This window comes from Salvia miltiorrhiza, chromosome 1 (genome assembly GCF_028751815.1).
Source record: "Salvia miltiorrhiza cultivar Shanhuang (shh) chromosome 1, IMPLAD_Smil_shh, whole genome shotgun sequence".
NCBI classification, from domain to species: domain Eukaryota; kingdom Viridiplantae; phylum Streptophyta; class Magnoliopsida; order Lamiales; family Lamiaceae; genus Salvia; species Salvia miltiorrhiza.
Window position 1 is genome coordinate 19,563,561 of NC_080387.1, and position 72,089 is coordinate 19,635,649.

At 38.6% G+C, this 72,089-nt stretch overlaps 2 protein-coding genes and 1 long non-coding RNA gene across 3 annotated transcripts; 1 reads left to right on the forward strand and 2 right to left on the reverse strand.

Annotated features, from left to right (window-relative positions):
• Window positions 1-1,281: 1,281 nt before the first annotated feature.
• On the reverse strand, window positions 1,282-5,639 carry LOC131006890 (zinc finger CCCH domain-containing protein 53). The gene is made up of 10 exons (XM_057934036.1): window positions 5,187-5,639; window positions 3,580-4,826; window positions 3,350-3,502; window positions 3,084-3,269; window positions 2,914-3,005; window positions 2,598-2,819; window positions 2,403-2,508; window positions 2,106-2,315; window positions 1,931-2,009; window positions 1,282-1,777 (listed from the first exon to the last, which is right to left on the reverse strand). The coding sequence occupies exons 2-9, from the start codon at window positions 4,536-4,538 to the stop codon at window positions 1,976-1,978; spliced, it is 1,962 nt and encodes a 653-aa protein (XP_057790019.1). The 5' UTR covers window positions 4,539-4,826; window positions 5,187-5,639; the 3' UTR covers window positions 1,282-1,777; window positions 1,931-1,975.
• Window positions 5,640-19,453: 13,814 nt separating this feature from the next.
• Window positions 19,454-20,327, forward strand: LOC131006905 (uncharacterized). The gene is made up of 2 exons (XR_009095813.1): window positions 19,454-19,566; window positions 20,138-20,327. It is a non-coding gene; the product is annotated as an uncharacterized LOC131006905 (long non-coding RNA).
• Window positions 20,328-26,765: 6,438 nt separating this feature from the next.
• Window positions 26,766-42,170, reverse strand: LOC130993865 (uncharacterized). The gene is made up of 4 exons (XM_057918925.1): window positions 41,943-42,170; window positions 27,655-27,705; window positions 27,317-27,542; window positions 26,766-27,211 (listed from the first exon to the last, which is right to left on the reverse strand). The coding sequence occupies exons 1-4, from the start codon at window positions 42,168-42,170 to the stop codon at window positions 26,766-26,768; spliced, it is 951 nt and encodes a 316-aa protein (XP_057774908.1).
• Window positions 42,171-72,089: the final 29,919 nt, after the last annotated feature.

Below are 72,089 nucleotides of genomic sequence, written 5' to 3' on the forward strand. Positions count from 1 at the left end.
CCCCCATGTGATACTGTGCTTGTTGAGACCCTTTCCCTTCCACTCCATCAAAGGCAGCAAAAAGACAGACCCCACCCCCCTCTCTCTCTCTCTATATATATATATACAACTATTCTCTCTTTTCTCTGTCTCTCTCTCTATATATAAATACAATAAAACAGCTGCAGCTAACTGACAAATTCATACGATTACATTTTTTACAATATTAAATCATTTTGTCAGTCTCTAATCAAACTCAGAAAGAGACACCAATCAGACACATTAATCTATGTCCTGTGTTATCGTGAATACAAAACACACACAAATTTCAAATATTTTCTTTACTAAAATACCCCTAAGGTTGTTTAACATACAATATCATCTCGTCGTTAATAATACGTAATTCACTTTTATTTTTCGTCTTTCTCAATAATAATACTCCCTCCGTCCCCAAAATAAGTTCCTCTTTGAGGACAACACGAGTTATAAGGAAAAGTGATAAAGTATATTGATAGTGGAGAAAAATATGTTATAATTAGTATTGGGAGTAATGAAAAAGTGAAACAGTGTTATAATTAGTATTGGGAGTGATGAAAAAGTAAAAATTAAGAATAAATAAAGTATTATTAGTGGTGATGTAGTTGTCTAAAAATGAAAAGAAAGAAAGATAAACTTATTTGGGGGACGTCCCAAAAAGAAAAAAAGAACTTATTTTAGAGGAGGGAGTAATTTATTTAAAAAACATTATTTATTCTCACAAAAAATTGAGCATTTCATCATTTTTTAACACTTTTAACTTTTAATCACTTTTTTTTTTTATAATCATGTGTAAAATTATAAAGCTATACATAATGCGACCCGGAGAATTAATTTTTAAATGAATAAATTTTTAAATATCGTGTGACAATAAAATGAAAATTCGGATCCTTGTTCGGGATGCATTTAACTACTACCGAACTACTAATAAATAGTATCAAACATTAACATTTGACATATGCAACGACAATTAAAATCAATTTATTACATCTTTACATTTTGGTCAGACATTAGATTATCATACATCGTACATGCATGTGTAGATTAACTTGTTTTTTGTTTTCGAATTTAATGTGTTGAACCTAAGTGCACTACTTAAAAAAAAAGTCAATCCAGCCCATGTTCACCAAATAAATTCCTTTCGCTCACCAAGAAAAACTTAATTGAAACGTAATTTTCCGCACAATTTGTACAAATCACGACAGCATTCAATGAAACATTATACCATACCTCACATAGAAATCGGATTTAAAAAAGAAAAAACACTTTCCTAATTGCAGCTGCTTCATTTCTTTACTTTTTTCCTCATAATATACATATTATTAGTACAATATTACAATGATATCACAAGGCAAACACTGCCTTTTCTTTCACTTTGTTACCTAATAAAATTACTCTTATAAATGTGGGCAAGCCATCAATGGTGAGCAAAGAAAAGAAATTACAGCCACTGATGACTGACTGATATTCTTTGATTTTTTTTTTTTACTATTCACTATTTTCTTCTTCTTCTTCTTTAAACCTGTGGTCCAACAAATTTCAACTACAGATGTGATAGGAGGTAATAAACAGTACAACAAGTGTGAGAGGAAATGGATGGCTGACCCACTCTTCTTTACTGCCTTTTTTATGTATGCAACTTGTATGGTAGTAAGTAGTATGGTATAGGACACTAATCCTGCTTGCTGGTGTGACATTAATGGCGTCGAGTCATGGTGGTCGTTGTGGTGGTGCCGGGGGACTACATGTGTAGATATTTGGCCTGTTCGGAGACAAACGTACACAACCAACCTTAATAATGAATGACAATGCAACTACTTCAATTATATAAAACAAGTACTAATATGGTTATATATTATGAAGAGAAATAGTTGAGTTAATTAGCTTAAGATGGAAAGTGATTTGCCCAAATTACCTTTCATTAGGGTTGTTAGGAAGGCCCAACAAGGGAACTAGGGGATTACATTCCGACAGTCTCGTGACCGGAGGCAAACCTACATCATAATCATGTGTAATTATTGTGATTAAAATGCTTTTGATTAGGAACAATAATAGGACATGGGCAGAAGTAAGTGATGGATTTTTTATACCTAGGAACTTGGAAGTAACATGATTTAAAAGGAGCCATGTCCAATGAAGCTGAGGCCGGGAACAATGAGGGGCCGGTGATCAAATTATTGTTAGTAGATGGCATGGAGACAACAGCACTGCCCTTCTCCATCTCGTTGGAAAAGGTCGTGGCCAAGTCTACGCCTGCCTTTGGAGACGCAAAGGGGCTATCGGGGAGGTTGTGCTCCAAGCTACAATGTTAATTGGATAATACAAATTCATTAATTTGCACACATTGATGAAAAATGAGCCATTTCATTTGCCAATAAAACTGATACCTTTCTTGTAAATCACTTTGTTTGGGGGGGCTGTTCTTGCCATTACTAGGCTCATCATTCTCTTTTGCACTCGCATTTACAGTCGGATTCCCAATCGAGCCATATTCTGCAGTTGCAAGACGACAAATTTAAGTAGTCGAATCGAATGCTATTATATATAATAATTTTTAAAAAGATGGAAAAGAAAATGTGAACCTTCTCTGGCTTCCGGGCTGCTGCGGTTGCTCGAGAAGGTTGTTGGAGACGACATAACGGCACCGGTGGAGAGGGTGCGGTGGTGGCTATTCCTCTTGACATCAAGAAGCTGAAGGCCCATAAGCCTCTTGTTCTGCAGCTCAATCGCCTGCTGCAGATCAGCTTGTTCCTCCAATTTCCTCCTCCACAACATGTCCTGTGTGTTGTACAACATTCTTGCACCTAACGCAGAGATGAATGTATTATCAATCAATCTCTCAGGGCAGTGCTAAGTAGATAACAATTGTTTGATCGGATACACATACGCATCCCTTACCAAGGTGAAGATCGTAAGGGTCTCTCGATTCTAGCCCGGTGGGGCTGCCACAACCGGCGAATTCCCCTCTTTCCATCTGTTGCTGCTGTTTCCTGCACACGCATACATATATTCAAGAAATCTTCTTCAAAGGTAAAAAGGGATGATGCAGCAGTGATAACAAGAATCACCTGTGCTTGTCTGGGATCTTCCCTTTCTCTTTGTAAGGCTTCACGAGCACGCGGGCGTCGCAGACGAAATGAGGGTTGCCCTTGGCGAGAATGAGCTTCACAGTCTCCGGGAAGTCGAAGGTGACGAACCCAAACATCCTCTTCTGCTGATAAGGGATCCTTACATCTTGAACCGGCCCAAAATTACTATACAACCCAACAAAACCCCAATTAGCAACGCAGAAGAAGAAAAAAATGCCATATCGAGAGATAGAGAGAGAATGCACCTAAAATAAGTGGACACATCCTCCTCCTTAAAGGTGCTATCAGCAGGGAATGTCAAGTAAATCTGCCTCGACCCAGGATTATTCATCCCAAAATCGCCCCTTTCGAGGCGGCCACGCCCGAATTTGTGCATTCCATCACTCATCATCAGAGATCTAAACCATGCAATAAATGATTAAAGAAAGAATTAACAGTAAAAATCTTGAATTAAGGTTAAAAAAAAAATTCAAACCTTGGGCTGTCAGGTGGAAGCTGCTGGAGGAAATTCATGCATTTGTTAGCTGGCAGTGGAGAGTAAGGGAAATTCATGTGAGTTGACTTTGTTCTCATCAGCTCCTGGCACTGCTCCAGCATCTCAAACTTACTGGGCGACCCCACCGCGGCGGCGGCGCCCTCGCCCTCGCCGTGGAGGAACCGGCAGCTCGTCCCGTTCTTGCAGAAGCCTCTAGCGTAGAACAAGCAGGGCTTCCAACCGAACCCCCCGCTCAGATCATCAGGCCCCAAGCAGATATCACTGACGGAGCAGCTCCGGCGGTGGCCGCCGCCGCCCCAGAAGAGCATGGGGTCGGTTCCGGTGGGGCTCGAGGCCAAATCTTGGTAGTAAAAATCGGAGCTTTTCGGCCCCAGAGGCGGGGAGCCGTCGTTTAGGAAGGAGAGCTGATCTTGAAGCTGCAGCTCGTCAATCAAGTCAACCTCGGCGCCGCCGTAAAAGGGCGCGGCTGCGGAGTTCATAGTTGACGGAGGGGAGCTGCCATTGTATGTGCTAGGACTGATCAAGTCGTCGGTGGTCTGAAAGTCGGAGAAATTGCTGGAGTTTGTCCAGGAAGAAGGCGCGGTGGAGGAGTGGTTAGCGATGCTAAGCGGGGAAGGGAGATTTACGCCGCCAATCATTCTTGAGGAAGCTGAGGAGCAGGAATTCTGCCTAGAGAGAGAAAGTGGGTTGCTGAAGGGTGAGGGGGAGGATGGAGTTGGAGGAGTTGAGGGCATGTTTGATGAAGCTACTAAATTCAGCTCTTTCTTGGCTTGAATGATTACAGACTGGATTAGAGATTCTGGGCCGAAGGCTAGGCGGATCATCTCTTTCTCGCCATGATCTTGAATTAGAAGAAACCCCATGATTTTGGAGGCATTTTGAGGGTCTAAATTTTGGATCCTTTGGAAAACAATCTTTGTTGCTTCGTATGCATCCATGTCTGATTTTGGGGGGGTTTGGTGCTAAAGATTCCACTCCAACTCTTTCAAACCTACTCTACCTTTCTCTTGTTTTATCACTAATTCTAGTGGTCTTCCTTTCTTTTTTCTTTTGAGTAAAGAGTGCACAAAAGCTAATGGAGAAAACAGCAAAAAAGGAATTTTCTTTAAAGAAAAAAGAGTCCCTCTCTCTCACTCTCTCTCTCCCCCTTTCTTGTTTCCACGGCCGCACCTACCCAAGCTGTAATTAGAGTCGAAGGAGTAGTTCACTTCATTCTCTACTTGTTCCTGCAGAAACCCCAGAAAAAGAAAAGAAAGAAAATAAAGTGTTAGAGAAAGTAGTATTTTCCCGTGAGAAGAAGCTCTAAAAGAGAAGAAAAGGAAAAGATTCATGAAAGCTCCATATGCTGCGCCAAGTTTTATTTTTTATTTTTATTTTTTTTTGTAACTTTTTTTCCCCCGAATTATTCTGCATAGAAAGATGATATATGCAGAGCACAATGGAAAAGAGTTTTATTAATCACACACGCGCGCACAAACAAGTATTTCAACTTTCAAGAAAAACCCATAAAAAAGATGGTATCTTTTTCTTCAAACACAACAACTTTGCAGAGAGCTTCAACAATCAGAAACACTACTTCTGCTTACCGGTTTTAAGTGAAGAAGATGATAGTAATCAGCTGGGAGCCCATATCATTGATATCAACTCTCTCTCTCTAGAGTATATTTGTTTTCCTTTTTCTCTGAGGAGTGAACATATGTTTGTTAGCAATGGAAGTTGCTACAAAAGCCAAAGCAGCACCTTCTTTCTATGCAGCTGCCAGCCCTGCAGAATTTTTAGCTGCAGTTTGACAGCAACAGTAGATGGCACAGGACCATTTAATTCATTTCATTGCTGTCAACTTAAATTTCAATGAGACGAGCCCTCTTCTTTTTTCCACTATTTCACCTTTTGTTATTTTTTTTTTGTTTTTTTTTTTTATTATAGGGGGTGGAGGTGAAATTGAAAAAGACTACGCAAATTGTTTTAAATAAAAAAGACTACGAAATGAAATATACATATAAATATATGAATGTGTATGATGTAGTGGGACATCGTGAAAGCTGTCTGAGTGAGTGAACTCTGTGAGATTATTATTCTGACAGTCTTCCACTAACTCTCATCTTGATCCCACTTATTTTAACTATTCATTCTTAAATTATTGAGCTTTGTTCCTTTTTATAAAATATACTCCTAGTATTTTATTTATTTTTATTATGACCCTACGTTTATGTAAGTAATTAAATGTTTAATCATCCAAATGATATGATTAATATATATGTGACATGGTCCGAAACTATTGAGCTCGAAGAGGTGTACGAATTAGGGATGTCACTGGGTGGATATTACTCGGACCAGAACCAGAACCGTTCATTACCCGTTGAGCTATAAAGCAACGGTTCTGGTTCTGATTCTAGACCCGACCCATTTAGACCCAAACCTGACGGGTCAGATCCGACCCGACCCGACCCGTTTGTTATGGGTCCGGTCCGACCCGACATGTTTTGCCGCTAACCCACCACCACCCACCCCCACGCCCATCCCATCCACCCCACCCCCCCACCCCAATTTTTTTTTTAATTTTTTTTAAAAAATTTCTCCCCAATCCCACCCCAGCCCCGCCACCCCCACCCACCCCACCCACCCACCCACCCCCCACCCCCTCCCAAAAAAAATTTTTTTTTTAATTTTTTTAAAATTTTTTCCTCCCCAATCCCACCCCAGCCCCGCCACCCCCACCCACCCCACCCACCCACCCCCCACCCCCCTCCCAAAAATTTTTTTTTTTTTAATTTTTTTAAAATTTTTTCCTCCCCAATCCCACCCCAGCCCCGCCACCCCCACCCACCCCACCGCCCTCACCCCTACCACCCCCCCAATTTTTTTTAAATTTTTTCTCCCCATCCCTCCGTCCAAAAAAATTATTTTTTTATTTTTTAAAAATTTTCTACCCAGCCCCACCCCACCCCCACCGACCGCAACCCCTTCCCTATTTTTTTAAATTATATTTATGTCGTTCGGCTCTATAGCTTCCGATCAACACTCGCACTTTTGTTACGTAATTTCTAATATAATAGATCGAACTATTTAATAAACGATAACAAAAAATTACAAAATGATACACGCCGTTTTCATTGTTCAATCAAATTCTTGACCTATAAAGCGGTGGGGAGAAAATTTTAAAAGGGGGGGGGGTTGGTGGATGGGTGGGGATGGGGAGAAAAATTTAAAAAAAAAGTAATTTTTTTTAGGTAGGGGTGGGGGTGGCAGAGGTGGGATTGGGGAGAAATTTTTTTTAAAAAAATTAGGGGGTGGGGGTGGGTGGGGTTAGGGAGGAAAAATTTAAAAAAAAAATGGGGGGAGGGGGGAGGGTGGGGGTGGCGGGGCTGGTGTGGGATTGGGGAGGAAAATTTTTTTAAAAAAATTTAAAAAAAAAAAAAAAAATTGGGGGGGGGGGGGGGTGGGGGGGGCGGGGCTGGGGTGGAATTGGGGAGGAAAATTTTTAAAAAAAAATTAAAAAAAAATTTTTTTTTTGGGGGGGGGGGGTTGGGGGGTAGGTGGGGGGGTGGCGGGGCTGGTGTGAGATTTGAGGAGGAAAAAAATTTAAAAAAAAAATTTTTTTTTGGGAGGGGGGTTGGGGGGTGGGGTGGGTGGGGGTGGCGGGGCTGGGGTGGGGTGGGATTGGGGAGGAAAAATTTTAAAAAAAATTAAAAAAAAAAATTTTGGGGGGGGGGGGGGGTTGGGGGGTGGGTGGGGTGGGGGTGGCGGGGCTGGGGTGGGATTGGGGAGGAAAAAAAATTTGGGACTTGGTGTATCGAGACCATGGGCTTTTTTGGTCTTTTTTGGGCTTTTTTAAGTTTGGTAATGGGTATTATTGGATCTATGGGTCTTATAATACCCATGGGTAATTAACCTACCCGCACCATTTAATTTTTCACTTAATGGTCTGGTCCGGTGTGGATCCATTAAGCAATGGGTCGGTTCTGGTTCCGGAACCGTAGCAATTTTAATGGTTCTGGTCCGGGTAAAACCCACCCATTGACATCCCTAGTACGAATTGCGGGAATGCTACTGTTCATGTTTGTCTCGTCATTTACTCATTTTAGCTAGCTTCCTTAGAGCATCCGTATTGGGGGTTCCTTGATAGCCTACTTGATAGTGTTTGTGTTATTGAATAGGTAGTGTTGCATTGGGGTTCCTTGATAGCCTACTTGATAATATTAGTTTTGATTTTATGTTTTTCATTTAAATTTTATTGCATAATTTAAATAGCATATTTTTGTAATAGTTAAATACTGGATTAAACATAAATTTAAAATTACTTAAAACATTAAAAAAAATACATAAAAATTTAAAAACACCTAAAAAAAATACATAAAAATTTAAAAAACCTAAAACATCATTAAAATCACATTCCTTGATAGCCTAGGATAGACCACGACGCCTGAGCACGTCGGCGACCATGGACGCGTGCAATGCACGTTGTGCGTCCGTCATGTGCGTCGTATCCGTGTTCAGGAGATGCATATCGAACTCCCTCTCCCAGATATCGTTCCTCCGCTGGTACTGGGCGGTGAATGCCCTCATCTGCTCGTCGGTCCTATCCAACCTCTCCACTATTTCTGGTGGAGGATCCGAGCTCGTATGCGACGCTGCTGCCTTCCCTTTCCCTTTCGCCGCCGCCTTGTTGCCAATGGGCCGGGCAGAAGAGATCTCCTCGCCCGACGCCGAGGTGGTGAAGCCGCCCTCTTCCGTAGTCTTTGTCCTCTTGGAGGCATGCACGTCTCCAAGGAGGTACATCGACTTGAACTTGGGATTGTTCCGGAGAACTATCCACGCGTTCCAGAAATTGAAGGAGGCCCTGTGTGGGCTTCGAACCTTGAAGAGGGTTTGGGCCTTTTCACGAATCATATCATCCGAATGACCGGACGGCCAATTGTTGCACGTCTCCACCCAAACAGCTTCCCAGAGACGCACATCCGCGCTCACCCGGGACCAGTGGCCTTGAAGTTGCTTGATCTTAAGGTCGACGCCGAGGATGGGGTTCACACGTTCGCGGATCCGCCCCCAATATGCCTCTCCCTTCTGATCCGTCCCACGGATCGAGTCGTTGGTCTCCTCCGCCCAAATTTGGACGATGAGATCCGTATGCTCGGGAGCATACGTATGACGGTACCTAGCGGCCTTGTCGTGCTTGATTTTGGTGGCCATTTCCTTCCTCCGGCCGCCTTTCTTTGGTGGGGAGACACTCTGCTGAGCACTGACCGGTTCCTCCTCGGGCGGGCTCTCCTCCAAGTTGATTCCTCCCATATCAGGATGATAATCGGAGGAGAGATCGGGGCACCAATTTGGATCGTAGAAAGGGTTGTGTGGATCCATGACGGAGAAAATTGTAGGAGAAGAAGAGGTGTGAAGAGAAGAAAATTGGAGAAGAAGAGGTGTGAAGATTGTGGGGAGAAGGTGGGGTGTTTTAAAGAAGAGAAGAAGGAAAAAAAAATTAAAAATTGTCGGTCAAAGGTGCAGAAACCGAGGAGCTGCAGTCAAAATTCGAATAAAATTCGAATTTTCGAATTTTTCCTTTTTAAAAAAAAAAAAAATTGGGCGCGTGCATTGCACGCGCCATCTCCTCCGCCCTTCGAGCATACTCGATAACTCGAGGAGTCCTCGAGGAGCTCCACGCCGCAACGCCCTCCTCGACGCCCAGTGGCTCCTCGAGGAGCCACTCGAGTACCCGCGTTGCGGGTGCTCTTAGATAAAATAACGTAGTTAATTTTGAATTGGCCATTTTATTAGTAATAATTAATTTCGTTATCATTGAAAAAATAGTATATTTTTTGACTAGTAGTGTGAATTACAAAGAATAACAATACAGATATCCCTCAAACATGTGATTACATATTGAAGGTTGGCCCCCTAAAATATACGACATGTGGCAGATGATTTTTAAAGCATTTAAAGACAAAATACATGCAGGGTAAAATAAAAATAAAAAAAATTGGATATTGAAAAAATTATTTTTTAATTTTTTTTAATTCAAATTTTTTAAAGTCATATAATTAAACACGAAAATGCATATATCAATACAAACATACATAACTTTGCGCACAAATTAAAATGTATTACAGACAGACGATAACCCCTCTCACAACTAAACCCTAATCTCACCTCCATGCATTCGTCGGGCCGGTGCCAGACGCAACTATGGCGGCCATGCCAACCACTTAACCCCCCTTGTCTCCTTCCGATCAGAATCGCCGCAGGAGGTCTCCCTCGCCTTCAACCACGATGGGGGCGAAACTCCTAACTCAACTACTGAGATCGCCGCTGTTAGGTAGCCGACAGCCCCTAACGCTCCGTTATTGACCGCCTCAACTAACTTCCGCCCCTATCGCCACCTGATTTCCCCAACGGCTAGGGTTGTTCCTGAAACCCTAGCTCCTCGTGGGAAGGAGAAGGCTGCTGCCTTTGATAACTCGGCTATCCCCAACAGGCCTCTGCTAATTGGCGGCTCCGCTTCTGTCGCTGCTGCACTTCACGGAGATATCATTGGTGCTCCAACCAAATCCTATGCTGATATTTCCAAGCCGCTATTTCTGAAGAAACACGACGTCCTTGTCCATCGTGTGCCGTGATTACAGTCGGAAAAGAAATGAGATTTGATCACGCTAAACATCACAAGAGAAGCTTTCCAATCTTGTCTCGAGGAATTCAAGCACGTTCTTATCGGGAGGTTGATCTTCGAAAATGCGACAAGCCGAAAATAACTAACGAGGTTAAGCTTGAGTTACAAGGCCTCTGGCAGTCGGCTGCCCCATGGCAGTTGATTCCCATGGGAAAAAGCTTTTTCACCATCAAGTTTTAGTCTCTGGATGATAAGACGTCAGCCAAGTGTAAGATAATGTGAGATTTTTCTAAAGGCTCCTTGAGGCTTAGGGAATGGACGTGAAATTTTGACCCGTATAAGGAATTATCCTCTCTTGTGCAGGATTGGACTAGAATTTGTCATTTACCTGTTGAATATTGGACGACAGATTTTATTACTGGAATTGGCAGGTCGATAGGTTCTCCTATAAAGATTGATGGTACCACGGTGATTAGAGAGGTAGGCCACTATGCTCGAACACTTATTGAAATTGATCTCGTTCTTCCTTTGCCGGACGGCCCAGACGGATCGTTTTATGTGGAATTTAGTTTTGAGCAGCTTCATCTATATTGCTCTTCTTGCAAGATTACTGGTCACTCTATAGATAAATGCAAGTGCTCTCAACTTAATGTTAACAAGGCTAAGGCTACTACTCAGCCGGTGCGGGATACTCCCCCGGTGAGAGAACCTCTTGTTAAACCTCGGGAGGAAGGTTGTACTCTTGTGAAGTCACGGAACAACTGGAAAACCAAGGCTGGTTCACAGCTAGGGGTGTAAATGAGCCGAGTAGAGTCGAGTATCGCTATGCTCAAACTCGAACTCGCCTATTTTCATGAAACTCGAGCTCGAGCTCGATCTCGACCGGCCGAGCTTGATTTTTCTGAGCTCGAGCTCGACTCGTTGCCATATTTGTGAGCTCGAGCTCAACTCGGTTAATCTCGATTGTTGATTCTTGCTCGAGTTTGAGCTCGAGCTCGAGCTTGTTTAAGTTCGTTAGGCTCGAACTCATTTGAACTCGGTGAGCTCGAGCTCGTTTAAGCTCGTCTCATACATGCCTTAACAAATTGAATAACATTACAAATCATTCCATTACAAAAGCATGAAAAAGGCTGCATATAAGAAGTCTAGAATGAAAATATGAAATACAACATAAAAAAGTAACAAGTCTTGAATGAAAATATGAAATACAACATAAAAAAACAAATTTGCAGCTTCTTCTTATAGATAGTGCCACAATCCTACAACATGAAGTCGTCTCTCCAATACCAACAGTCGAACACCGTGTTAAAGGCTGCATATAAAAAAAATATAAAGAACATCAATTAACAAGACATATGAAGAAGACCCCTTCCACATACATGAAACAAAAACAAAGCAAATAACTACTTTTTAAATGGATAAGTGTATATAACCACTAGCAGATAAATCTAAGAAACTTAATTATGGACTAAAAAATCCAAGTCCAACTAAGAATCATTGTTGTATGATTTTAAGACAAGCTAGATATACTCAAATTAGAGTCTGATCCCAAACCTAAGGTGATCAACATAAAGTCTACATAAAAAATCAAGTTATTAATTAGATATGTATGATAAAAGCAAGACTAACTATTAAAAACCAAACTCCACATTACTTACATGATCAGTCAAATGCTTCTCATACTCTTTGTCAGTATACTTGATCACATCAACAGATTACAGACTACATACATAGAGAAATATTAGCAATTCAACTATAATCAATTATAAAAAAAACCATAAAACAGTAAGAAGCAAACCAATAATATAAAATCATTTAGCCAATAATCTGGCCAAAAATCAGTTTCCATTTTATAACTGTATGTGTTGGGAACCTTGTGGAATATCATAACCATTGTTTTGATGATACCAAAAATCATAGGACTTAATTGTAATAGACTAGAATTGTTTTGAACTCAAGTGTTAGAGTTCGTTTCTAGCTTAGTTTGCGGTGTCGAAGACTGAAGAACGAAGGACTGAAGACTGAAGACTGCAGATGCCAACTGAAGTATCAGTTGAAGACTGATTACTTAATGCGCGCAAAGGACTGATACTAAAGTCAAGTATCAGTTGGACATTCCTCCTAGGACTGATCTTCCAACATTCAGAGAAAGCCACGTACTCACAAAGTACAACCGCATTAAATGCAGAGATCTCAGGATCTTATCTCTGCAGAGGTCATTCCTATATGGTGGTTACTTTTCAGAGACGTCACATCTCCTGTCCATCAAAGAGAGCCGTTTCCACCCAGACAAGGAACCTCGAAGATTGAAGCCTCAGCCCAAATTCGAATTGCTCTCCAACGGAAGAAATCTTGAGGACGATTTACACCAATGGATCTATTCAAGAGTTCTCCTACAAATAGCGCTCGAGGATCACTTCAACCTTCACCGATTCAACAACATAAGCTGAAGCTCTGCCGAAATTGCTACTCAGCCTTAAGCTTAAACTCCCCAAAGCTTGAATCGAAAAAGAGAATTCCAAAGCCAAAATCAGTCACTGCTGATTACATACATTCTCTTAGACCCTAGGCATATATCTATTTACCCAGAAGCCAAAGGTCAAACTTGCTTCAAAGAACTTGTTCTTTGTAAGTATAGTTGGCACTCGTTCAAACCTCCCCCCCATAAGAGTGTTTTGAGTGATTCGGAGGTCAGAAGGGTTTTCTGACTCTGAGAGTCTTAGCACGGGTTGTGTTAAGCAAGGGAAATCCTATGCGAGTGAAGCAGGGTACTGGAGAAGGGTTTTCTTCAGTGTACGGTTGTATGCACCTGGCAAGCACACGGTTCGGTTTGCAGTACACCTGTTAAGCACTTGCGGAGTGGATTGTTGGTCTGATCAACCAACCGTGGATGTAGGAAAGGGCTTTTCCGAACCACGTAAAAGTCTCTGTGTTGTTTACAGCTTTCAGTTTTACATTCTTACTTGTGTTATTTCAATTGATAAAACTGAACACTGACTAACTGCAAAGAGAAACAATAACCAACAACTTGCTCCACCGAGGCTATTTCGAAACTAAGTTTAATTTCCGCTGCGTATGATATCATCTGACTGATCTATCTTTCGATAGTCAGGAAGAGTGTTATCATCTTTGTTTTAGCAAACACGACTGAAGCCCTTACTTGCATCAGTTAAGTTCCAGCAACTTAACTGATAACTCTTTACTGAAGAGCTTTCAGTATCAGTCGTCAACCCTGTTTGGTCAAAACTGATTTCAGTAAAACAGGCGTCTTTGTTTGCATGTAAAGTTTCATTTTGATCTCTGACTGAGATCCCTCTGATTGAGGTCGGTAGATTAATTTGAAAATAGCCTATAGGTGTATTCCCCCCCTCTCATACACCTATTCGAGACCCTTAGGACCTAACAGTATGAATTCCCCAAAACAGTGGAGAAGCAAACCAACAAGAGATATAGAAATCTCCATAAAAACAAACATATATCTTACTTTCAAGAAATGGGTAGCATAATCTCCAAAGGTTTCTTCTCACTCTGTAACATAAAATAAGACAATCAATTTAAGTTAAAATAAATTTAAGAAACCATAAAATAGTAAGAACATAACTGACTTTGTTCTTTCTCTTCACACCATGAAGACTACGACACCAATCTCCTCCGCAAATTAATGTTTGCACTGTATCGGCATTCAATGAGGCTCAATATGTATCAATAACTCGACCCCCTGCGCTAAAAGTAGCTTCTGATGCCACAGTTGAGATGGGAATAGCTAGTATATCACGAGCCATTTTAGATAATATACGATACTTCAAGGCACTCGTTCTCCACCATTCTAAAGCATCAAATGGAGTTGACATATCTTCACAAATATGACATCCCTCTTCCAAGTAGTTGCTCAACTCTGACTGTTGTGGCTTACTAGTTTGAGCAGAATTCACATGTTGAATGAACTCGGACCAGCCGAAGCTTCTTGAACTCCACTTGTGCGATTGGTATTGTCAATGATTTGCCCACTTTCACTACAACAAAAATTGGATACAACATCACACATACAACTTTGGTTTTTGTTAAAATCTGTGGTCGTATATGTTTTGTCTGTGTCTTATGTTTGTTTGTGGCCTTTTAGCACAAAAATGTGCTAATAGACACTGGACTTATGTGTCTGTTGTTATAGATGGGATGTTAAAAATGATCTATAACACTGGTTCTAATAGTCTATGTTTATATACATGATGTCATTTTAAAAAAATAAAAAATTAATTTTAAAATAATAAAATTAAACATTTAAAATTTTCCCTACTTTTTAATTACTAATATAACCAAAGTTATTGATCATACTTTCATTAATTTCGACATATCAATAATTTTTTTTTTTTGCAAAGTCGACACCTAAGTAATTCGTTATGCAAGATGAATTTATAGCAGCATAATTTGACTCAATAAATGTGATTCCCTAATTATAATATTATTAGCACAAGTAAATTTAATTTACAATCATATTTATTGATCGTATATATAAAAAACTATTCCAAACAATAAAAATATTATTTAAAAAGTACTAGAAATCCCTAAACTGAAAACCAAAATAAATTAGTCAATTAGTAATTTTTCCCCTATGACCAAGTCACCAAAGTAAATCCCTTGTCAAAAATTCTAGAAATCGTCTCTCTCTCATGGTAGAGAGGATAATCTGCTGTGGTTAGTCTCTATCAAAAAAGAGAGAACATGTAACAACAGATAGGGCAAATAGCAAGCACTTTTAGAAAGAGAAAAGTTTTTCGAGACCTTTGAGAAAAAAGGATCTAGTTCAATTAGAACCTAATAAAAAACAGAATGTTCTTGCGAACAACCTGCTCTGATACCAATTTTTAGGTCCGGAGGGTCTCGAATAGGTGTATGGGGGGGGGAGGAAATACACCTATAGGCTATTTTTAAGAAATCAGAGGGATCTCAAGATAGAGATCAAAATGAAACTTTACACACAAACTAAGACGCCTATTTACTGAAAAGAGTTTTGACCAAACAGGGTTGACGACTGATACTGAAATACTCTTCAGTAATGAGTTATCAGTTAAGTCACTGGAACTTAACTGATGCACGTTAAGGCTTCAGTCAAGTTTGCTAAAACAGAGATGTTATAAATCTTCCTGACTATCAGATGATAGATCAGTCAGACTGATAACATACGCAGCGGAAATACTTTTGTTTCGTAATAGCCTTTGTTGAGCACGTTGTTAGTCTTAGGTTTCTCTTTGTATTTAATCAGTATTCAGTTTATCAATTGTAAGAACACAAGTAGGAAAGTAAAACTGAAAGCTGTAAATAACACAAAGATTTTACGTGGTTCGGAAAACACTTTCTACATCCACGGTGGGAGTTAGGTCAGAGGGGCTTAAATGTGCGATTTTTTGAAGTTGAGGGGGTAAGTTGCACACACAGTGAGTAAGAGGAGCAAATCGCTATAAGGGCTCACACTTCAGGGGCCTATCTGCACCTTAACCCTTAGTTGTTTAAGTATGTTTGTAAATTTGTGATTAAGTAGTTTATATAATTAATTATTTTAATTATTTTTTAATATAAAATTTAAATTAATAAGAGATGATTTTTCTTAATAAAAAACACCCCCCAAGCCATCTTCCCCAATACCTACCACCACCCCACCGGATTTCTCCCCCTTCCCCACCGCCCTAAATCCCGGCGAATTTCCTCCCCCACCTCCAAACCCCTAGCCACCGCTCCTGCCCTGCCAAGAGCCGAGCCCAAGATCTCCCTCGGTGCATCTGCTCTCTGCTTCCACACGATTTGTCCTGCCAGACGTGGCGTGTTCGACTCGTCTGCCCAAATTGTGCCCTAATTCATCACCAACAATCGCCGCCGCTGTGGCTCCTTCGCCGACGAACACCGCTCACACCCCTGACCCGGTTCGCGACCCGCAACCCTTCTAAGGTTTGCTGGAAAAAACTCGTGCCGCCTAGGATTTCATTCCCTTAGAGCGGCGCCGCCTCTGCTCACCTTCAGGCCAAACAATGCGCCGCCTGCAAACATCCCCAGCCACGACAACTACCGGTGAGCCTATTCCCTAGGTAAAATTGCGGGTCAGAAAAGAGAAGTAGCACGAATAAAATCGTGCAACTCACCTCTGATCTCGTATGTTTTTTTTTCGCCGTGAGATCTCGCAACAGCCCCACCACACAAACACGGCGCCGCTGCTCTCAGCCTCCACACAATTTGCGATTCTTCTACACAGTCGCCGCCCCTCGTTGGAGAGATGGTCGGATATGAGAGAGTGAGATGGCAATAAAAGTGTTTTGATATTTTGAGAAATGAAGGTTATTTAGGATTATTAAGGAAAAATAAGTGGTGCAATTAGTTTTGTTAATTAGTGTTTTAAATTGCCTATTTTTTGCCAAAAAATGAAACGACTCAAGCTCGGTAGGACAGACCAAAAAGGAATACGACTCAAGCTTGGTGGGATGGAGAGAGTATTTCATTCCACTAGAGGATCAATATTAACTTTCTGATGATGAGTCGGGGCTTGTATTTAGACTTTTTGAATCTCCATATTTAAAATATCCAACATCCATTAATTCATTAAAGCTTTTGACATCGTATATTAACTAATTTCTTATTAATCCTTAAGTAGTACCACTCAACCTTGTTATTGCACTTAAGGGGATGTCATAATCTTCTACCGGATATGGTCGCCTAATACAGATACTAAATGTCATATATAAATTGTTATCACCCAAGATACATAGTACTCAAGCTAATATGTATTTCTCTCCCATATTAAATCAAAGTGATACACAATTATATATACACGTGATATTTTATTAGGATTTAGGTCTCATTAAGTCACCGAAATCTTGATTCTTCACTCAGGTCAGATAGAAGAATACATTTCACTGTGATCCTATCAATACGTTTGCATGCACTGGTATAGACAAGTAGTCAAGAAAAACTACGTACTTCCATTTATGCTGCAATCTAAACCAACAACTCGTCTTAGAGTCGTCTCAACTGTGATCAAATTTATATCTCGTAAGGTTATTCCAATTATATGATGTGATCTATAATACATCCTATAATCTACTTATATAGAAATTATTGGACATACATATGCAATTACGGACAATTCAAATAGAAGATAAGATAGTGAACTTAGGAATCATTGTATACAAACATAAAACTTCTTGCTTTCAGTATTCAAATCCAACAATCTCTCATTTATACTAAAGCAAACTTTTAGTATAAAATGTGTCTATTTGCTAAATACCTAGCACGATGAGCCTTCCAAAATTTCTCTCCTTTTAATTTTGTGGAAAGATTTTCTCTTATACTTTTCTGCATTTCATTTCTCTCTTGTCTCTCTCTTAACTAGTGTGTGTTTAATTTTATTGAAAGATTTCTCCTTTTTTTTTAAATTGTTGTTTTGATTTTTGGGTCTCTTCATTTTTTTGCGTGAATCGATTGCTTTGTTATTTTTAGTTTGAAGTAGTGTCCGAGAATTGTTGGTTGTTTTTTAAATGATAGTGTGTAGGGAAGACGACGAGGATAGATGAGGCGAAGGGAAGGCGACGACACCATCCTCACCATTGATGAGAGCGGTGGCGGCTGTAGAATTTTGGAGGAAGAGAGGGTGGTCAATTAACAATGCCATCAAACATGTGGGGCATACAACTTTTCTCATAATATAATTCGCCTTAATACCCGTACCCAAAAGAAACGGGCCTAGATTTTTGGGATTGAGATAATACATAACAAAACAATTAACACATTCTATACATAAATCAAAATTATGTGCCTGCGTTTAAGTTTGGCGCCCTCATTTGGTGAATTTATGCGCCCAATCAAGTATTGAATATGTTCTGTCGTTTAATGTGTCATTTTCTTGATCTTTTTAGTTGTAGTTTTCTTGTGGAGTCGTGTAGTTCAGAGTGGTTTTGATTTTAACGCTTAATTCTTCTATGGCGGGTTTTTGATGGGAACTTAATTGAGAATAACAGTTTTTTTCACTTAACGCTGAATTCTTCTCTCAATTTCTTTGCTATACTTGGTAGAAAAATGTAAGAACATCTATATTTTGCAGAACTTCTCTACAAACATTATTATGAGAAGAATTCATGCTACTTTTGTAAGATTTTAAATTACTTTTTGTTTATTTTTTTACTTGATGGATTTTATTTTCTCTGTATGAATTTATGTGCTATGATGAACTAATTTCTAATCTAATTTTGGAGATTCAATTGAGTTTAATTGTTTGATATTCGATTAAGCAATTGATCACTACTCTTTTGTGTTTGCAACGTGTGAATAGAAGAACTCGTTGCTTAACTGTGGTTGAATTGGATTTAGACTTAATCGGAAACGTGTAGTCTAATAATTGATTAATTCATATGATTTAATTAGCATAGACTCAAGCTTAAATGTAAAAACTATGGTTTGAGCACCTACGTTAGGAGAATTTTGTGGGTTTATGAATTGTGCACTATTTTCACTTTCTTATTGATTTTCCGAGAAGATGATCCATCGCCCTAGAATCTTTAATCTTTGAGCTTTTGTTTATTTATTTTCTTGAATATATTTTTTGTTGTTTTAGATACATTTCTGGAAACTCCGAATATAGTATGTAGGATTTATTTATTTTATTTGTGTAACACATAAAGCAAAAGCCTACTAAATCTTCTTCGTGGAATATGACTTGTATCAACTCATCACATTACATAGACATTGTTCTCTAGTGACTTTGAGTTTAACAGAATACATAAGAAAAATTAATCAAAATTAATTAACACCTTCAGTGCATAAATACACATTATGCGCCTACCTTTATATTATGCGCTCGCATTGGCTTTTGTTACATGGGGTGAATATTATGTCTGCGAATGAAACAAATACGGTAGAATATAAAGTACAAACCACACAAATTCAAAGCAATCATGGTTTTAGCTTTGTATCACATTATACGGAAAATAATAGCTTTCAGCCATGTTTGAATTCCATGTTATGATTAGGCAATATAAAATAAAAGTGAGATAAAACAAAAGATAAATTGAAACATGAGGTCTAGTTTAACACGTTTGGTTTAAAAGAAGGCCCATTGGATTAATTTTGATGTTGTATTTGGTTTAGAAAAATAAAACCCATATTAATCATTTGTTTTACTTCTACAACCTTATTAATATTTATATTTAAAAAAATATCAGGCGAATCTTCTAGATTGTAGGGTTTCCTTCCACAGATTTTCCATATCATATACAGAACGTGGAAGAAAAAAAAATAAAAGAACACAAACTCACCTAAAGCTTGAGGAGGAGCAGGAGATTGTCAGCGGCAATACTAGTACTACATCATGAGTTCTACGGCCCAAGGTTAGTAGGATTAAAAAATGTAAATTCAGTTTTGCAATCTTCGTTTTTTTTCCCTACTAATGCGAATTGTAATCACATAAATTCATGGTACTTGTTGAAATATGAATCTGCGGATTCCATCATCGTACTTGGAATTTTCATATTCATGCTAGTAAGATTATGAAGCGGAATTTTTGTTGAAGCACAGATTCATATGTATGAACCATGCAGAGTTTATTGCAACTTTGGATTTATGAAAGCCCAATTAATTCCCAGTTTCTTGAATATTATTTTTTATTCGTAATATGTGATGATGTAGTGTTAGGCACTTGAAAATACATAGCATTATTTGATCCCAGTAGTGTAAAAGTGCACACGAAAATAGTAAAGAACAAGCTGCAAGCACATGCAATCCATGTAAATGACGTGAGTCTATACGTATATGCACTTTGTTTGTTGAAGACTTAAATATGTATCAAATATTGAGAAATGGTTATAAAATTGAATTGAAATTTATGGACTATCATGGTCTGCATTTTTGGATCAACTTTCGTGTCTAAATTAAAGCTTATTTGAAATATATTTTGTACAGGTAGCAATTATATGGGGCGTGCTAGGCCTAACAAAAGCGAGAAATCAAGACGTTGTTAGTTGACGAAAGAGGAAGAGATCATTCTTGCATCGTGATAAACATGCATTTTTACCTCTTGGTGTATCATTTTTTATGCTTAGTTGTGAGGATTTTGTGTGTTTGATGGTCTATTAGAGCTTATATTCGTTTACGGTCAAGAACTTGTTACTTGCTTGTGTTTGAACGAAATTTCAGAAATAATGAAGCAGAATTTGGAATAATTGGCTGAAATACAAGTTGTAGTTCGTCTCGATAGGAGTTCGTGAGCGCAAACGGATCATAAATCGGAGTTCGGACAAGAGAGAACTAGCCAAAACAAAATCGCTGCGCAAAGCTGTCAGGAGTTCTGTTTCGTCACGCGGGCCAGCCATGCGGCCGCGCGACGTGGCCGCGCGAGTCGCCGTGTTTCCGCCCAAAATTCGTTTTTTTAGCGATTTTGGGTATTTTTGAGAGCTACAAGCCCTAGGGCATATAAATACTCCCAAAGAACTTATTCTCTGCAACCTTTTATCAGCTTTTATCATATTTTACTTTTCCTGAGAGCTGAGAGAGACGGAGAACAAAGCAAGAGCAAGACTGAAGATTCTCGATTTTACTACGGTTTTTCTTGTTGAATGTTTATTTGTATTTTTGAGATTTTGATTTCTAGTCATATGTCTATGTGTGGCTAGAATCCTTTTTCCCAGGGTTTAGGGAGTAGACATGATTTGAATTTCTGACTGTTTGATTCAATTAATTGAGATTGTTATTCCTTTCTATGTTCTTGTTATAATTGTTTGCTTTATTGCTTCATCACCAATTTAGCATAATCATAGGCTTTAATTTGATATCGGGAGATGATAATTATTACCTGAACTAAGAACATAGAACACATATATTTAATTCTAAAGGGAATTGATATTTGTGAGGGCGTTAATCCTATGAGCTTTTAGGAGTTGCATGTTAGAAGTGTGATCCGGGGATGGTAGCCTTGCATGTAATCAACGGTTTGTATGCTACGGGAGTGGGTATAGACTAGTTAGGAGAATCTGTTGAAACCTTTGCCTTGAGAAATCTTCTCTTATCTGTTACTCCACATTTTCGCAGCTTGATTTATTTTCTTTCCAGTTATTTATTTATTTAGTTTTAAAAACAAAATTCTCAATTTCGTTTGTCCAGATAGAGTAGAATAATTTAGGATAGGAATTGATAATAATTAGTCTCTGTGGAATACGACCTTGCTTGCTACTGTACACAATTGCACCCGTACACTTGCGGCGTGTTAAAATAAAATAGCGAACACATCGCTCAAAGAACTTGTTGTACATGGATGGAAATCCGATAATGGATTTCGAGCGGGGTATCTAATGAAATTAGAAGAGTCCCTGAAGAAATAATTTCCAGCCACAGATTTGAAGGGCACGCCACATATCAACTCGAAGCTTACGACTTGGAAGAAAAGTTACAACTCTTTGAAGGATATTCTTGATAAAAGCGGGATTGGCTTCAACTTGAAGGGGGATCACATGATAGACTGCGATAACCAGCAATGGAGGAAATCGTTCAGGTACATTTTCTGTATATTTGTATAATGAAGCAACATATTTGATAGTTTTACAAATTAATAATATTGTTTGAATTTGAGAAGTAGGGACATTGTTTGACTGATCTATGTTCATTTGATATTGTTAGAGAAAGAGAGATTTTAAAACATTTCATTATGATTTATGACATGTAGTTTCAAACATGGAGGGCGAGTTGATGTTGATTTCGAGAGTCGAAAACACAAAGTCTTAGTTTGTTAGTTCACTATTAAATTAATTCCACTAATTTAAAACTCTCAACTATGTGAAGTTTACATAATATGGTCTGATATGTTACTAATTTGCATTTAAAATGTTATTTTAGGCTGATAACAATGCACGAAATATGCGTTTCAAGTCATGGCCTTTCCTTGAAGATTGGAAAGAAATATTTGGCAAAGACAGAGCCACGAGAGACTGCGGAAGGTCTTATTGACGCGGTTAATGAATTGATTGAGGAAGACAATGTAGCAGCAGCGGACATTGAGGCTGAGTATGTTGTAGGAGATGAGCGCGTGGTGTTGAATGATGCAGGAGAATATTATGCATGCCAAAGTGAATCAGCCAATACTCGAGCAACAAAATCATCTAACAAGAAACGCAAGGTGGATGATGGAATAGGAAGAATGTGTGAATTAATTAAAGAAATGCATCATGACAATAATGCTCGACTAGATGTTTTTTCCACAATGATCTGATATGAACTTGATGTGGCCAAAGCGAGGAATGAGGTGTTTGAACTTGTTAGAGAAATACCCAGGCTATCACTTGACGACCAATTTGAGGTTGGTGAAATTCTTGTAGATAAGGTGGAACGTCTGGAATTCTTCAAGGGGCTACCCATCTCTGCTAGATCGCAATATGCCAGGCGTCTTCTCAAGTCTAAGAAAGTTTAGCGTATCTACGTTTTGCCTTCTAGTTGTTAACAGTAGATGATGCTATGTTAAACAACGAACCATTGATATTGTGTTTTTATTTGGTTTAGAACATTTGGATCTAATGTTTGATGCATTGCTTTTTAGATGTTTGAATTTCTTTTGACGTTAATGAATTCTCAGATTCTTTGGTTAATGGATCTTTTATATGCATGACGCGTAATAGATGTTCACTGCTCTTAATTTATTTAACGTTTCACAAAAACCCATCCCTCTTTGAAACTGGTACACTGAAACAGTAATGTGAGACGAAGGAATCATTAGTGACTTCTTTCTCTTGCTTTTTGTTGTTCTGCTCTAATTTAATGTTTACTACAGCAATCTGCTCCACTTGTAGAGCTTATATTTATCTCTTTAAAGTTGTGTGAGATTTTTTATTCTTCTATATTGCACTTTCTTTAATTATGGGCTTGCTTCTAGTTTTCTTGGTTTAGTGGAGAAATGCGTCAATTCAGCAGGAATGCTTGATCGAGAAAAGCAATTAAAAAAGCAGCAGTCTAATTAACTTAGAAAAGAAATCCTGAGCCAAACGATTTGGCTACTTTTCTAGGCCTGCACCTACTCCTCAATAGGTGAATGTGTGGAAGGCTTATGCAGGGACGATCTGCAGTCGGTGAAGTTTCACGATGGGGTCGACTCGGTGAAGGAATCATTAGTGACTTCTTTATCTTCTTAAGCTCCCAGCTTCTTCTGGTGGTGTTCATGTTCGGTAACTTTTCATGTTCATGGAAACTACATGGAGATAGTCATGTATAAAACTAGGAAAGGTTTTATTCTTTTTTGTAAAATGTTCTTGTATCATATCGAATTCTTTTCCTGCTTGCTACACACTTGGTTTGTAGTTTGTTGCGAACTTTTAAGAATGACTTCTAAGCCTTTTCTCTTAGCTTATGTATGTCAGATGTTACCCATGGAAACAGAAAGCTATGCAACATAAAAGAAACTCAATTAAATAGGATTTCAAAACATGCCGGGAAATGGAAAATGACTAAGATGCCCAAAACAACCTGAATATAGAATGCAGAAAAAACCATACTTAAATAAGAAGAGTAAATTACATGAAAATACCCGACCTTATACCAAAATCTGATTTTTTGATAAATTTTTTAATTGTAGCAAAAAATATAACGACCTTGCAATCGGTTGCAATGTCGGTCCAGAGACATTTCCCCCCCAAATCGATGCTGAGGTGGATCTCCGAAAAGTTGAGATGGCTAATCGGGCCGGCTAATGAAACGATGTCGTTTCCATTTGCATAAAACGACGACGTTTTCGTAAGAAATAAATCGATTGCAATACATATAAGGATTAAGGATTCGATCGACCTTATCTCACCATCTCTTCTTCTCATCGTTCTCTCCCTCTCCTTGGACAGAATTCTTCCAGAAATTCATCCAATTTATAGAAACGACATCGTTTTGGTCCCAATCGAAAACGACGTCGTTCAGTCATTGCACACACACTAGCCGATGAATACAATAATTTTTGCCACATCGTATAAAGCCTGCATGTAAGCAGTAAACCCTAATTGAATTTAGCCGGAAAATGTCTCCGGATTGACATTGCAACCGATTGCAAGGTCGTTATATTTTTTGCTACAGTTAAAAGATTTGTCAAAAAACCAGATTTTGGTACAAGGTCGGATATTTTTATGCAATTTACCCAAATAAGAACAATGAAAGTATCAGTTCTTCAAATCGAAACTAAGAAAATGGGTTCTTCAACCATTTGCATGGGCTTGATGATGTACAAGAAGAACCACCTTTCGAAGGCGTCGCAACTTTAGGACACTTCTTTTTTTTACGGATGCATTTCGTAATGGGTTTTGACGTTTCCCTCTAGGGCCTTTATTATTTGTTGACTCCATATCTGTTGTATGCTCATCATCGTCAAATAATCTACGACGTCTTGTATTTGAAAGCACAGATGTGTTGTCCTCTTCATCTGAATCAGAAATGATAATAACTGTCTTCGAGAGCTCAACTTTTATATCCTCCGGACCAAAAATCTGTGCCAGCTTGTTATATTCCGGCTCCCCAACATGAAAGTATGCTTTTGCAAGTTTATTTTTCTGCATTTGTTACAGAATGAAAAATAAAACAATAGATATATAGATATTAATCTCAAGATCATTGCAAGTAGTTTGTTCACATATGATCATAAATTTTATTCGTTTTAAATCTTGAACTATTAGATGATTCGACACAAAACAATAATTATTTACCATCAAAATTATTCGGTTATTACAAAAATTATTATATATTTTTGGATTCACATAAAAAACTCTATTTGGTTTAAGAAATATGATGGTAACTCAATGATGAAAATAAAACATAAATTTATAGCAATATATAATCATTTAAATTACCTCAAATATCCGCTCCCATACTGCATCATCTGCGAAGATGCAGTTCTCGCAAGCATCCCACTAGATCCCCGGAGTGGCAACAACCTGATTGAAGGTACGAAAACGATTCTCCATCAGCATAAATCGCTCGTAAACCTCATTCCAACTAAGGTTGCATGGGAAAGCATCATTTAGTGATTTTCTCGCCAAATGAATGGCATGTGCTGGAATCGTTGTTGCTTTGCAGCTGCCCATGTTGAATTGCCTTAAGATGAAACTTAAAAAAAAAGTCATCCATCGCCTGATTCCATTTTTCTTTATAAAAAAATTGAGATTGTGCTGCAATGTTGAATGTGATTTTCGAGTAGTAGAGAAAAAAGAGAAGATAATTGAACCATTGTATGTAATATGTAACATTTTGATGTGTAGCACTATATTTATAGGTATAAAGTAATCTAATTAAGAGATTTTGTAGCAAAAAATCTGGATAAAAGCTAACTAAGTTGTTAAATCTGTTTCTGTTATTAAGTGCAAGTAGAATAATATGTCTAACTCAATTAAGTATGAACAACCATGCGTAAATAATATGTTCTACAATTAAGTCCAAAGAAAAAGGAAATCAATTAAGTTGTTGGAAACATGGGAATACGGAATTAAGTTATAAAAATATGAAAATTACTTTTTTTTAGGGAAATGCAAATAACTCATTGGACTTATGAGTTACTATTGATTCCCTTCAAAAGTAAAAAATAAAAGTAAAGTAAAGAGTTTACTTTTATACTCGGTTTTTTTTATACTTGCTTCTGAACCGAGAAACAAAAATTCTTGGTTCGACCATATACTTTCATACCAATATTATTATACAAATTAGAAGAAGTATTAGTTAGTTGAAAAGATAGAAGCTCATGCATCTCACATATGTGAAAACAGCTTCACAAAACTGTGCTTTCACATGAGCAACCAGAAATAAGATTGTGATATACAAATATTACTATTTGACAAGAAAAATCAGAAACTTCAAAGATAATGTGGCCATGGCTATTATGTACTCCCCGATAAACACAATATTCAGGTGAACTCAACTACATGGTAAAAGAAGTCAGATGTAAGCAACCTTAGATAGAGGGATTCGATGGGAAATGTTATTTGGTGTAGATTTGCTGGACCAAAATCCAATCCGACATTCATACAATAAGAACACTTGAAAAGAAAAAAACTTCAACACTTTCAACTATTAGAGAAATAAGCAAAAATAGTGTTTCATTAGAAAAGAAAGCAAGCGTCTAGAACTCTTAAATGCTCCAGAGTCCAGAGACACACTTCCAATCAAATTCAGTGACACACAGAAGCACAATAATATTGTCTACAAATAAGCAATCACAATCTCAATAAGCAATCGATAAAAACACTAGAGTATATAAAAATGGTATTTAAATAAGATCTTGCAGCATCGCATTCACAAATGAATCATATGAGTGACTATTCGTTTATCCAAAGTCCAACTGCTACTGTTCTTCTTTCATCTGAAGCACCGTCAGGGACTCTTCTTAAATAATCAGGAGCAACTCTACCTCGCTTTGTGTGTCCTGTTAACATGTTCCTGTTGCACCACAAATGCTGTAATAATCTTATATTATTAGATAATATAATCTTCATAAATATCAACTCTAAAACAAGCCATTGTATTCAAAAATTGCTCAATAGGAATTCAAGTTGAACATAGATGGTTTACCAACATAGTCGCATTAATTGTGCCACATTGAAGTAGCTAAATCATCTCTCCATCTATTCCACTCGGATGAGGATTCAACAACATCAACAAACTCCACATCTTGAGGTTCGTCATCATCGTTCTGATGGGCAATATCGTCCCAAACTTGTTCAATGGGATCCACTTCCATCTCAGTCCGGATAAAATTATGTAGGAGAAAACAAGCCATTATTAGCCTATTTTGGACCTTAATCGGATAGTACGTAGCACTCCTAAGTATTCCCCACCGCATCTTCAATATGCCAAACGCTCGCTCAATGACGTTACGTGCTTTAGTGTGCCGCATGTTAAACATTTCCCGAGCGTTTTCAGGACGTCGATTATCAGGACCCCATTCCTTTAAATGATACCTCACACCTTTATAGGGCGTTAGAAAACCCTCACTATTTGTGTATTCATTGTCACACAAATAATAATTACCTGATGAGTAGAAAAAACAAAGGAAACTACTTATGTACCATGCAATATTTAACAATTAATTGTAATCCAAACTACAAGACCAATATTGGAATTAAATAAGTCTACCTCTTGGCACTTTCAAACCATTAACCCTGTTGACTGCATCACGTAAGACTCTAGAATCACTAGCTGATCCCTCCCAACCAGATAGCACATAAACAAACCTCAAATTACGATCACACACGGCCAAAGCATTTGTGCAAATGTGTCCTTTTCTTGTCCTATACCTTGGCTTGTCGAGAAGGGGCACCGTGACGTTAATGTAAGTGTCATCTAACGCTCCTAGGCATCCCTAAAGTACAAGATTTAATGTAAATAAAATCATATATAATTTATATGCAGCTATGAATGGATAATTTACAGCAGTTAAAAGTGAAATTATTTAACATATGAGCCTTATGTACCTTAAACCACTTCCACCTTGAATCCGTACAATCATCTGGTACAGGATCTGGCTTTACCAACAATAATCCATGTTGTAACACCCCGATAATTTAGATTTATTTTATAAGTTTAATTAATAGTATTTTCTTGTATAGCTTTTTTTTAAAAATAATTACATGATACATATAGATATGCACCATTAATTTTATCTAGACTATTATTATTATTATTATTATTATTATTATTATTATTATTATTAGTATTATTTTTGTTTCCTATTAGAACTAGAACTCTTTAAAAACTAGTATAAATATGGGATCTATTTTCAAACCCTAGAGGAGACGGACACACTAATTAATTAGGGTTTTAGAGAGAGCAGAGAGGGCCAGAAACGTGTAGGCAGAAGATCTGAGCTGGAGTCAGATTTTCGCAGGAAATCAAGTTCTGGCAGTTTCGGGAGAACGGCCATAACTTCCTCCACAGAACTCCGATTCCAGCGAAACAGGCGGCCACGGAAAGCTCTCTCAAAGACGAAGAAGTCATATTTCTGGGAAAAATATGATTTGAGGACGTTTGGGGCTTCAAACAAAGGTTTGAAGCTGACTGGTCTGTTCAGCTGCGATTTGACGAATTCTTCTGGTGCGGCGCTATTAAGACCTTCATTTCCGGATTTGATTTATTTAGCTTCGACTTTAAGGTGAGGGATTTTACGCTTATTCATATGGTTATATATGTTTTAATTATCGCGTTTGATTACTTGTTTACGTGCATCTTATGACTATGTTATGTGTGATCATGGGACCTAAGCCATTGATCTATGTTATGTGCGATCATGGGACCTAAGCCATTGATCTATGTTATGTGCGATCATGGGACCTAAGCCATTGATCTATGTTATGTGGGATCATGGGACCTAAGCCATTGATCTATGTTATGTGCGATCATGGGACCTAAGCCATTGATCTATGTTATGTGCGATCATGGGACCTAAGCCATTGATCTATGTTATGTGCGATCATGGGACCTAAGCCATTGATCTATGTTATGTGTGATCATGGGACCTAAGCCATTGATCGATCATGGGACCTAAGCCATTGATCTATGTATGTGTTTGGTCATGGGACTTAAGCCATCGACTCAAACTATGATTATGTTTGTCAAGGGGCTCCGGTCTCTTGGCGTATGTTTGCAAGTATGATAACGTGATTTGATTATATATGTGACATATATGAATAATTTGTTATGTTCCTCACTGAGTATATTTTCAATATGCTCACCCCTTATCTTTTCAGTTTTGCAGTTCTGGAGTCGAGGTGGCCATGGAAGTCGAGAATGATTAGGGATAATGATTTTACATTGAACATCTTAGTTGAACTTATTAAGTTTTATTTTATTTTTATGATACTGCTTTAGTTTTGGCAAATTGATTTCTAAATTGGTTTAAATTTTAATAGTCAAGAAGTTTTATTTTTATCTATTAGTTCTTTAAATTTGGATTGCAAAGTTTATGAAAATGGGGTGTTACATAGTGGTATCAGAGCAGGTCTACGTTCCTGTAGACTCGTGCCCAAAAAAAAATGTTTTACTTTCAAAAAGGTTTAAGTAAGCTTAAAAGGTTAGATAAGCCTAGTCATTCGAAACTCATGGGCTGCATCGACTCCAAGGTATGTGTTTTAATTGCTTAAGTATACGACCGTTAGGATGTTTTACATGACTTTTTTTTTATGATGCCTTTATGTTCTAGTACTATTATGTTTAGCTTCGTTAGAAATAGTTGAAATTGTGAAATTGTTAGATGGTACGGACACGTCAAACTCCCACTAGAGCTCAAGTACCCTACAAGCACGAATTGAGAAATTGCGCGAAGAATATATGAAAGATTAAGTGAACGTTGTGAATTCTTGCGTGTACAATGCGAGAGATACGAAAGGATTAGGAGGCTGCAATCGGTGTATGACTGCTATACATGGAGTAGCGACTACGGGTTCGTGGAACACGTGCGAAGGATGAAGTTACCTCGCCATAGAACTAGATTATATGGCTCAAGAATCGTGATTAGAATTTCGAGGACGAAATTATTTTAAGTGGGGTAGGTTGTAACACCCCGATAATTTAGATTTATTTTATAAGTTTAATTAATAGTATTTTCTTGTATAGCTTTTTTTTTAAATAATTACATGATACATATAGATATGCACCATTAATTTTATCTAGACTATTATTATTATTAGTATTAGTATTAGTATTATTAATGATTCCTATCAGAATTAGAACTCCTTTTATCATCTTTATTCTTTATCTTAGTAGGAGATATACATAGAAAATAATTTTTTTATATTTATCAAAAGCTCTTTAGAAACTAGTATAAATATGGGATCTATTTTCAAACCCTAGAGGAGACGGACACACTAATTAATTAGGGTTTTAGAGAGCAGAGAGGGCCAGAAACGTGTAGAGTCAGATTTTCGCAGGAAATCAAGTTCTGGCAGTTTCGGGAGAACGGCCATAACTTCCTCCACAGAACTCCGATTCAAGCGAAACAGGCGGCCACGGAAAGCTCTCTCGAAGAGGAAGAAGTCGTGTTTCTGGGCAAACTACGATTTGAGGACGTTTGAGGCTTCAAACGAAGGCTTGAAGCTGACTGGTCTGTTCAGCTGCGATTTTGACAATTTCTTCTGGTGCGGCGCTATTAAGACCTTCTTTCCGGTTTTGTTTTGTTTCGACATTAAGGTGAGGGATTTTACGCTTATTCATATAGTTATATATGTTTTTATTATCGCGTTTGATTACTTGTTTACGTGCATCTTATGATCTATGTTGTTATGTGCGATCATGGGACCTAAGCCATGATCTATGTTGTTATGTGTGATCATGGGACCTAAGCCATGATCTATGTTGTTATGTGTGATCATGGGACCTAAGCCATGATCTATGTTGTTATGTGCGATCATGGGACCTAAGCCATTGATCTATGTTGTTATGTGCGATCATGGGACCTAAGCCATTGATCTATGTTATGTGTGATCATGGGACCTAAGCCATTGATCGATCATGGGACCTAAGCCATGATTTATGTATGTGTTTGGTCATGGGACTTAAGCCATCGACTCAAACTATGATTATGTTTGTCAAGGGGCTCTAGTCTCTTGGCGTATGTTGCAAGTATAATAACGTGATTTAATTATATATGTGACATATATGGATATTTGTTATGTTCCTCACTGAGTATATTTTCAATATGTTCACCCCTTATCTTTTCAGTTTTGCAGTTTCAGAGTCGAAGTGGCCATGGAAGTGGAGAATGACTAGTGATAAGGATTTTACATTGAACATTTTTGTAGAATTTGTTAAGTTTTAGTTTATCGTTTTATTTATTTATTTTATTTCATGTTACTACTTTAGTTTTGACAAGTTGATTTTAAATTAGTTTAAATTTTGATAGTCAAGAAATTTTATTTTTAACTATTAGTTCTTCAAGATTTTAGTTTGAAAAGTTTATAAAAATTGGGGCGTTACACATGTAGCTTCAAAAGAGATTTCAAAACCACGTGAACGTAGTGGAAAACTGTTTAACCTGATCTCCAGAAGTCAAACTTAATAATTCTATTTTTTTTGTGGTGGGCGAGCATACCTAAAAACATAGCCACTTGTTCTTCGACAATAACATATTTTTGATCACGTAAGCCTCCTATTTCACGTAATAAAATGCAAAGTCTGCCAAAAGTGTTGCGATCCATTCGGAGGTTTAGAACACAGTCTGTATCGGTGACCCCTACCATTCAGTCAAGGTGTTTAACTTGATCACGGATCCTATCAATAATACAATATGGCTGAACGGTACTACTATATATGTTTTCTTTTTCGTGTGATCATTTTGTGTAGGAGATCAAGTAGCACAAAAAGTTGTTGGAGGTATTGTTGGTGTGCATTCTGTATTAATAAGCAAAGTGCCACATGTTTGTCATGATTCCGTGCCATTGCAATAGAGGTTTTGAAGGTGACCAATTGTTCTGTAAACAAAAATCTCATATAACATCAATTTATAAGTACGAATGCAGTAAAAATGCGAAGTAACAATTGACACAAAATTACCCAACGAATAAAGATGAGAAAGGGCGACCAAGGCCATAAAAAAAATTAATATGAAGAATCAGTAAACATATGAATAATCAAGTTAACATATGGCAGCCGCCTTGTGGCAGCGGAGGAGGCAGTGGCAGTGGCGGAGTTTGAGTCGTGAAAGGTGCTGAGGGCAGCGGTGGATACGATGAATATGAGGGGTTGAAAGTTAGTGAAATCAAAATGATGTTAAGCATTATGGAAGGACCCTTCATTGTTATTAGGGCTTATGAAGGTACTTACACACCTTTCAAAACATTAGTTTTTAACTGATATCTATTCTTAACTTCACTTTTAAAGGTAATAATGTATAAGCTATTAAGCAAAAAAATATTTCATATTTGTTAACTCTCACTCAAAGATAATGTGGGCAAAGTAGATTCATTTCTGGAGGTAGATTAAAGAACATAGCAAATGTGGCATTTCATAACTATAAAGTCTATAATTGCATGCCTGGATATTACTGATCAGTTAATCTTAATGCTTTTTTCTACCAAGACCACACAACCCTTAACATAAGAGTTATTATGAAACAAGATTTATTTGATATAGGTAATATATAATTTAAATGATAAGGAAATGCCTTGAAAAACTGAGGTGCGGTTTCCTTGCCGCCTCGCCTTGAGGCGCGCCTCAAGGCGGCCGCCTCAAGCGATTTTTACAGTACTGGGATCAAGTATATATGCTCCATGAGAAATAAGATTAATTCACTAAAAAAAACACCATAAAATCTTTTCACAACACTGATAATAACAATTAACAGGTGCCAAAAGAAGCAGCGATTTCAAAGTAGATATTACAAATAATGAAATAAGGAGAAGGCCGAGCTACCTCAAACAATGTTCGATCAGTACCACCAGTTATATTCCACACAATTCCAGTAGCTCTCTCTATACCAATATTAAGCAAAGGAAATTGGACTGCATTTAACACAACATCTCTAGCCCAGGTTTTGTCTTGCATTATATAAAAATTAAAAATAAAATTTCAACTTAGGCTAAAACTCATTGATGTAAAGAATAGCTCATTTTGGCCTTATCATAGATGAAAATGAATAGGGGGGGGGAATATTGCAAAATTGGGCAAAAAAAGAAAACTTGGGGGAAAAAAATATATCTCTCTTAGTCGTTTGTTTATGCCTTTTCTGAAAAAAATGAAAGAGGAGAAGCAAGCTTGTGATTTTACCTTTGCATCGGCTGATTAATGCTCACTGCTATACTGCTTCGAGCGACCTTCATTCTTTATCAATTCTGGAAGCAGGCTGATAATCGATCCTTGGCCGGAACTTAGTGTTCTCTAATTTTGATTTGCAGGAAATGAGTGAAGAAGCCCACTTCAGATTGAGCTGCGATTCTTCAATCCCGTGTTACCTGACTCGCAATTTGGTAGATTTTCCAGCGATTAAATTCGGCGGCAAAGGGGTGTGGATTTACGGCAGCCGGTGAGGCAGAAGTTTCTGAATGTGTGCTGGACGCTTTTGTGGGTTTGTGATTTTGCGTTTTGGTGAAGAATAGTTTGATTTTAAAAACTGCTCCTAGGGTTTGTAAAATTTTGTTGCAAATTCTGATTTGAAATTATATGGAGAGGGTTTTTTGGTCAAAATTTTTCTAATCTGGATCCACTTCCTTCTCAATATTACAAAACGGAGGGAGGGTCAGTGATTTCTAATCTGTAGAAACACTGAGTTTTTCACATGGGCTGACACTTATCATGGGCTTTTGCTTTAATATGTTATGAAAACCAAACATTATTTTGGGCCCACGTATATCCCTAATCTTGGTGTTGGGAACTTAATGAAATATCCCAATTCTTGTTTTGATGATACCAAAATCAATAGGTTTCTTTTGTAATAGACTAGAACTGCTCGAACTCAAGTGTTAGAGTTCTTTTTCTAGTTTAGCTTGCTGTTCTGAAGACTGAAGACTGAAGAACGAAGGACTGAAGACTGAAGACTGAAGTTGCCGACTGAAGCAACAGTCGAAGAATCAGTTTTGAACTGATTACTTAACGCGTGCTGCGTGGAATCAGCAGATTGATACTAAAGTCAAGTATCAGTTAAACATTCTTCCTTCAAAGGAAGCCACGCACTCCAGAAGTACAGCCGCATTAAATGCAGAGATCTCAGGATCGTCCTTTGTCTGCAGAGGTCACTCCTCTTTGGTGATTACTTTTTCAGAGATGTCGCATCTCCTGCTCTTCAAGATAGCCGTTCTCACCAAACAAGGAACCTCGAAGATTGAAGCCTCAGCCCAAGTTCAAATTACTCTCTAACGGAAGAAATCTTGAAGACCTTCTCCGCCAACGGATCTATTCAAGACTTCTCCTATAAATAGCGCTCGAGGACCACTTCAATCTTCACCGATTCAACGACATAAGCTGAAACTCTGCCAAAATTATTTCTCAGCCAAAGCCCAAACTCTCCAAAGTTTGAATCGAAGAAGAAAATCCCAAAGCCAAAAATCAGTCACTACTGATTACATAAATTCTCTTAGACCTTAGACAAACCTTTGTTTACCCAAAGCCTAGGTCAAACTAACTGCAAAGAACTTGTTCTTTGGAGTTTAGTTGGCAAGTTTTCAAACCTCCCTTCGACCGACTGAATCGAGTGTTTGAGTTGTAAAGGAGTTCAGGAAGGTACTCTGTCTCCGTGAGATCCTAGTGCCTAGTGCGTGCTAGGAGTGAGAAATCCACCAAGGTGTGTTGGTACTGAAGATTGGATCTTCAGTTGTTTCGATTGTGTGCACCCGTAAGCACACGTTCAGGTTTGCTGTGCACCCGTAAGCATGAGCATCGGTTTGCAGTGTACCCGTAAGCACTTGCAGAGTGAAGTTGTTGGTCTGATCAACCGACCGTGGATGTAGGAAGTATTTTCCGAACTACGTAAAAATCTCGGTGTTATTTACAGCTTTCAGTATTTACGTTCATACTTGTGCTCTTCCTTTTGTAAACTAAAAACTGGCTAATTGCAAAGAGAAATTTAAGACTAACAACGTGCTCAATTCAAAGGCTATTGCGAAATAAAAGTTTTTCGCTGCGTGTGTTATCAGTCTGACTGATCTATCTTCTGATAGTCATAAAGATTTATAACATCTCTGTTTATCAAACTCAACTGAAGCCTTACGTGCATCAGTTAAGTTCTTTTGACTTAATTGATAACTCCTTACTGAAGAGCTTTCAGTATCAGTCGTCAACCCTGTTTTGGTCAAAACTCTTTTCAGTAAACAGGTGTCTGAGTTTGTGTTTAAAGTTTCGTATTGATCTCTATGAAAAGATCGAAAAATAGCCAGGTGTATTCCCCCCCATACACCTATTCGAGACCCTCTGGACCTAACAATTGGTATCAGAGTAGGTTGTTCGCAAGAACAATTCTGTTTTGATTAGGTTCTAATTGAACTAGATCATTTTTCTCAAAGGTCTCGAAAAACTTTTCTCTTTCAAAAAGTGTTTGCTGTTTGACTTATTTGTTGTTATATGTTCTCTCTTTTTATATGGAGACTAACCACAGCAGGATATCCTATCTACCTATGTTTAGTATTGAAAAATACAACATATGGAAGTTTCGGCTTGAAAGCTTTCTCACCGCCCAGCATTGCCGAATGTGGGAAGTCATCACCAATGGACCAATCATCATTATCGAGTTTGTCAAAGAGTTCCTACTGACCCAGCTCGGGATCCCTTCGACGATGTCCAGATCAAGCAAAAGGCAGACTTCACCACAGAAGAAATGAAGCAAGATGAGCTTGACAACCTCGCCAAAAGCATCATCTCCAACACAGTTCCAGGCAATCACGTCACCAAGATTATCAAGTGCAAAACTAAAAAGGAGATGTGGGACATTCTTGAAAGAATATGCGTAGGATCCAAGGAGATAAAGGAGAACAAGTTGTCCATAGCTTGTCAGAAATTCGACTCATTCCTCATGCTCAAGAATGAATCTGTCGACGAGATGGAACTCAGATTCAACCAGATCCTGAACGAAGTTCAATCCATCTCGAAGGAAAAGTACACTCAACGAGAAATGAACCTGAAGATTCTTCGAGCACTTCCACGAAGAGAGTGGCAGATCTACTTAGTCGCTCATCAGAACAAGCCAGGATTCAGTTAGCTCCCGACAAACAAGCTTTTCTCTGATCTCTTGGCAAATGAGTTCGACATTCAGAGAAATCTTAGAACCAAGAGGGCTGGAGGATCAGACGAAGATGGTCCATCAACCTTAAAAGGAGCAGCGCTTAAAGCATCAGCAAAAGAAAGCAAGAAGCAGACAAAGGAACCAGCGAAACTCAAGCCCAAAGACTTCTTCAGTCAATATGCTTTGTTGACTGAAAGATTCAATAAGATGGAGTCTAAATTCCGCAAGTACAGGAGGTTCCACAAGCAGCAATACAAAGGAAAAGAAAGAGAAAGCAAGTTCAGATATTCCACTGACAGAAGCGGAGAAAGAAAATCAACCGCCTTCAACTTGAAAGATGTGGAATGCTTTGGATGCAAGAAGAAAGGGCACTTTTGAACTGAATGCCCTGAACTGACGCAGTCTGAGCGCAAGGAGCAAAAAGCCAAGAAATATCGCAAATATGTGAAGAAGAAAGCGATGGTTGCTGACGATGCAGGATCTTCCGAAGAAGCATCAGAATCATCCGACCTCAACTCAACCAGCTCAGATGATGAGAGCCAAGCCCTGATGGCCAACGAAACTGAAAGCGTGGCCGACAATAGCTACGGCAACAGAATGAACTGCTCAGAGGTAAACTCTCACTCAAAAACTCCTTATACTGATAACTCCCTGGTGTTTTCAGGAGATCACTCAGAATTTGGAGAAAGCTCAGTCGATGAAACTGACGAGTACTATCAACTCATGACTGATCACTGTCAGTTAAGAAAAATGTTCGAAGATCTCCTCAAGCAGAATCAGAAAATGGAAAAGGAGATTAATGATGAACGAGTCAAGAATTAGACAATCATCTGCTTTCCGGATGAAACTTGTCTTGACCAACTGATCATGGAGAACAGTCGACTGGAAGAAAAGCTCATAATTTCTACTTCAGAGTGTGACAGAGCATCTCATGAAATCAATAGGCTCAATCACAAATTGGAAGAAACAGTCAAGGACTGCATGATGAAGTCTGTCATGATGACCAACTTTCCTTCAAAAGGCCTTGTTCAAAGCATTGGAGGAAAGGTTGCTCCAGCTGATAAAGGAAAGAATATCATGATCAAAGAAGCAGCTGACACTTCTGGAAACAACACTTCAGAAGAATTAAGAGATCATGATATGGAAGAAGTTCGGAAATGCAAACTGATGACAAGAACGAATGTTCCTCCTCCACAAAGCTACAGACGACCCAAGGAGGCCCCCAACCAGATCATCCTACTGAGAAGACTAGAAAGCATATTTCAGTCAAAGATAGGGCAAGGAACATCAGGACTCAAGCAGAATTTTCCTCACCAGTCCAGGGGGAAGAACAACAACATCAGTCATAAACTGAAACAAAAGGCTATGGTGTGCTCGACATGGGTAACGCCAGTATCAGTAATGTTAGCTATGTTTCTGGACTAAAACATAATTTGTTGTCTGTGAGTCAATTTTGTGACAGCGGTTTCGCAGTGAAGATCAAAAAGGATGAATTCACTGTCAGAAACAATCAAAGGAAGGTGGTTCTGAGAGGGATCAGACAAGGAAGTCTCTATGTCGTCTCATGGGAAGATAGCCCTCCAGAAACCTGTCTCATCAGCAAAAGCAGCTCGGAGCTCAACTGGCTGTGGCACAGGAGACTCAACCACCTCAACTTCAAAACGATCAACAAGCTTGCTAAACATCAACTGGTAGAAGGTTTACCTTCTATTGTGTTCCTGAAGAAGCAAGAATGTGAAGCATGTCGAAGAGAAAAGCAGAACAGGACATCATTCAAGTCAAAGTCAGGACACTCATCTGGAAGAATTCTTCAACTACTTCACATGGATCTATTTGGCCTAATCTCTCCCAGAAGTTACAACGGTAAGAAGTATACCTTAGTTGTCGTGGATGAATTTTCACGATATACTTGGGTTATCTTTCTCTACAACAAAAGAGAGACACTGCTGGAATTGCCAAAGCTGCTGAGAAGACTAAGCGTTGAAAAAGAAGTCAACATCGTCAGCATCAGATCAGATCGAGGGACTAAATTCCTCAATGCCGTCATTCATGACTACTGTGAGGAACAAGGAATCAGTCATCAAACTTCTGCAGCGAGGACTCCCCAACAAAACGGAGTAGCAGAAAGAAGAAACAAGTCTTTGAAGGAAAGGAGCAAGGACGATGCTAGCCGAATCAAAACTCCCTTTTAAGTTTTGGGCCGAAGCAGTCAACAACACATGATACACGCAAAATCGCTCCTTCCTCACCCAAAGACATGGGAAAACTCCATACGAGCTATGGAAGAACAGGAAGCCTTCAATCTCATATTTTCATGCTTTCGGTTCTCGGTGTTTCATTCACAACAATGACTAGAGAAGATTAAACACATTTGATAGCAAGGCTGATTCGGGAATCTTTCTTGGATACTCTGGAACTGAACGATCCATCAAAGCCTATCGAGTGTTTAATTCTCAAACTCTTTGTGTTGAAGAAACACCACATGTTGTTTTTGATGAGTCTACTGATGATTTCAGGAAACAGGAAACTCAAAGAAGTGTTGAGAACACTGAAGTTTCCAAAACTGAAACGCAGGACACCGAACCTTCTACAATTTTGGTGTGGGGACCCGGAAAAGAAGAAGATACTAAAAAGCTTCAGTATCAGAAGATCAGTCAAAGGTTTGAAGCTCAGACTAGAGCCAATGCAGATGGCATCAGTCAAGGGGAAACTCCGTTAGGCGAAGAACTAGTTGAACCTACTAAAGCAACACCAGTTTAACACTCCCCTGCTCGAGAAAATGCTGAACAATTCAGAACCATTCTGACTGAAGAACCTCCACCATCGCCAGAAGAGATCAAGAAGCATCGAAGATGGTTTGAACTCTATTCAAAGGAGAACATCATTGGAGAACCATCAGACGGTGTAAAGACTCGAAGATCAATGTGCAACCTCGTCTTTGACATCAACCAGAACTACATCAACGAAGATAAGAACTTCAGTTGTTTCTTATCATCTACAGAGCCCAAGGACGTTGAAGAAGCTCTGAAGTCCACTCAATGGGTCATCGCAATGTAAGAAGAACTCAATGAATTCAATCGAAATTCAGTTTGGGAACTTATGGATCGACCAGACGATGCAAAAGTAATTGGTTTGAAATAGATTTTCAAAAACAAGAAAGACGAAGAAGGAAATGTTGTGATAAACAAAGCAAGGCTAGTAGCAAAAGGATACAGTCAAGAAGAAGGAATCAACTACGATGAGACTTTTGCCCAGGTTGCCAGATTGGAAGCAGTCAGGCTCTTCTTAGCCTTTGCAGCTCACAAAGGATTCAAGGTACACCAAATGGATGTGAAGTGTGCATTTCTCAATGGAGTGTTCACCGATGAAGTCTACGTGGAACAACCTCCAGACTTTGAGGTTGCAGGACCAGAAAAGGTGTACAAGCTGAAGAAAGGGCTCTATGGTTTGAAACAAGCACCAAGAGCATGGTATGATACTCTTTCTGAGTATCTTGTTGAACAAGGGTTCAAGAAAGGATCAGTGGATAGAACCTTATTCACTCTCAAAGAAGGAGAAGATCTCCTACTTGTTCAAATTTATGTCGATGACATAATCTTCGGATCCAAATCCAAACGCATGTGCAAAAAGTTTGCTGATGTCATGACTAATAAGTTTCAGATGTCCATGATGGGAGAAATGAATTTCTTTCTTGGATTACAAGTCAAGCAGACCAGCGAAGGAATACTGATCAATTAGTCAAAGTACGCCAAGGAACTGATCGCCAAGTTTGGTATTCAGCACATGAAATCAGTCAAGATTCCAATGAACACAAACTGGAAAGTAGATCCAGGATCAGAAGAAAAGTCTGTATCGTCAAACAAATACAGAGAAATCATTGGATCATTGTTGTATTTGACTACTAGCAGACCAAATATTGCGTATGCAGTCGGGGTTTGTGCAAGATATCAGTCAGATCCAAAGGAAGCTCATATGGATGCTGCAAAACGAATTTTGCGATATCTCAAAGGCACACCTAACTTAGGATTGTGGTACCAGCTGACGACGACTTTAAGCTCACCGCATATTCAGACTCAGATTTTGCAGGATGCAAAATTGATCGCAAATCAACTTTGGGAACTTATCAATTCCTAGGCAACAAGCTTATCTCATGGTTTTCAAATAAGCAGACTTCAGTCACCACCTCCACAACTGAAGCTGAATATGTTGCTGCGGGAAGCTGCTGTTGCAATCTCACTGAATCCAGTTCATCACACCAGAGTCAAGCATATTGCTATTCGACATCACTTCATTCGTGATCATGTCGAAAAGAAGAATGTCTCTGTTGAATGGATTCCGACCGCAGTTCAGAGAGCAGATTTGCTGACCAAAGCTCTTCCTGAAGAAAAGTTCAACGATCTGTGTGGAAGGATCGGCCTCATCAGCCCAAAAGAGTGATGCTGTGTTTGAAAATCTCCTCTACAGCCACGATGACTGGTGGTCAACCAACTGGTGCTCTACAACTGCTGACGTGGAAAGCAATGAAGACAAGTCTTCATCTGAAGGGAACCTATTCTGATGAGTCAACCTAAATCGGTGGTATCGACTGAGTACAATGATCAGTCGATCAGTAAGTATCTTCAACGTACTCCTTGAAAATCAGTTATTTCAGTTATGAGTCTTTTGTTTATTTTCAAAAGTTTTCTCTAACTGATCAGTTTGTTTCAAAATCTTTAACTGATTGTTGGAAAATGAAATATCCGTGAAGGACAAGTACTTTTAAGAAGAATTGAATTTGATTTAACTTGTCCTGATCTTTTCTAAAAATCTTTCCAACCTTTTGCCTCTGGAATAAAAATTCTTGAGAATCTCATTGATTTGACTTTCTCACCTTTTGAAGCTTCCGTCCTCCGCAGTGACGGCGAACGTGAAATTTTCCTTCAAAAACATTTTAGGCATAATTTTCGAAAAACTTTTTCATCTTCCATCTTGGTAAAATTGTCTATTTATACCTTGATGTCTTCGTTTATTTTCTGCATCAACTAACAACTCTCCATAGCCTTCACTGTGAGAAAAATTTCAATCTTTCAAAAGTTGCAGGGAAAATTTTGTTCCGACAGAGGAGAAATCAATGACTGCGAAGTCATGGAATGGGAGAATGACGCTCACATACTTGGTCTACACCGGACCCTTCCACTGGATCTCAACGTCTCTCCGACGTCAAACTTTTTTCTACCCTCACTTATATCCAGCGACGCGAGTGTCTTCCATCCTCATGCCCAGCCCATACGGTTTGAAGTACCTGTCTCAAGAAGACAGACTTCACCTGGTTCTCAGGCAAGCCTCACATCTTTTTGTGAAGCTTCCATATGGTGCAACAACAATGAGCAATAGCTCGTTGTCAGCCGGCGCAACCCATCGCACAAGGTCTTTGATTTATGCTTAATTGTTCTTAATTTGGGGGTTTGCATGGAGGCGCGGAGGGATTCTCGAACTGGAAGTCTGGAAGTCCAGGAGTAGGAGGCGCGGCGCGGTGGGGACGGTTCGACGGGAATGGGACGGCTGACGGGGTGGGAGGCCGAGGGGAACGATGAAATGGCGAGGGTCGCTGGCTGGGAGGCAAATCTAGAACAAGGTGCTGCTGAGTTTTGAGAGGCAGGAAGTGGGAGGAGCTTCTGAAACAGACTAGTAGTAGCTAGGGCTGGGAAGATAGGGTTCGGGTATAGGGTACCCGATTACCCGACCCGAAAAAATCGGGTATCGGGTATCCTATACCCGAAAAATTCAGGATTGGGGTCGGGATCGGGTATTTAGGGTGTGAAAAAATCGGGTATCGGGTATACCCGAATTACCCAATCAAAAATAAAGGGGGATTTGAAATTTTAATTTTAATTTTTTAGGGGCCCTTCATTTCAGGCTTTTCAGCCCTACTCACTCGTCAGTGTCGTCACTCTCAGTCTCTCACTCCCGCCGTCGCTCATTCACTCCCTCCCACCGCGGCCGCACTGCTCCAGCCTCCACGCGGCCACGCACGCCTCCGTACCTGAGCGGCGACCCCGTCGCCGGTCTCCCCCACCTGACCACTGCGCAGCCGCGCAGCAGCAGTCTCGAGTCGCCTCCGCGCAGTAGCAGCAGCAGCAGTATCCAGTCGCCGACGCCGCTTCCTAGCTCCGACAGTAGGAGTCCTGTTCGATTTGCCCCTCTACACCCATCGACGTCCACCACCAGAATCAACCCCCAGTGTTCCGCTGCCATCCCTTCCACCGCGACGCCGTCGAGAGGTTTTCGTGCCGCCGCCCCCTCCGGCATGTTCTTTTCGTCCTCTGCCTCTTCTCCCACAGCAACAGCACCGCGCCGCCTCCGAGCTCCGAGCCTCCTGTTGGATTTGTATACTGAAAGCAAGAACGTTTTATGCTTGTATACAATGTTTCCTAAGTTCACTATCTAATCTCCTATCTGATTGTGTTCATGATTGCATATGTATGTTCTTTATCTCTATATAAGTAGATTATATGGTGTGTTGTAGATCACAGAAGACCATATAATTGGAATAACCTTAAGAGATATAATATGATCACAGCCTAAATAACTCTAGGACAAGTTATTGGTTTAGGCTGCAGTATAGATGGAAGTAGTTTGTCTTGGCTACTTGTCTATACTGGTACGTCATTACGTATTGATAGGACCAACAGTTGAGATGTATTCTTCTATCTGACTTAAGTGAAGAATCAAGATCTCGGTGACTCATAAATCTTAATACTAATAAGTATTCAGATATATATGTTAATTCGTATATCACTTTGACTTACTATGGGCGAGAGTTAAATGCTAACTCGAGTACTCTGTATCTTGGGTGATAGCGGTTAATATATGATATTTGATTATCTGTATTAGTACCCGTATCCGGTATAGGATAATGACATCCCCTTAAGGAGCTCAATAAGGTTTATTATGCTAAACCCTGCAGGTTGATTAAGTTCAGGCGTAATAATAAAGTTTGAGTGGTACTGCTTAAGGATTTATAAAGAGATTAATTAATTTAAGCTGTCAGAGCTCTAATTAATTAATGGATGTCGGATATTTTAAATACGGAGATTTAATAAGTCTAAATACAAGCCCCCGACTCATCACCGGCAATAAAGGGGTAAGTCAGTATCGGTTCTCTAGTGGAATGAACTGATATTTATAAATTAATTATGGTCTGGGCTGACCATAGATAAATTAATTTATTTGAGGCCCATCTTTATTCCTTGTATCTGGTCCCTGGACTGGCCCAATGTCTCCTAGCCCAAGAAGAGAGAATTCACGCCTCCTACACCTAATCTGTGCCTACACGTATTTATTTTATTATAAATACAGCTGTCAGCTCTCAGGAAAACACACTGATAAAATATTAGGGTTTTGAGAGCTGTGGGGCGCAGGGAAGAAAAACGTGTGGGACTTATTTCTCTCTTGGGACTTTCATAGATCGTTGTCCATCCAACGGTGAAAGCTGAGCGGGATACAGTCGAGAAGATCAGAGCTGGAGTCAGATTTTCGCAGGAAACCAAGTTCTGGCAGTCTCCGTAAAACGGCCATAACTTCCTCCACAGAACTCCGATTCAGACGAATCAGGCGGCCACGGAAAGCTCTCTCGAAGACGAAGAAGTCGTATTTCTGCACAAAATACGATTGGAGGTCGTTTGAGGGGTCAAACGGAGCGTTGAAGTTGGCTGACCTGTTCAGCGACAGATTGACGAATTCTTCTGAATTCTTCAGGTATTTCTGAACTCCAACGTGCAGCTATTAAATTCATAGGAGCATGTTAGGATTAATCGTTGTATGATAAATTAATAATAATCCAAGAAACGATCATCGGGCAAAGCGGAACGTTAATTCAGTTTAATATTCCTTCAATTGGTATCAGAGCCCAGGATTAATTTCTTGGCTCTATTATTAATTTATGTACGATTAATAATGTGCGTTGTTTTTACTGTTGCTGTTCTTCGTGGTCTGTTGATTCGTGGGATACGTCGTTTTGACGTTGTAATCGTTTTTTCACCACGAGAAAATCCGTTGTTAGATTAGAATTTCAATTGTTTTTGTTTTTCGGTTGTAATCTGTAATTGTGAAAAAAACGAGACGAAGACGACGACGATCAGACTGGTTTAAACGGAGGATCAGTTAAACTAGGGCGAAACGGTGGCTGTGCACGCCGAGGGCAGCGCGTGCGCGCGCGCTTGCGCGCTGAGCGCTGTGCGCCCGGTCGAGCGTTGCCGTGCCACCGCTGCTGCTCTTGTTCTGCTGCACGCCGGTGGCCGCCGAGGCTGGTCAAGCCAGGTAGGGCGAGGGAGGACAATCGGCGAGGAGGGGCTGTGCGCACCGAGGGCTGCGCGTGCGCGCTTTGCGCGCTGCGCGCCCAGCAGGTGTCGCACGGCCGCTGCTGCCGAGTCTGCTGCCTTCGTGCCGGATCTGCCGAGGCTGCCGAGACCAGGAGCCAAGGCTGCCGAGCTTTGCTGCTGTGCCGCTGCTGCTGCTCATGCTGGAGAGCTGCTGCCGAGCCGGGCAGGTGCCGCGCCGGGCTGCTTCTCGCGCCGGGCTGCTGCTCGTGCCGGGATGCGCGCCGGGGTGCTGCGATGCACGCCGGGAGCTGCTGCGGCGGCGCTGTCCAGCGGCTGTCGAGGAAGGGAGGCGGCGGCGCCTAGGGTTCCAAACCCTAGGTGGCCGATTTTCAAACCCTAGGTGGCCGATTTTCAAACCCTAGGGGGGCCCAAACCCTAATTTCAAAGACGGGCCTGATGAAGCTGTTCGGGCCGAGTTTTACGTTTTTGAGCCTTTTCTTTTCTGTTTTAAATGTAATAGATTAGAATTGGGTTTCCACGAATGGGTCACGAAGAACTTTATCGTTTTTATTCTGTTCTTTGCATGTCGTGGTGTTAATCCTTTTTGCTCTATGCATGTTGTTTTTGTCTTTGCTTGTTAATATGTGTTTATTAACTGCGCTTAGACGAGCATGCTAGGTTTATCGTTTTCTTAAGCATGTTTTAGAATTCTGTGAGCATGTTTTACATGTTGCGTTCTAGATGAGCATGTTTAGGATTATGTGTTGAGCATGATCAAACCTTTTGAAAGAAAAAGACTAAGCTGTATTAATAATTTTATAGATGATTAAAAATTATTTAGATTTCCACAAACGGTCTCAAGACAAAGTGATTGAGAATATAAGTAAACGTCCACACAGCGTGGCTTACTTCATATTTGATTTCACAAGTTTGTTAAGTTGAGACTTCTATTAAAAATATTTAAATTCATTTAAGTAGTGGGAGTTATGCGGTAAACGTCCACACAACGTGGCTTACTCGTATGATTTTCATAAGTACTTTAGAGGATGGATTTTAAATAAGATAACTAAGAAAGTTAAATTGAATGCGGCATGGTCCTTGTGAGTATGTCAAAATTCGAGAATTTAATTTCAAAGTTAGATTGTGGTTATTACTTAATAATTTTTATTCTTAAAATTATGTAGACCTCCACATGCGGTCTCTAGACAAAGTGATTAGCAATGTGAGTAAACGTCCACCCAACGTGGCTTACTTCATATTTGTTTCTCATAAGTTTGTCAGATGAGGTTTCTATAAAAATATTTAATCCATTGAAGTAGTGGGAGTTATACAGTAAACGTCCACCCAACGTGGCTTACTTGTGTAATTTTCACAAGTACTTTGGAGAATGAAATTAAATAAGATAACCAAGAAAGTTAAATTGAAAGCGGCATGGTCCGAGTGAGTATGTTAATTTCGAGAATTTAATTTTCAAGGTTAAAATGTGGTCATTGCTTAGATATCATATCAAGTACAATGTACAACTCCCAAAGGAGTCCCTTCTTGATGATGATATGGTCTAGTTAAGGTGCCAACTATTAATTTCCTTTGTCAAAAGGTTAAGTTGACATGGATGGAAATTAAATGATTAGGTAAATAGTCTGGTTGAGGAGTTCGTGTGTAAACGTCCACCCAACGTGGCTTGCACATGGGATTCTTTGAGCGGTTGGAGGTTTCATTAATATTGTTTTATCAAAAGGTTACAATATTATTGTTACGATTTATGTGCTTTATGTTCGTTACTTTCAGATATGTCTATGTCTCCTGTTTCTTTGTTCTTGCACAAAGTCTTTTAACCGGTCCACATATATAAAATGGAAACGCAGTTTTGGATTTTTATATTTATCACAAACGAACACAATTTCTGTGTTGCTTACTACTCCACGTTCTTATGGTTCGAACAATGAGACAACTGATGGGAAAAAGGAACTACATAAAAGGTGGCATGTGACGAATAATATGGCTATATGCTTTATTATGAGTATAATGTCACAAACCTTGTAGCTCCAACATCAGGGCATGGACGATGCTATTAGCATCATGCTGAATCTCAAGAAAGTGTTCGAAGAGTTGGACTGAGCTGTTCATTTAAATTTGATGAGAGTAATCTTGTTAATTTTATGAGTGAGCACAGCTCAGTGCACGAGCATGTCATGCAAATTTTGACGGACTTGACTTGCTCAGTGGGAGTATCGACGGTGAGGCAAAAGTCGATATTATCCTGAACTCTCTTCCCAAGTCTTTTAATTAAGAATTTCTGCCTCAATGCTGTTATGAGCAAGAAAGATACTTCTTTTGAGTTACTCTAGTTACGGCTAAGGAAGTTGTGGGAAAGAGATGTGCAAACACTTGTTATTGCCAAAGGTGAGCCATCTTCTTCGTCGAATGACGGGAAGAAGAAGGGTCCAAGGGGCAAGAAAGACAAGGGAAATAGTGGGAGTAGTGGTGTGATAAGATTGAGTATTGAAGATTTTTTCTTTCAATACTCAAGGCAAAGGGTTAAGGTACTTCACTTGCTATAGTAACTGAGACATATCAGCTCATTTTCTACTCAGTTGTGAGTAGTGGATAACGAGAGAAACTGATAATGATTGTTACACCTTGCATGGCTTTTTAAGCTGACAAGGAAGCTGAGAAGTGATGAGATGATTGTCTTCATAGGCAACGTGACTAGAGTCGCAGTTGTTGCAATTGAAGCCTTGTCTTTAAGTTCTAAAGACATAGTTTAGTTTTTTGAGAGTTCCTTATCATGTTACAAAATTTTTGAATAGATGGATCTTATGTCTTTTTTGATAGTGGTGTTTCTATCATAAGAAATGACAAAGTTGTCTATTCTGGTATTTTGAACATCTCTCTTCATACTATAACTTGTCTACAAAATACCTTTATATTGCATTTACATCATCGAACAAAAGAAAGAGAAAAGTTAAGGCTAATCTCTCATGAGGATCTTACACATATATTGATACCCTAGAAATAGGTCACATCTATCTTAATAGGATCCAAAGGCTCGTGTCTAAATAAGTACATTGGATTCAATCCAGGTTGTACTATTTCGAACCTGCGAATCCTATATAGAGGAAAAGATGGAGACCAGGTCATTCATGACAAAGGGGATAAAGGGCCAATAATGTGTTAGGAATGATCTTTTCTGATTCATTGTCAGTGTTTGGGATTCCAACCCAGTTTACTACACCATATAATCCCTATATAAAATGGTGTGGTGGAGAGAAGAAATAGGTCACTCTTGGAAAAATATGTTCGATGATGAGTTATGTATCTTTGCAATTAGTCCTAAAGAATCAGAAGGTGGTTATTAGCAATGACACACGATTCTTAGAAGTGGACTATGGGAGTAATCACTAATCCAAGTCAGATAGTGTACTTCAAGAAATTGAAGACATTAGACAGGCGATTCCATCACCCAAGCCAAGTGTGCAAGAGTTTTGTACCACAAGACACTGCACGCACTGTTGACACACATGTGCCACCACAGATCCATTGTAGTGGGAGGGTTGTGGGACAACCCGATCGATTTATGTTCTTGGGAGAATCTTTGGATTCAGTCCCTGGTAGTGAATATAAGAGAATCGACCCAGATATCTACTTGGAATTAGTGGAAGACGAGAATGTAGATTTCTGGCACGCCTCAATGGAGCAATCCATTAAGAATATGGTTGTATACTAAGAAAATCTTGCTACCAGAATGCCGTAAAGCCATAGGTTGCAAGTGAGTATACAAGAGAATGATAAGTCCGAATGAGCAAGGTCGTAGCTTTTAAAGCTAGACTGGTGGCGAAAGGTTATGCCCAGTGTAAGGGTATAGTTTATGATGATATTTTCGCCAGTGGCATGCTCAGTACATTCGGATCATTTTACCCATAGCAGCTCACTTAAACTATCGAGGTTGCGTGTGGGAGGGAGAGAAGCATCTCGTGTCAATCGCTCTCGTGTCATCGGTGATGTGGTTTATCTTGCATTTTATGTAGATAATATCCTCCTAATTGGCGACAATATGGAGCTATTGTCAAGACATAAAGTAATGGTTATCCGAACAGTTTCAGATGAAAGACTAAGGAGGTATAGTATACATCTTTGTGATCAAGGTTATAAGGGATCACTAGAAAAAGATGTTGGGCTTATCTCGAGTGTCTTACACTGATACTGAGAATACTCGTTTTAGTATGAATACCGCCAAGAAAGGATTGCTACCTTTTAGATATGGCGTTCCTTGATCTAAAGACTATGTCTTAAGATGCCTATTAAGGTTGAGGAAATGAAGGCAGTATTCTACGTTTTCCGCAGTAGATAGCTTCATGTATGGATTACTATGTACGAGATCTTATATTTGCTATGCAGTTAGCATGGTTGTAAGATATATATAGTCCTAGTTAAGGATACTGAACTGTGGTAAATTATATTTTCAAGTCCCTGACTAGAGAATAAGGATAGTTTACCAGTTAGACAGTTTAGTTCCTTTTAGGATTATATGATTTCGGATTTCCAGGCTGACCGGAACAAAGAATAATTACCTCGAGCTATGTGTTTTCCTTGGGAGGTAAAACCTTTTGGTTTGACCACTACCTCCAGGGTCTAAGAGTGATTTCTAGTTTGCGTGAGAGCATCACCTTCGTGGTACCTCAAGTGCAGTTGCAAACTCTAAGGAATCCAAGAACCACAAGGGGTCAAACACATGGAGAGTAAGTACCAAGTTATACGATTATTCGTAAATCGAGGTTATGTGCTCAAAGAATAAATTCTCACATATTGGAGAAACCTACTGATCTTTTCACAAAAGGCTTATCGCAAATGGTCATTGAAAGATGGGAATGCGATTGATGCCAGATTGATGCCACCCACTTAGGAAACTTTAAGTATAAGTGGGAGAAGTGTTAGGTGATTGGTAAATAGACGCATTGTATACTAAAAGTTTGCTTTAGTATAAGTGGGAGATTGTTGGATTTGTATACTGAAAGCAAGAACGTTTTATGCTTGTATACAATGTTTCCTAAGTTCACTATCTAATCTCCTATCTGATTGTGTTCATGATTGCATATGTATGTTCTTTATCTCTATATAAGTAGATTATATGGTGTGTTGTAGATCACAGAAGACCATATAATTGGAATAACCTTAAGAGATATAATATGATCACAGCCTAAATAACTCTAGGACAAGTTATTGGTTTAGGCTGCAGTATAGATGGAAGTAGTTTGTCTTGGCTACTTGTCTATACTGGTACGTCATTACGTATTGATAGGACCAACAGTTGAGATGTATTCTTCTATCTGACTTAAGTGAAGAATCAAGATCTCGGTGACTCATAAATCTTAATACTAATAAGTATTCAGATATATATGTTAATTCGTATATCACTTTGACTTACTATGGGCGAGAGTTAAATGCTAACTCGAGTACTCTGTATCTTGGGTGATAGCGGTTAATATATGATATTTGATTATCTGTATTAGTACCCGTATCCGGTATAGGATAATGACATCCCCTTAAGGAGCTCAATAAGGTTTATTATGCTAAACCCTGCAGGTTGATTAAGTTCAGGCGTAATAATAAAGTTTGAGTGGTACTGCTTAAGGATTTATAAAGAGATTAATTAATTTAAGCTGTCAGAGCTCTAATTAATTAATGGATGTCGGATATTTTAAATACGGAGATTTAATAAGTCTAAATACAAGCCCCCGACTCATCACCGGCAATAAAGGGGTAAGTCAGTATCGGTTCTCTAGTGGAATGAACTGATATTTATAAATTAATTATGGTCTGGGCTGACCATAGATAAATTAATTTATTTGAGGCCCATCTTTATTCCTTGTATCTGGTCCCTGGACTGGCCCAATGTCTCCTAGCCCAAGAAGAGAGAATTCACGCCTCCTACACCTAATCTGTGCCTACACGTATTTATTTTATTATAAATACAGCTGTCAGCTCTCAGGAAAACACACTGATAAAATATTAGGGTTTTGAGAGCTGTGGGGCGCAGGGAAGAAAAACGTGTGGGACTTATTTCTCTCTTGGGACTTTCATAGATCGTTGTCCATCCAACGGTGAAAGCTGAGCGGGATACAGTCGAGAAGATCAGAGCTGGAGTCAGATTTTCGCAGGAAACCAAGTTCTGGCAGTCTCCGTAAAACGGCCATAACTTCCTCCACAGAACTCCGATTCAGACGAATCAGGCGGCCACGGAAAGCTCTCTCGAAGACGAAGAAGTCGTATTTCTGCACAAAATACGATTGGAGGTCGTTTGAGGGGTCAAACGGAGCGTTGAAGTTGGCTGACCTGTTCAGCGACAGATTGACGAATTCTTCTGAATTCTTCAGGTATTTCTGAACTCCAACGTGCAGCTATTAAATTCATAGGAGCATGTTAGGATTAATCGTTGTATGATAAATTAATAATAATCCAAGAAACGATCATCGGGCAAAGCGGAACGTTAATTCAGTTTAATATTCCTTCACCTCCGACCATCGTCCTCTGCCTCTTCTCCCGCCCCTACATTTCTGGATCTGGACAAGCATTTTGATTTTTAGGCATCCAATTCAAATCAGTTCGGGTAAATTAGGGTACCCGAATACCCGATTCGGATACACGAGTCGGGTATTAGGGTACCCGATTTAGTAATCGGGTTCGGGATTGGGTACTATTTTCACCGATTTTTGGGTTCGGGTACCCGATTCCCACCCCTAGTAGTAGCCGACAATGTTGAAACTTGAACACCAAATTTTGACTTCACTTAATTAAATAATTTAAATTATATTAAATTAAAAAATTGGGTATTTCGGGTATATCCGATACCCGATCGGGTATACCCGATTTTTTAGCACTCTAAATACCCGAACCCGACCCCGACCCCGACCCCTAATTTTTCGGGTATAGGGTACCCGATACCCGATTTTTTCGGGTCGGGTAATCGGGTACCCTATACCCGAACCCTATCTTCCCACTCCTACATGTGCTTATTTTGAGTTAAATATCCTGGAAATTGGTGCGTTTATGGGTTTGTTTTATGCTTTGCAGGAGATTTTGATTTTTATAGATGGAAGAGTGTGATGTTGGAGATTTTGGGTCATAATTGCGTACTTAGGCTTAAAATGGTGTCAAGAGCTTAAAGTCCGCGCCAGAGCAGAGCTGCGCGGATAGGTCTGTATCAGAGCAGAGCTGACTTCCATAGTTAGAGCTAACCATCTCCAGAGCTGAACTTCACTATCAGAGCTGAATTCTCCAGAGCAGAACAAACTTGACAGAGCTGAAGCTCAGTTACCAGAGGTGACTTTACACGCCACAGTAAATACAATTTCAGAGGTGATTTCCAGATCTGCTATGTCTCGCCAGAGTTAGGAAGACACGCCAGAGCTGAACTATCCAGAGCTAGAACTTGCCAGAGCTGACTTCCAGCTCTGCCATGACCACCAGATTTAGCAAATATTCGCCAGAGTTGCCGTTACTTGCAGAGCACGCTGCCAGCTGGACTTTTCTTTAATTGCATGCTGCTTATCTTTAAGAGTCCAGTTTTGCAAGGCCTTTTTTATGGTAATTAGGGTTGGAATGAAGTCTATAAATAGGGTTTTAATATTCATTGTAACAATAAATCCTTTGCCCTAATCTTTCGTTCCACCTTGGAGAATCATCCTTCCGCAAGGCAACCAAAGACTTAGGTTTTTCAAGCTTTCTTAGTTCTTCAAGTTTTCGTTACTTTTTGTTCTAGTTTATTTCCAAGTTTAGTTATTCTTTAGTTTACGATTGAATTTGTGATCAAGTAAGTGGTTGCACCTTCAAGAAGTTTATGGTATTTCGTATTTATTTTAATTCCTTTGCATTGTTTAAATTATGTTTAGCTTTCAATTATGTTATGTTTATGCTTTGCTTTAAATTATGCAATTTAGTTTATGTCAATTTGGTTAGAAGCTTTTACTTACAAGTATTTAAATTCTTAGTTAGTAGCGTTTAAATTCTTAAGTTCTTTTAATTCTTGCCTATGGTTTAGTAGTTACGTTCTTGCTTCCATTCTTTTCTGCCTAGTTAATTACAAGTTTAATTTCACGTTAAGTTTACTTTATAAATCTTAGTTTAATAATCCAAGTTTACCATTTTCTTGTGACATAATTAAAAGCCCTTAATGATCTTCCTTGAGAGATGACATTAGGTCAACATACCATCGCTAGGATGTCCTTGTTCTATTGCAAGTCAATCTAGAGGTGTCTCTAGTTGAGTCAAATTTTGGCTCCGTTGCCGGGGAAGGTTTTAGGAGTTTAGTTGTGTCACTTTCTTTTCAGTTTTTATTTGCTTTCTTTACTTACGTTTTGTTTTTACTTTTCTTCCCACCCGGTGCGTTTAATCCGTTTGTTTAGTGTTGTGCATGCAGGGACGCCGTAGTCTAAAAGGTAAGCTTGTGTCTCATTGCACAGTACGAGCAAAGGGATTTTCAGAAAGAACAGTTGCAAATGAGTTTTTGCAGAAGACAAAGCAGACGATTCTGAGTCTAACTCTGAGGGAAAGGAGCGTGCCAGAGCAGATGATTTCTACTCTAGCTCTGGTTCTGGATCTGACTCTGACTTTCCAGAGCAGACCGTGGAAGAAGAAAAGCCTACAAAGCTGCCAGCTAGCTCTGACTCTGACCATACAGAGCAGCCCGTAGAAGAGGAAGAAGAGCCTACAGAGCAGCCCAAAGAAGAGGAAGAAGAAGAGTTTGCCAGTCATAACAAGGAAGAGATGGCACTAAACAATATGGAGTACATGGGAGATTTCACCAGGCCCGTCATAGGGTACACTAACACCTTGGCTATTGTGCTTCCTACCGCTGTCCGAAACTATAACTTGAAGCCGAATGATTCGAGCTTATTACCTCTGTTCCACGGGATGCCAAGTGAAGACGCCCTGCAATTCTTTCGCGATTTTTGCACACAAGTGCAAACCATCCCACTACTGAATCTTACGGAGGATCAACTAAAGCTTAAGTGTTTTCCTTATACACTTAAGGATCGGGCGAGGACGTGGATGCTATCTCTGCCACCCAACTCCATAACTACTTGGGGAGAAGCTTGTGAGAAGTTCATGCTGAAGTACTATCCGAATCACAAGACACAGGAGATCAGAGCTCAAATCATGGAATTCACCCAAGGAATGGACGAGGCTTTTCATGAGGCTTGGGAGAGATTTCAAAAACTCCTTCGCCAGTGCCCGCAACATCAATTAACCAATGTGATGTTGATGCAATTTTTCTACGATGGGCTAGTGCAGACTGCCCAATTCATGGTGGACAGCACGGCAGGAGGAAATATTGCTAGGAAGACGGCAAATGAGTTAAAGGAAATATTCAAAACCTTAGCCGAGAGTTCTCAACAAAAGTCGGTCCGTGGAAAGAGGGTCGAGGCCAGCGCTGTTTCACAGACTGGCGAGCTGCAGAAACAATTAGCTTCACTTATGCGAGAAATGCAACAGCTCAAGATGAGCAAGATGGAAACTCCTCTCGTCCCTGTGCAGAATGTTGAGCCTTGTGGCATATGTGGAGATTTCAGTCATCAAATCAATGAGTGTCACAGAATGGGCGAGTTTACTCTAGAGGGCGAAGCGGATGTCTATGCCGCATAAGGATTCCAGAGCAGACCGCAAATTGGGCAGAGCTATAATCAGGGGCAACAAAACGTCAATAGTGGCTGGAGAGGTCAGCCGAACACTGGATGGGGAAATCAATTCCGTCAACCGCCCCAAATGGGATATCAACAGCAGCAACAATATTTCCCATCGCAGCAGAATGTTCAGCAACAGTTTCAGCCATTCCCTCGGCAGCAAGGGAACTTTCAGCCGCAACACTTCCAGAATGCACAACAGATGCCACCGCCAAAACAGACTCTGGAGGAGACTTTGCAGTCTTTCATGGAGGTCAGCAAGCAGAACATAGAGATGACCAAGCAGAATATGGAATCTTAGTCAGCAACCATCAAGCGCCTTGAGACTACCGTGGGCCAACTTTCTGGTACCTTGAACCAAATTCAGCAGCAACAGCAGCCCAGAAAACTTCATGGTCAACCTCTGCAAGCTCATGAAGCGCAAGCTATCACTGTTCTTCGCAGTGGTAAGTTGGTGGATAATAAAGTGGATAGACCAGAGCAGACATGGGTACCAGAGCAGACCAGGGTACCAGAGCCGACATGGATGCCAGAGCTGATAAGTGTACCACAACAGACTAGGGTACCAGAGCATATTAAGGTACCAGAGCAGACTAGGGTACCAGAGCAGACTACGGTACCAGAGCAGACTATGGTACCAGATCAGACCAGGGTACCAGAGCTGATCAGACCGCCAGCTCTGACAATGCCATCAGCTCTGCCAAGATCGCCAGCTCTGCCTAGATCGACAGCTCTGTCAAGATCGCCAGCTCTGCCAAAATCACCAAGACTGTCAGTTCTGGTAATGCCGCCAGTGCTGACAAAATCACCAGCTTTGAACAGGTCGCCAGCCTTGGCGAGCACCTGCCAAGAAGAGAAGGCAGAGCAACAGATGCAGCCAAAAGACGGAGAGAAGGAGAAAGAAAAGGAGGTGAAACTTCACAAGTCCACTTCACTTTATCGACCACCGATCCCTTTTCCGAGCAGATTGAGGAACGAAAAGCTGGATAAGCAGTTTGCTGACTTCTACAACATGCTGGCCAAAGTGAATGTGAATCTGCCTCTCCTTGATGTGATCAGAAATGTCCCGGCATATGTTAAGTTTTTCAAAGAGTTGGCTTTCAACAAGAGGAAGTTCGGGGATAATGAGAAGGTGATAGTCTCATAAATTGAAAACTCTATTATACAGCAGCCTTTGCCACCAAAGCAGCGCGATCCAGGTAGCTTTGTGATTAAAATTGCTTTGGGAAATGGTAAGGAAACCTCTGGTATGTTAGATCTAGGTGCGGGAATTAACTTGATGCCTTATTCTATTTTTAAACAATTAGAATTAGGTAATTTGAAACCCACCTGCATGGGTTTGCAGCTCATCGATAGGTCTGTTAGATATCCTCGTGGGATAGTAGAGGATGTTTTGGTGAGTGTTGGGGGACTGATTGTTCCCATTGACTTTTTGGTTCTGTAGATTGGGGAGGTGCATGAAAATAGCATAGAGCACACACTACTGTTAGGAAGACCGTTTATGGAAACCACTAACACTTTGGTCGATGTTAAAGATGAAACCATTAAAATGACTGTATTAGGGGAGTTGGTGTCTTTCTCTGTGCATGGTAGTCGTGCAACGCCTTCTGAAATGTTTTCAAATGAATGCTCATTTATAGATGCTATTGATGGCTTGGTCGAGACGGTATTTATGCAGGAGTAGGAGTGTGTGGAAATTTTACAACCCCCCGCCTACATAGAGGAGTTAGCTCGAGAAGCTAAGGAGAAGGAACAGGCTACGCTGTCTCTTGATGAACCAGTGGGGTTTAAGAAACCCAAGTTAGAGCTGAAGAAACTCCCTGCAAATCACAAGGATGTGTTTGACCCTGGTGCAACCGAGCTGTACATTGAAAATACTAAGGAAAGTTTCAGAGTAGACGACCATCGACTGAAGCCGTACTACAAGCACCAGAGCCCGCAGATGGTGGTGGAGTCTCAAGCTCTGCACAATCTAAACTCATGATCAGAGCTGAAGTCGGGCTGGCGACTTTAAAACTAGCGCTTGATGGGAGGCAACCCACTGTTGGTTTGGTTTTTGTTTATGTTTTTCTTGTTCTTTGCTTTCTGTTTTTGTGTTTCCTTATTTTTGGTTGCTTGTTCGGTTGCTTTGATTCTGGGTGTTAATGTTTTTGTTTCCAGCACTGCAATTCTACTCTGACTTTGCCACCAGCGCTGAAAAGTCCAGATCCAGGCCTGAAATTCCACTCTGAAAAGGACCAGCGGTGACATTTCTACTCTGCCGAAGACAGCAAACCCGACATTTCGCCGCCCCCATAGTGCTTCTGTTTTTCATCACCTATGATCAGGGACGTCTTCTAACTCTCTTTATTTTGTGCCCTGAGGACATGGTATTCTTTAAGTGTGGGGGGGGTGACTTGTTTTGGCTTATGCTTTCGATTGGGCGATTGGTCCCTTTATTCTTAGCTTGCTCTTAGATACTTGCGAATTTTTTTATGAATTTGTGGAAGAGAAAGATGGTTTTCGTTGTGATTTTTCGGGTTGTGATTGAATGGTGGTTATTCTGATTTTACTTTTGATATATGTTTCTTGTTTGTGCAAAGAATTAGGAGTTTTGTTTCAACATGATTGTAAGCAAGTAAAACGTGATTTGTCCAGTAGATACTAGAAGGAGTGTTGTCATTGTGATTGCCTACGATCGTATCCTTATCTGTGAAATGTGTAAAATGCTGGACGAATTGCCAGATCTGAAAAAGCCAGCTCTGAAACATCTGGCCAGCTCTGAAAATGACAGCTCTGAGTCTCTGCTCCACTAGTTTTAACTATGAGCATGGGAAACCACGTGAAAAGACTTTGGATTACATCAAAATGGTTTTATTTCATGAATTATGGCACAACTGTCCAAATTTAAGTGTTTAAGCACACAAAGTGTGAAAAATGGAGATATTGATTATAAAGGCGATCACATTAGGGAATTCACTTCTAGCGAAGAATTGGGTCTGATCGAATTACTTGCATTACTATTTTGTTGCTTCGTAAACTTTAAGTTACTTGCATGATCGAGAGATGTGTGTTCATTGAAAAAAATTTGAATTGACTTAGTTGAATGTTTGGATGGAAATAAGCATCGTTGAAACGCTCTCTTCCTAGGATTCATACTGATTTTGCTTAAGGACAAGCAAAAGGCTAAGTGTGGAGGGGTTGATTTATGCTTAATTGTTCTTAATTTGGGGGTTTGCATGTGCTTATTTTGAGTTAAATATCCTGGAAATTGGTGCATTTATGGGTTTGTTTTATGCTTTGCAGGAGATTCTGATTTTTATAGATGGAATAGTGTGATGTTGGAGATTTTGGGTCAGAATTGCGTACTTAGGCTCAAAATGGTGTTCTAGAGCTAAAGTCCGCGCCAGAGCAGAGCTGCGCGGATAGGTCTGTATCAGAGCAGAGCTGACTTCCATACTCAGAGCTAACCATCTCCAGAGCTGAACTTCACTATCAGAGCTGAATTCTCCAGAGCTGAACAAACTTAACAGAGCTGAAGCTCAGTTATCAGAGCTGACTTTACGCGCCAGAGTAAATACAATTTCAGAGGTGATTTCTAGATCTGCTATGTCTCGCCAGAGCTGGGAAGACACGCCAGAGCTGAACTATTTAGAGCTAGAACTTGCCAGAGCTGACTTCCAGCTCTGCCATGACCGCCAAAGTTAGCAAATATTCACCAGAGTTGCCCTTACTTGCAGAGCACGCTGCCAGTTGGACGTTTCTTTGATTGCACGATGCTTATCTTTAAGAGTCCAGTTTTGCAAGGCCTTTTTGATGGTAATTAGGGTTGGAATGAAGTCTATAAATAGGGTCTTAATATTCATTGTAACAATAAATCCTTTGCCCTAATCTTTCGTTCCACCCTGGAGAATCATCCTTCCGCAAGGCAACCAAAGATTTAGGTTTTTCAAGCTTTCTTAGTTCTTCAAGTTTTTGTTACTTTTTGTTCTAGTTTATTTCCAAGTTCAGTTTTGCTTTAGTTTACGATTGAATTTGTGATCAAGTGACAGTGGTTGCACCTTCAAGAAGTTTATGGTATTTCGTATTTATTTTAATTCCTTTGCATCGTTTAAATTATGTTTAGCTTTCAATTATGCAATTTCGTTATGTTTATGCTTTGCTTTAAATTATGCAATTTAGTTTATGTCAATTAGATTAGAAGCTTTTACTTACAAGTATTTAAATTCTTAGTTAGTAGAGTTTAAATTCTTAAGTTCGTTTAATTCTTGCCTAGGATTTAGTAGTTACGTTCTTGCTTCCATTCTTTTCTGCCTAGTTAATTACAAGTTTAATTTCACGTTAAGTTTACTTTATAAATCTTAGTTTAATAATCCAAGTTTACCGCTTTCTCGTGAGATAATTAAAAGACCTTAAAGATCTTCCTTGAGAGATGACATTGGGTCAACTTACCATCGCTAGGATGTCCTTGTTCTATTGCAAGTCAATCTAGAGGTGTTTCTAGTTGAGTCAGTCTTCTCCCCAAGGACCTGGTGCTGGGTCATCGACAGTGGCTGTCCTCATGACTGTCACTGATTCGATCTTCCTTTCCCACACACTTCCCAACCTAGTCCCCTCTCTCTCTTTCAAAAACCCTCTTCTCCACCTCCTTCGGTTTGCATGATTGTCGCTCTTCCTCTGTCCATCTTTGAGAGCCATGCAAACTAACCTCTATCCCTTTCTTCGTCTCCCCCCATTCAGTCCTCACCTCCATCTTTCACGTTCTTTTTCTCAACCTTCATATTCTCCACCACCATCACACCTCCAGCACCTTTCTCTGGATCCTCCGGCGAGCTTCTTTCAACCCTTTCATGATCCTCGCTTCATCCTTCAGTCAACTCTTCCTTTTTGATGTTGCCAAAAAGGGGGAAAGAACTTAGAGAAAAATCCTCTCAAAAGACTGAAGCTAGATTAAGCAAAATGATTATCAAGATGATCATGAGGAAGGTTAGCCAGGAAGACCTCAATTCAACGGAAAATAAGTGTGAGTGGAACAAGTTTAGGAACATAAAGACTGAAGATGAAGATCAAGAAGTTCAAGGCGCAGACAAGCAGACTGCTGGAGTCCATGGGTTTCCCATGTGTTTTCTTTGTTGTTTTTACTTCCTAGTATGTCTTGCCCTGTACCTCGACTGATGTCTCATCAGTTTTTCTTTTAATGAAAAAGGAACTTCTTTTGATCTCAACCTGAAGACAATGACTTTTTGTCCAGGCTCTGATTAATGTTTTTCTGTCTTGTCCTTGTTCTGTTTTGAACTGTTGTGTTATTTCTCTGAGTACAAGTTTTAGGTTCTATTGTTAAGGGGGAATTGTACTAACCCTGTTTTAGAAATTGTGCTCTGAGTTCAGTCTTTTTCTTTATTACAACTGTTGTGTGGTTTTGGCATCATCAAAAAGGGGAAAATTGTTGGGAACTTAATGAAATATCCTAATCCTTGTTTTGATGATACCAAAATCAATAGGTTTCTTTTGTAATAAACTAGAACTGCTCGAACTCAAGTGTTAGAGTTCTTTTTCTAGTTTAGCTTGCTATTCTGAAGACTAAAGACTGAAGAATGAAGGACTGAAGACTGAAGACTGAAGACTGAAGTTGCCGACTGAAGCAACAGTCGAAGAATCAGTTTTGAACTGATTACTTAATGCGTGCTGCGTGGAATCAGCGGACTGATACTAAAGTCAAGTATCAGTTAAACATTCTTCCTCGGACTGAACCTCCAACGTTCAAAGGAAGCCACGCACTCCAAAAGTACAACCGCGTTAAATGCAGAGATCTCAGGATCGTCCTTTCTCTGCAGAGGTCACTCCTCTTTGGTGATTACCTTTTCAGAGATGTCGCATCTCCTGCTCTTCAAGATAGCCGTTGTCACCAAACAAGGAACCTCGAAGATTGAAGCCTCAGCCCAAGTTCAAATTACTCTCTAACGGAAGAAATATTGAAGATATTTTCCGCCAACGGATCTATTCAAGACTTCTCCTATAAATTGAGATCGAGGACCACTTCAATCTTCACCGATTCAACGACATAAGCTGAAACTCTGCCAAAATTATTTCTCAGCCAAAGTCCAAACTCTCCAAAGTTTGAATCGAAGAAGAGAATCCCAAAGCCAAAAATCAGTCACTACTGATTACATAAATTCTCTTAGACATTAGACAAACCTTTGTTTACCCAAAGCCTAGGTCAAACTAACTACAAAGAACTTGTTCTTTGGAGTTTAGTTGGCAAGTTTTCAAACCTCCATTCGACTGACTGAATCGAGTGTTTGAGTTGTAAAGGAGTTCAGGAAGGTACTCTGTCTCCGTGAGATCCTAGTGCCCAGTGCGTGCTATGAGTGAGAAATCCAACAAGGTGTGTTGGTACTGAAGATTGGATCTTCAGTTGTTTCGGTTGTGTGCACCCGCAAGCACACGTTCAGATTTGCTGTGCACCCGTAAGCGCGAGCATCGGTTTGCAGTGCACCCGTAAGCACTTGCAGAGTGAAGTTGTTGGTCTGATCAACCGACCGTGGATGTAGGAAGTATTTTCCGAACCACGTAAAAATCTCGGTGTTATTTACAGCTTTCAGTATTTACGTTCTTACTTGTGCTCTTCCTTTTGTAAACTGAAAACTGACTAATTGCAAAGAGAAACTTAAGACCAACAACGTGCTCAACTCAAAGGCTATTGCGAAACAAAAGTTTTCCGCTGCGTGTGTTATCAGTCTGACTGATCTATCTTCTGATAGTCAGAAAGATTTATAACATCTCTGTTTATCAAACTCGACTGAAGCCTTACGTCATCAGTTAAGTTCTTTTGACTTAACTGATAACTCCTTACTGAAGAGCTTTCAGTATCAGTCGTCAACCCTGTTTTGGTCAAAACTCTTTTCAGTAAACAGGTGTCTGAGTTTGTGTTTAAAGTTTCGTTTTGATCTCTGTGAAAAGATTGAAAAATAGCCTATAGGTGTATTCCCCCCCCCATACACCTATTCGAGACCCTCCGGACCTAACACGTGGGGTTATATGCCAAACCAAACTAGGCCTTCATTTCACTTTTCACGTATCTATAAGTTAGATTTGTAACACTCGGGCATTTAGTTAATTGCATAAGTTTGAGCAAATATGGTTTTAGCTCCTCGTAATAATTTTATAAAAGCAAAAAAAATATGTTTATAATTATTTTGAGATATAACTTTTCAGAAATCGGTAATTTATATCCAAAAATGTTGAATTTTATATCCGATAATGTGTTCGAGTAATCTAATAATTTGAGATAATTATTTAAGAGAGAACGATGAATTCGGAAGTGAAATCTGAATTAGGCATATTCAAAACTTTAACAATCCAACGGTTATTAGTACTATTTACTATTTTGTCTTTTTGTAGACTATACTTTTCAGAATATTACATGCGTGTCGTCGAATTTTTTTTAATTTCTCAATGAGTCCAAATATGAAAAAATTTATTTTTAAACGGCGAGTGAATAATAAATCAAAATTTTTCAATAAACAAAAATATGTTTGATTATCCTGCTTTCTGATAATATAATAAATTTTAAAAGTAAATTAAATATTAAAGTTTGTCAATCAATCCATAAGGAAAAATTTGATTAAACCAGCCAATAATACCAAATTTTACTCCCTCCATCTCACTATATGTAAGACACTTTCTATTTTGAGTGTCCCATCATAACTGAAACTTTTTTTTTTTTGAATAAAAATTTTACTCTTTAAATATTTTTTCACTTTTCACCCACACACAGAATACATTTTACTATTTAAATTTCATTCCCAGAAAAAGGGTCTCACCTATACCTATAGTAAGACGACGGAGGGAGTATTTAAAAATTAGAAAATTTTAGCCATATTCATCTTATTTTTCGGTATTAATTTCAATTCAATCCGTCAACTCAAACTCGATTGACACCCTACAATCGAGAGACACCCCTGTTTTCGGTCATCCAAAATGCAGATGTGTAAGAGATTAGAGTCAAAGAATTACGTTTGATTACTACTCCCTCCGTCCCACGAAGCATGACACAGTTTCCTTTTTGATCCGTCCCACGAAGCATGACACGTTTCTAAAAATGGCAAAAAATTTACCATTTATTCACATTTTCACTTTTTCACTTTTTCACCTACCACACTTAACACGCAAAATATCAATTTCTTAATTCTCGTGCCGAAAAGAAGTGTGTCATGTTTCATGGGACGGAGGGAGTATATAGTTTTGGACGGAGAGAGTATATAGTTTTGATGATTGGCATTGATCCGACAACAAAATACTTAAAAAGATTTTTGTGGGGCGAAAGCACGTGAGCATCACGTCCCCATCTCAAAGGCAAAGATATCAATTCAAAAGTGGCCGCACACACACCCCCTAGCGGTAAAAGTAAGAAAGACTTCTTACTACACCTCTAAAACCAAAAAAAAAAAAAGAGAGGATTATTAGTGTTTTATAATCCAAACTTTTCACATTTTTTCTTAAGATTTTCTGAATTTTCATTTTCTCTTAATAATAAATATCGGCTATATATATATATATATATATATATATATATATATATATAAAAAGGACCCTAGAACCCTTGAAAGCATAACAGAGCAGATTAAGGATCGAGTCTCATTTTCTCTTAAAAATCAAATTTTTAGCATTTTGTATAAAATATTTTGAATTTTCGGTTTCTCTTAAAAAATTCTGTATTTTCAGCGTTTTCTATAAGATGTCTCGAACTTTTTTCCTCCCTAATAAACCTTGAACTTTCATCACTTTTCAAAACTTCTTAAATTGATTGCAGTCAAGCTGTGAATCTTATACCACTAAGTTTTAATTTGAGACTTCTCTGGCGAAATGAATCATCTTTCGATCACCAAATTTTATGTAGCGGAACATTTTATAAATATTGAAACTTCGGGGTTGTGTAGGAGAAAACATTTTATAAATATTTTACGGAAAAATGCTAAAAGTTTGAGATATTTTATGAAAAACCCTGAAAGTTTAAAATTTTTAATAGAAAACAAAAGTTTGAGACGTTATAAAAAATACTGAAAGCTCGGAACATAAAACACTCTCTATCCAAAATAAAAATTAAGACTAAAAAACGCACCCTATCCATTTTTTTTAAGTGTTAATACATATGAATAGCCAAAAATATAATTATACAAACTTATAAAGTCACACATATAAATGGATAACAAAGTAGCTATTTTGCAATGAAAAAATTATTTTACTCATGTGATAGTGATATAAAGTAATGAAATGTTATATATTTGTTACCTAAATCAAACACAACAAACACGTCTAGTGCTCCATTTTTGCTGCCATGCATGGGGAAGTTAATTGCTTTCAATTTTTTCTTTTGTTCCAAATATTTGCTGCAAAAAAGTGTTTGCTTTGAATTTTTGCTTGGCTGTAACTTCTCCTATAGCTCCTTAACAGCTCCTGTGCTTATTAATACACTTAATTGAATTAAATTCATTCTTCCTTTGTGTATAGTTGGTTTGATTTTTTTTCCTTTTAACAAGTAGCATTTGCATTCCGTGCAATACACTGAAAATATTTTTATATTAATATAAAATTAATACCAACTCAAATATTATACTCCATCTGTCCCGCGAATCTTGAATCAATTCTTTTCGGCACGGGAATTAAGAAAATAATATTTCGCGTGTTAAGTGTAGTAGGTGAAAAAGTAAAAAGGTGAATAAAGGAGATTTTTGTTGCCAAAAAAAGAAAATGACTCAAGATTCGTGAGACGGTCGAAAAAGAAAAGTGACTCAAGATTCGTGGGGACGGATGAAGTATTATAAATATGATAAAAAAATAATTTTAAAGGAATATATTTAAGTTGATATATATTTTTGTAATTTCTTACCCACTTTGTCGCCACTTTTTCTTTCTTCCGCAGTCACAAAGTGTGCATGAAAAAAAGTTGTACATTCTATTGGGTTATGTGCTGTAAATTCTCATGAGTTTTGTAGATTGGTTGTTGATGTGGAGTGGGGTATCCTCATTTGCTTTTGCAGCTATTGTATAAAGTGTAACAAAGAATGATTTCATAGATGCAAGTGATTTTTTTTTTTTTCAGACAATTTAATTTAGGAGTCGTTATACATCGAAGGTCCTGGATTTCGATCTGACTTGATTACAGTTAAAACAAATTTTTTTTTTCCATCGGGGTTTTATTTTTTCTATAACTTTCAATTGTAAATAAAATTAATAATGTAAATATTGACTGTGTTTTGATTTTCTGGAAAAAATTGAATTCTGTTGAACTTAAAAACCGCCTATCATTTAAAATGTTTATATGGCCTATGATACTGAAATACACATGTATTATTATTATTATTTAGATTATTCGTATATAAAGTATTCAACTTTCATAAAAAAATTATTTAACATACAAATTTTAAAATATAGCGTGATAAGATTGAACTATTGATTTAATCTGATTTTGTTATCAATCGAGATTTCGACCAATTAAATTTACTGTTGATATGATGGCTAGACAAATAATTGACGTGACATAATCGATGGAGGAATAAAATGACGTCTGTGATGGTACATCCAAACCACTATAAGAAAGTATGTAAATTCAGATTATTCGGCTACTTATGTCAGTAGTAAATTTTGTCATAATCTCGATTGGTATTAAAATCAGATTAAATCAATAGTTCAGTAATAATTGCACTAATTTTTAAAGGTTATATGTAAAATAAGAATTTAATTTAAAAAGTTCAATAATTATCACACTACCTCCTTATAAAATTTGTATACAAAATCAAAATTAGATGAATATTCAATAATTTATAAATAATTAATCCTTATTTTTCCCAAATTTTTTTATCATGAACTTGTAAAACCTAATGCCAAATAAAAAAACTAGTAAGGCTTTCCACCGAAAGAAAAATGGAAGAAGAAAATGATGAATAAGAGGATTATAAATAGTGTATTAAGATCAAGACTGAAAGAGATAGGAAGGACAAATATATGATTTTTTATTTTCTTGAATAATTTGATTTAATGTTATTTAGAAAATTATGATGTTTTGATTAAATTCCAAAATCTTAAATTGATGATGATATGCCAAAGTTCCAATCTAAAAGATAGCTCATCGATTTGGAAACGTGTTTTTTATGTTTACAGAATATCAGTTTGGTGAGTGAGATGATGGATCAGCAGGACAGTCTTTAAGATCAGTTTGAAGAACAGAAGTGTTCTTAGTGTACTAGCTAGGAGATCAACCGATAGGAGATAAAATATTCCACGTAAGCCCCAAAATCAGATAAAGGAAAAACAGAGTCAACCTACGAGGCATGACAAAGCATAGAAGACATTTTTGACATTAAATGAGTATCTTTCTTTTCTAGAAGAAAGTACAACCTACACGATGTCAACATCGTCAGCATACGAAACTGCATAATCCTAACATAGTCATCTGTCACACTCCAATTCTTGAAAGAATAAATATAATCAAGGTGCAACTAATTCATAGAAATAAACAAGGGTAAAACCTTGTTGAAATCGAACAATAGGATAGCAAGTCGGGCTACGCCCCCTTTAGATCACAAGTTTTATTTCATGCTTCTGATAACCGACATTCATTAACATAAACTAGGAATTTAGAGTCTAAATTCAACCAAAAATGTCATTCGAAATATAACACTAAAGTCTTAAGTTGAGAAAACAAAAGTCAAATAAGAGTTATTGCTACAACGGATTGAGTAGGGATAAGGAGCGGGTCAGATAGGGGAAGGGCGCGGGTCGGGTCTGAGTAAGTAAAGTATATTTATCGTGACCAAAAATAACAATTATTGTGTAAAAAATAACATTTTACAAACATTACATTTCTTCATGTTAAGTATTATTTTTTATCACAACAATAATTACTTCAAATTATACATATTTTGAAACATTACCTTTTTTTTTCATATCAATAATTATTTTTTCTTACGATAATAATTATTTGACCAAATAAGTACAAGTTCTCTGCCTCTGTAATTCACACCGCCACCATGCCCTTCACTATAGTCTCCACGTTCATGCCGCCTCCCCATCCAATCAGCGCGCCCCTGCACCGCGCTCGTGCAGTTAAGCCACCTGTTGGCACGCCCTTAGCTCTACGTCCGTGCTCTCGGCCACTCCTGTCCTATCACATGGAGGATCGGATCGGGTCAGATCCATCTCTTGGATATTCCGATTGTTAATATGATGATTTTGAAAGGTTTATGGTGAGGGTCAATGTTGTTTCTTCAAGTAGCCATATTACACTTTTATTATGGGATTGTGAGTGTGTTCAACTGTTGGAAAAAAAAGAAAGGAATTAATGATGTCACTACTAAGGTAGTAATTGAACAATTTTAATTTGAGGCAGTCTTCGGTACATTCATTCGCATTGTGCAGATGGATCCTCCCCGACCCAGAACCCCATGCCCACCTCGTTCAACCCAGTCCATTTTTTTTCCGCTTTGTTTCATCTAATTATTATATGCAAATGATACTTTTACTAAAAACAAATGACACTTTTGTGAATAGCAAATGCTATCGTACACATAAAACATGATATAAAATGATATTTTTTTAACCACGATTTTGATACTCTTCTTAAATGAAAATTATACTTCACAAATTATAATTTTTATAAAATCAAATGATATTTTTTATGAAAATAAATGACACCTTTAATGCAAGCAAATGTCACTATTAGTTAAAAAAATGATACTTTTCAAAAATGTCGAGGAAAAAAAATGTAATAACCCGCTCTTTTAATTATATTAAAACCAGTAATGCAATAATTAATTATTGCATCTTTCAGTAATTATCTATGACTCGACTTCAGCTTATGATTTTGAATTGAAATATATATATTATTGGAAGCAGAGTTATTATTTTATTTATGTCTGTTAGCTTCGCGTGAGAAACCGCGATAAGGATTATTGAGACAATCAATAATTTTTTATTTCAGATTTATAACTGACTTAGTAAAGTCATATTATTTAATGGAAATGTTATTTCTATTATTATTTATAATTACTATTATTATTATTACTTAAGTCGTGAATTTATTCCGACTTGTGAAGAGAATTAAATCTGCAGATTTAATTTAGATTTATTTTACAGTCTATCGATACAAACAAGCAAGTAATCAGATATCGAGCATATACACAAACACGAGATAGAATATTTTAGATTTAGAAATTCGAAGACATAAGAATTTTTATTTCATTATTCACCACATCCCATTTTACAACATATCTACCTAAGCATGTAAATGTTGAGTGCAAAGAAAGGAAAAGTGTATGTGTGTGTGTGCAAAAATCTGCAGCACCCTTTCCTTTTCCCTATGCCAGCTGCCCACCCCTCCAATCCCATTCTCCCTACCTCCTACCAATTCCTTAGCATACTCAAGTGTGCAGCCAACATCCTTTCTCTATTAGCTTCAACTTCAGCCGACAAACTCCCTCATTCACTCACAGTCACTGCTCGACAATCCTGCTGCCAACTTGAACAAGGTGAGACTTGGCTTTAATTCCCACCTTTCTTCATGTTCTCACCTGCATTTATTGAAGAACAACGACTGTAAATCATTTCAGCCATTCCAGTTAACACCTCAACACTTGAAGAAGTGAGAGAAAGATAGTTCATTCATTACTCTGCCAAACTGCTAGATTATCTCAGTTCATTCAACAACATTCACTCTCATTTTCACCAAGAGATTACCGAAACGCAACGGAGCCCAAACCCATCTCCGCCAAGTCTTCAAGAAGGTAACCTTGGTTTAATTCCCCACCTCCTGCCATGTGTTTTCCCCTGCATTATTTAAGAGAGAACACCATGATTCTATTTCAGCTTTGGTTCATTCGATTCATTAGCTCAACCACAATAGTCAACAACACATTTCAAGGTAATTACTCAGCCCCATAGTATATTCCATCACACATTTTCTGCATCCAAGCATGATAGTCAAACAAAACCAATGCATTGCGTAAGAATGAACATAGCAGTACTCCCACGAAGAACCGGCAACATATAACCTTTCACAGACTATGGCTTTCACACCATAGCCTTATCATCTCAGCAGTAGCTAAACCACGAGTCTCATAACAGAGTATAGACCAACACAGAGAAACCTTTTTATAGTAGCTAAAGAGGGAGAGTAAGAAACTTAGCTTTAGAAGGAGGGGGGGAGAGGGAGCAGCTGACGGCTCTGCTCAAAGCGGCTCTGAGTTAGGGGCGACGAGCGAATGAGACCACTCGACAGGCAGATGGGCAGAATCTGACTTCGATGACAGCCTACGGCTGCAGCAGAGGAGACTCGGCGTCAGAGGCAGAACGCAACCTCACCGAAACTCGAAGATCATAGAGGTGGATGGCAAAGCAGGAGGGGTGGCCTCACTCTTAAGCAACGGCCATCCGCCAAATTTCAGAAGTGGAGGCGGCGGCGGCGGTTTTGGATTCTGGGAAATTAGGGCTTCTCAAGTGGGTCTCTTCACTAAATTGAGAGGAGAGGGTGAGAGATGGCAGTACAGCTTCGCCAGACCTCAGAGTGGCGACAACAACGGCCGCTCGCCGGTTGCATGGTGACGGCGGCGAAGGCGGGTTTGATGTCAGAAAAAAGAAAGGCTAGGGCTTCGTGGTCTCTGTCGATTTAGGGGGAAGGAATTCATGAAGAGGGGAAGCTCATGATCGGCACCCTCGACCGGCATGGCCGCGCCGGAGATGCGGCAGCGGAAGCACCGGCGAAGGGCAGATCGAGTGAGAAGGGAGAGAGAGACATTCTGATTTGTGTGTGTGTGTATGTGTGTGTGTGTGAGAGAGAGAGAGAGAGAGAGACCGAGTTAGGGAGGAATAAGGGAGAGTTGGGCCACTCCATGGGCCTTTTCTTTTTAATAGATTTGGGTCTGCTTTTTAAATTGTTTGGGCCTCCTTAATTATTTCATTGGGCCGACTGTATTTGATTATTCGAGCCCAACTATTTTTATTCAGTAAATGAGCTCCTATTTTAATCCAGTTGGGCCAAATTCATTTTAATTATATGAGTTGCCCTTAATTGGTTCATCGTGGATTAATTATTCTTTTATTGATTGAGCCAGATTTATTTAATTATTCTGCCCAAATTTAATTATTTTACTTGGGCTCCAGATTTATATATATGAATTGTAATTATTTATTTTTAATTCAAGCCCACTCTTAATTAATTATTAGGTTGTATTATGTTGAGCCATTTAATTATTTGACTTATATTATTACTTCAATTCATATTTGTTTAGCCCAGTTAATTAGACGCAACTGCCCAGTTACGATTAATTCTTACGAGATTACTAAGCGAATGAGCCGACTTCGCTATTTTCTTTTAATCGATTAAATAGAGCGAGATCTTTTAATTCTCACGTGGGTCAGAACACCTTGCGATTAACGGACTAATTATGGTCATTTATCCGACCTCGTGCGACGAGCCTTATTTAAGTTATTTATTTTATTTAATCCGAGAGTTAGGATTAATAGTAGAATTTCTCGGCTATTAAGTCGGAATAATTAATCATGCATAAGAGAGTCATGCATAATTAATTTCACATTCTCATTAATCGAGGATTCTCTTCGAACACATATCTTATATTATATTCTCGCAATTAAGGTCAAGCGCGAGAGTAATTACTAGGCAAGAGCTACTGCACCACAACAAGAGTTGCCAGCAGGTGGGTTTTATTTTTATATATATATCAAATGATTTAAATGTTACATTTGAGCAAGTTATTTTGTTGCAAAATCTCTTAATTGAAAATTATTTCAAATATTGTCTTGCCATAAATGTTTAAATTTTAGTATGATATCTATCTGCAATTATAATCGAATTCGGGTCCTGAGCAGTTGATAGCTATCCTGCCAGGACTAGTGTACACCAGTGACCGTGAGTCATCGAGCGGGTTGGCCAGTCAAGTGTCCGTGAGAGGTGGCCACCTCTCCGGCACACAACTTCAGATATGATAGATTACAAGAGAACTTAGACTGATCAGTCGAACTTTAAGAATCACGAATGACTTTAGTAGGCTTGGGCTCTTTTAACGAAAACTCCATTGTTGTACTGTTTATGATGGCATGACAATTTACAATTTATTTAGCATGTATTTTTATACTTAGGCATACGTATCCACTGAGTACTTTCGTACTCAACCCTGCATATATTCTTAAATGTGCAGGTTGAGCAGCTGCCGGTGGTGATGAAGTGACGAGCGGAACCCTTTTGTCTTAGTTTTATGTAATAATGAACTCTGGGGATACATGTCTTCATACATGTATTCAGAACCCTTATTCCGCTGCGTACTCAGAAGTCTTATGTTATTTTGGCTAAGTTGGAGTTATCCGAACTTATTAGTCTATTTGAGTCAATATGACTAAACCTCCATTATATTATAAATGTTCCTTGGTTAACAACGATTAAATATGATCCTTCCTTATTTATTTACCACCTTTCTATCCCCGGTTCTAATCTCCCTCCCTTAGTCACGGTTTCCCCGGCTTAATTATCCTTAATTGGGTCTGATCGTGACTAAAAAGGACAGAATTGAACTGAACGATTCAGACAAGCCGCATGTGCAACCGAATGTACATGAGAGTTTACGTTTAAATTTTTTCTTTTTATTGAATTTGGGTGAAATGAATGCTCCAGTGATCGTCCATTTCCCTTGTCACCCTGCCCTGAGCAGCGGATTCCATTCTTTGATGGCTTCGTTAGCAAGGCTATTTGCCAATTCTCTTGATCAAATAAGGATTTTGAGATCATAATTGAACAACATTTTTAGGACAATAGTAATTCAATGTAGAGGAAATAGATTTCGATTTAATTTGGAATCGGCATAAACTATCAAGAACTATTTTTTTTTTCTCCAATTTTTTTAGGGCTATATGATGATATTATTATTTATAGGAAACTAATTTAAGAGCTTTATTTATATTTTTATTGTTGTTTAAATATGGAGGCTATAAAAACAAAAAGTGGAATACAATATTCATATAGATAATCTCTATCTACCATCATATGATTATTTAAATATTTATTCTACTAATAAAAAAAATCATTTTTGGAAATGTATAACTCCTCTCTAGGAAATGAAATGGAAAACTTTAATTGGACCAATTGTGGGCTAAAGGCTCAGCCATAATTGAATAATATGGGACTTGGCCCAATATATGTTTCCTTTTGTTATTAGACTAGTATAGCTATCCCGTGCGATGCACGGGAATTATTATAATTACATAAAATAGTAAAAAAAGTAATTAACATTAAATTATATACCATATATAATTAATTATGAGAAATTCATTTATAAATTGTAAATTATAAAATTTAAGTAGTTAAATCATTCACTTGTGTTTCATCAAGCAAGACAATGCGTTCGATGGACCGTAAATAATATTTTTATATCGTATTCGATTATAAAAGATCAAATGGGAAAAGAATAAAAGGGAGAATAAAGAAAATAATTTTGTAGTTTAAAACTTCAAAATGTTATAAATATTTAATTTTAAATATATATATATAGGGTTAGGTTCAATGAAAAATGCCTAAATGTAAGAAAGAAGAGAGAAGTAATCTCATCCGTTGATCTTATCTAATGTAACGGACATGATTTATTCACGCCATGTTCAACGGATTTTTTCGTTGAACATTCGTGAACATATACAATATTTTTGGGGGTTCTGGGTTTCGACCCCTCATATGTTCAACGAAAAAAATCCGTTGAACATGACGTGAATAAATCATGTCCGTTAGATTAGATAAGATCAACGGATTAGATTACTTCTCTCTTCTTTCTTACATTTAGGCCTTCTTCATTGAACTTTAGCCTATATATATATATATATATATATATATATATATCAAATTAAAGATTATGATAATTTGATATGTATGTTGAATATTTAACCATTAGTCAAATTACATTGTAATTGAAAAAAAAAAAGAGGAAAAAAGAAAAAAAAAAATATAGGATTGAATGTGACTTGTGAAAGAAAAATATGCATTTTGGAGTAGCAAAAAATTGTTTTTAAAAAAAACTAACACTAAAAAGCATCCGTTAAATTTGTCCTTTTATTATATAGATATAGATATATATAAATTGATGTCATATTTTTTCTATGGATAAAAGATCTTAAAAATAAAAATAAAATTGAAATAAAGTTAATTAAATAAAATCAAAATATAAACAATACAAAAAAAATAAAATAAACTAAAA

What these genes read in the sequence shown, in the direction of transcription:
- LOC130993865 (XM_057918925.1), bottom strand. Translation starts at nt 42,170, where the DNA reads ATGCCGGAGGGGGCGGCGGCACGAAAACCTCTCGACGGCGTCGCGGTG. An exon ending in TGCTGCGCGGCTGCGCAGTG is followed by an intron (nt 27,706 to 41,942) that starts GTCAGGTGGGGG and finishes TTGTTGGTAAAG; the next exon opens with CCAGATCCTGTACCAGATGA. An exon ending in TGGTTTGAAAGTGCCAAGAG is followed by an intron (nt 27,212 to 27,316) that starts GTAGACTTATTT and finishes TCTACTCATCAG; the next exon opens with GTAATTATTATTTGTGTGAC.
- LOC131006890 (XM_057934036.1), bottom strand. Translation starts at nt 4,538, where the DNA reads ATGGATGCATACGAAGCAACAAAGATTGTTTTCCAAAGGATCCAAAAT. An exon ending in CTTCCACCTGACAGCCCAAG is followed by an intron (nt 3,503 to 3,579) that starts GTTTGAATTTTT and finishes TGCATGGTTTAG; the next exon opens with ATCTCTGATGATGAGTGATG. An exon ending in AAGATCCCAGACAAGCACAG is followed by an intron (nt 3,006 to 3,083) that starts GTGATTCTTGTT and finishes ATGCGTGTGCAG; the next exon opens with GAAACAGCAGCAACAGATGG.